At 37.9% G+C, this 71,669-nt stretch overlaps 5 protein-coding genes across 8 annotated transcripts; 3 read left to right on the top strand and 2 right to left on the bottom strand.

The window, feature by feature from the left end:
• Positions 1–1,115: 1,115 nt before the first annotated feature.
• On the bottom strand, positions 1,116–1,598 carry LOC114308206 (uncharacterized protein At4g02000-like). Its single transcript, XM_028253748.1, has one exon. It carries the CDS (start codon positions 1,596–1,598, stop codon positions 1,116–1,118), a length of 483 nt encoding a protein of 160 aa, XP_028109549.1.
• A 20,914-nt stretch (positions 1,599–22,512) lies between these two features.
• LOC145822769 (uncharacterized) lies at positions 22,513–26,844 on the top strand. Its single transcript, XM_082920754.1, has 4 exons — positions 22,513–22,563; positions 22,711–22,831; positions 25,130–25,582; positions 26,831–26,844. Exons 1-4 carry the CDS (start codon positions 22,513–22,515, stop codon positions 26,842–26,844), a joined length of 639 nt encoding a protein of 212 aa, XP_082776880.1.
• Positions 26,845–33,405: 6,561 nt separating this feature from the next.
• Positions 33,406–39,331, top strand: LOC114309509 (BTB/POZ domain-containing protein At5g03250). 2 transcript variants are annotated; one of them, XM_028255239.2, is made up of 5 exons: positions 33,471–33,866; positions 35,890–35,959; positions 36,031–36,091; positions 36,850–38,037; positions 38,434–39,331. In XM_028255239.2, exons 1-5 carry the CDS (start codon positions 33,839–33,841, stop codon positions 38,977–38,979), a joined length of 1,893 nt encoding a protein of 630 aa, XP_028111040.2. In that variant the 5' UTR covers positions 33,471–33,838; the 3' UTR covers positions 38,980–39,331. The 2 variants fall into 2 exon arrangements, with proteins under 2 accessions (XP_028111041.2, XP_028111040.2); XM_028255240.2 differs by lacking the exon at positions 36,031–36,091 and having other exon boundaries at positions 33,406–33,866.
• Positions 39,332–40,056: 725 nt separating this feature from the next.
• On the top strand, positions 40,057–52,906 carry LOC114309511 (cytochrome C oxidase assembly protein). 3 transcript variants are annotated; one of them, XM_082873472.1, is made up of 5 exons: positions 40,057–40,085; positions 40,461–40,720; positions 45,600–45,832; positions 52,341–52,467; positions 52,556–52,906. In XM_082873472.1, exons 3-5 carry the CDS (start codon positions 45,627–45,629, stop codon positions 52,631–52,633), a joined length of 411 nt encoding a protein of 136 aa, XP_082729598.1. In that variant the 5' UTR covers positions 40,057–40,085; positions 40,461–40,720; positions 45,600–45,626; the 3' UTR covers positions 52,634–52,906. The 3 variants fall into 3 exon arrangements, with proteins under 3 accessions (XP_082729598.1, XP_028111046.2, XP_028111044.2); XM_028255245.2 differs by lacking the exon at positions 40,057–40,085 and adding an exon at positions 44,554–44,640 and having other exon boundaries at positions 40,418–40,720; XM_028255243.2 differs by lacking the exon at positions 40,057–40,085 and adding an exon at positions 44,598–44,640 and having other exon boundaries at positions 40,427–40,720.
• Positions 52,907–54,212: 1,306 nt separating this feature from the next.
• LOC114309510 (E3 ubiquitin-protein ligase WAV3) lies at positions 54,213–59,088 on the bottom strand. Its single transcript, XM_028255241.2, has 2 exons — positions 58,471–59,088; positions 54,213–56,540 (listed from the first exon to the last, which is right to left on the bottom strand). Exons 1-2 carry the CDS (start codon positions 58,681–58,683, stop codon positions 54,603–54,605), a joined length of 2,151 nt encoding a protein of 716 aa, XP_028111042.2. The 5' UTR covers positions 58,684–59,088; the 3' UTR covers positions 54,213–54,602.
• Positions 59,089–71,669: the final 12,581 nt, after the last annotated feature.

The raw sequence follows: 71,669 nt of genomic DNA, 5'->3' as shown, positions 1-71,669 counted from the left end.
ATCAAAAAGTCAACAATTCATACCAAAAAGTCAAAAATTCTCTTTTCTCTCTACTTTTTGCACATCTTTTTGTAAAAAGTTAAAAAGTCATTCCAAACATACTAATTTTTTTTATATCATATTTTAGCCAAAAATTAAAAAGTTGCTAAAAAAATATGTTCCCAAACGAGGCCTAAATGTCCCTACCTTTCTACTTCGCGCTCCCCTACTTCTTTGGCCCCTCACCATCAAAATTGTTTCCATCTTTATTTTTTTTTGAACCCCTACCATTATCCCAAATATACCCTTTGAAACCCCACTCACCCATATATCTTCCACCTACAACTTAACTTTCTGTCCTCTGGTAGTTAGAGTCCCATTTTCACCCCAACGACCCTTTCCCTCCATCGACACTCCTTTAACGCCCCATATTCCTCCTTTCAATCTCCACTATCGAACTTTTGGGACCTCTTTTACATTCTGGTTAACATCCTAACTCCTCATTTTGCTTTCGCGACTACTCTCGCCACCATTTGGAAAACAAATTTTGAGCAAAAGCCGGATGTTCAATAGTATGTAGCCAAACAAAAGGCATATGTTCGGTTGTGAAGCACCGAACATATTAAAAAAGTTCGATTCTATATAACTGAATGAAGAGAAATCGATCAAACTATAAGGTAGAGAAAAAGAGTCGGGCACGAAAGAGAGAAAAATAGTAGGTTTCGGAGGATAATGATGAAGATTGCGAAAAAGAGTTGATTTGGTTTTGGATCTAAGTTGCTGGTGATGATGAATATCACGATGGTTGAAGTCATGGATAGTGGGTGTCATAACCATGAGAAGTGGAAGTGGTGGTTTTAGAGGCTATCGGTGGAAGTGGAAGTAGTGATGGGTTAGTTGTCGAATAGTGGGTTGGTCGCCAAAGGATGTCAGCAAGAGTGAAAGTAGTGATGAGATTAGGGTTAGGGTTAGACTTTAAAGAATAGAAATGGAGATAAAATTGCAGATGTCATATCTGTCACTAGAAAGGATGATACATGGCTTAGGGGATCATAAAGAAAGATGAGGTACTTTTTTATTGACTTCAATGTTAGCTAAAACATCAGGGCTTTGTTTAGCTTCTCTTACTTGAATAGCTATTTCCGATGATCCACCATGTCACAGTGAAAACAAAAGAAGTAAATATATTCATATTCAATATTGTAGCAATTCTTACCTAAAATAAAGCAAGGGCATAGCGACTTGGGTAGATCAACTTCTATGCAAATCCTTGCAAATTTTCCTCTTGTGGCCATAGCTATTGTAAGATCAATCTTTAAAGGTTTGCCATTTTGTTTGACAATGGCATATAAGACTTTTTCCTGGAAGTATTCTATTGGAAGTTCTGGAAACTGCACCCAAATTGCAATTGTGGTTTCAAAACCTCCCGATGCCTTGAAATCAGGCTCCCATTTGCGTGCTGTTAGGTAATGATCCATTATAACCCATGGATCTCCAAAGTAGACCTTTGTGCAGTCTTCTTGAGGAGAAAATTTAAATAGGAAATAGTTATTGCCTAGGTTGATAGCATTGAAATCATCTTGAAGGCCCCAGAGATTCCTGACTCTTGTGCATAACATTTTATACCCTATACTTTTGCCCAATAATCTGACGATAAGGGTAGTTGGTCATGGTTGTCGAATTTGTTGCAGTAGTTTCTTCGACAACTAGATCCTTGGGATACCATTCTAATCTGGGATAGGGATCTTTCTCTTAGATGTTGGTATCTCCCTCCTCATCATCTTCCTTAGCTGAAATTTTATCCATTGCATCATCAAAGTAAAAATCTTTGCTCTTAGTTACAACTATGGCTTCTTTGAAGGATTTGGCTTTTGGGCCTTCAATGTGCATAGATGTTTGTGGCGTTTCAACTAGTGTTGAGGAAGACTGTTGGACTTCAAACACAGTAGGAATTTCTAAACTGGTGTCCGTGTGTTTTTCCTCCATACTTTCTTTACTCTTTAATCTTTTTTGTGTTGCGAATTTGTCACGACCCAAACCCGCCCCTATGGCTTTAGCACCGTAACCGGCCAGTAATCTGAGATTACCGAAGGCCTGCTTAACAGTAATACAATAATACAAAGTACAGGGGCATGGCGGAAGCCAAAACAGTAAATAAACGATGTCCAATGAGCTGTGACAGTCTGTATGCAAAAAGACTTTTCATACATATATACAATCAGTGCAAAACAGTATGTACAACATTTACAATTGCTCAGGACAGGGACTTAATCCCTATTAAACAGTACAGTAACAGTCTAAATAGTTATCCAAAACAGGTACAGAGACAGATGGGAGAAATTAAAACACCCCTAAGCCATAGCTTGGCAGGCTCGGAACCTCGCAGTAACGCACAGTGGTTGGCTTGACAAAACTGGAGTTTACCTTGACGCTTCTAGCAACGATTCGGTGCCTGTACACCTACATATATATATATGAGCAGTGAGCTAAAACCCAGTGAATAACATAATGCGTAAAGGGGTTAAGAATGAATGTCCTTGCAGTAATGAAAACAGTTCATTAAATCAGTGTTTCAGTCATTTAGTCACAACAGTCATATGTGGTACATCCATTAACATAGCAGTACGGTAAACAGTAGGTCTTAAAAGACCGAACAGTCAATGATGGCCATCATATCAGTAAACAGAAGTTCCAAGATAGGAACTGACAGAGATCTCTGTAACAGTAACAATAACAGTAACAGTAACAGAAACAGTAGTTACTAAGGATGCCACAATACAGTTCAGAATAGAGGACATACATTCATTCAGTTAACAGTACAGTTTAACAATTCAGAAGATATTCGTATTTGAACATATCTTTATACAGTTGTTACTCACAGAGTTCTGGGCTACAGATAAGTTAGAGCACGTCCTCAGATGCCAACCCTACACAGTTACAGATTGAACACATACTAAGCTACACAGTTGGGAAAATAATAACTTAATCTCTAACTGGACTCAGTGTGGTCCTACATCAATATCCTCACTAAGATGCTTAAACTAGGCCTAAGAATGCCTAGGATGGGATGAGGATGCAAAGATGCACTTTAAAAGCATTTTCAGAATTTTCAGAAAACAGGGTTCACGCTCGAGCGTAGGTTACTCCGCTCAAGCAGACATGTAGACAAAGGTTTCCGCTCGAGCGTAGACTTACCCGCTCGAGTGTACTACAAAACAGTCAATAGTGCTGGATAGGTGAAATTCACGCTCGATTGGGCGCTCGACACCCGCTCGAGCGTAAGACACAATGTCCCGCTTGAGCGTAAATTACCCTGCTCGAGCGGACTGCAAAACACAACAAAATGCTGGGAGCACGATTTTCACGCTCGAGCGCCATTCACCCCGCTCAAGCGTGAGTTCAAAATCTAGAATTTCCATATTTCAAGCTCAAAATCAAGTTTCAATGTGCCAAATTCGATTCCTTTGGGCCCATTTCCTGGAAAACACTTGTAAATACATAGTATGACATGATTCAAAGCTCAATTTGTAAAATCAAGGCCCAAAGGTGAGGGAATTAAACCCAATTTCAACAACACTTCAAGAACATAATGAATGTGTAACATGCATGAATTCAACAACTTCAAAGCTTCGAAAGCTAGTTCAATTGAGCCAATTCTTTCCAAAACATGATGAAATCATGAACTATACCAATAATATGAACATGCATGTACCAAATTCCATGTAGTGAACCTCAAAATGCTAAGATATAAGCATGTATGCATGGAATGAGCTTCAATTCAACATATAAGGACCAATTCTAGGCTTAAATCACTAGAGGCTCAATAACCATGCAAGAATCAACTTAAATACACAATCAAGAAGGTAATTACTCTACCTTAAGTCTTGTATTCAAGGTCTAGGAGCTCAATTTGCAATCTATACTTCAATTCTTCAAGTTCTTCAAGCCAATTCACAAAATCAAGTTGAAATCACTCATATTCTCTCACTCTCTCACTCTAGTTGGTTGTGGCCTCTAAAATGGTTGAGGAAGAAATGTTATGTGATCAGGTGCAAGGCTCAAATGTGTTAGGTAGTGGACCACTAGTATGGCAATAGGGTAAATAGGGCAACTTATGTAATTTAGCTCATTTTAATCTAATTTAATCATACCGAATCACAATTCAGATAAATATGCCATAAAATCACGTAAATTCTAATGATCATAAAACACTAATCAATTTCAGATTCGGCCGCCGATTAGACCTTCAATTCGTAATTTCAACATAAAGCATGAACAGATAGAAATGCACTTAAACAGATACAGTCAATCAATCAGTTTAGGATTTCAGTCAATTCAGTCAATTATCATGATCAGTCTCAGTTTAGCAGTAATCAGTAGTTTATTCGGTAAACAGTGGTAAGGGTTATTACAGAATTAGATGGTATTTTTCTTTTAGGGACTTCCTGCTTGGATTAGTATTACTGGTTGTTGGTCCCATCATTCTAGAGAAAGAAAAAAAAAAATGTCTAGAGAGAGAAAAAGCACAAGTGATTACTAGTCTATTGACAAAACATTCCCCTATTGGTAGTACTAGTAGCAACCCTCTTAATAAAAGGATGTTGCTGCTATTGTGATATAAAGTATGTGTGTTACAATATTTTTGGAAACTTATGGGCCTATTTGTAATTTTAGAAACACAAATTTGATTGTAATTAATCTAATAATAAAAATTTCAAATTTAAGATAACTCACAAAAAAAATCCTATAATTTGACTTTTATAGCAAAATAAATTTCGAGTTTTAAATTTTATTAAATTAAACTTTAATTAAAATATTTTTTAAAAAAAATGCCACATCCCCCCATTTTATCAACCCAAATTGCACCTCTAATAAAGTAATAAACAATACCAACCAAACAACTTCTTCAAACTCTTTTCTATCATTTCAAAATGGGTTCTGCTACAGACCTTGAGAGATAAAGGTGTGAATGGCTCGAATTGAGCTGGTAGTCCATTTTTGCACCAAACCCTGTGTACATTTCACGCACCTTAAAGACTAAAGAGAAAACAAATCAGTGTATCTAGGAGATAGAGAAAGAGACGACCACAACCTAGAGGACTTGACCCTAACGACGATGACAACGACCTAAGTGGTCACCGATGACGAAGAAGACCACCGCTAACCATCAACCACGATCTACCAGTCTCCAATTCCTCCAGTTTCTCTAAAAATTTTGGCCTCCACCTGCCAAGAAGCAACTAATTCGTGGGTCACTATTGAGGTATTGCTTCAAATATATTCTTTGTTTTACATTGGTTGAAATTTTCTTGGTCCATGATTTTGCTCATGTTTGCTTCATATCACCAGGCCTTTTAATTTGTTTCAAACATGATTTTGGTGTTTTTGTATTGATGCATTCTATGTGTTTGTTAAAAGTCCAAACAGAAAGATTTTGTTTGGTTATTGATGCATTCTTTCTAAATTGATGCATTGATGCATTCTGTGGGTTTTAGGCCATTTTCTGAGTGAACATTTTCTTCTTCTTTTGGGACGTATATGATTTGTGGAAGCTCCAATCAATTTTATTCATCTGAAAATATTCTATCACTTGTTCTTTTTCTCTTTGTGAATATTTTGAATGTTTTCTTTGTTGCTGTTATTGTTAATTTGCCATTGGCCCTTTATGCATGATGCTGCTATTAATGTCTAACAAATGCTTATTTAATGCTTTGTTTCCATCATCTTGCAATAATTAGATATATTCTCATTACTCACTGCTGCTAATAGGGATGTGCAAAATACCGTCCAATCCGCTAAAACCGCACCGATCCGCATTTATCTGCACTGCTCTAACCTCTAACCGCGGTTTAAACTTTAAAATTTATAATCCGTCAACCGAACCGCTCCACTCCGCTATAGTTAATACATATATATTTTTTAACCTCCAATGAAATATCAATGTAAAAATGAGTGTGAGAAAGATTTAAGATATGAAATTTATTATAAATTAGTGGCTATATATATGAAACATATTATGTAAAATTACTGTGTTATATATCTAAAAAATATTATACAAATTAGTGTTATATATTATACAAATGTATGATAATTAGTTAGAATATTCTTCAATATGCCAATCCGCCAAAAACCGCCCAAACCGCAATTTGCCAATCCACTAATCCGCCAACCCGCCATTCGGTTTGTAAATTTACTCTCAAACCGCCCGACCCGTACCGCGCACACCCCTAGCTGCTAATGTGAATCGTGTTAGAAATGGGTTTTGAAAGTTTGGAAAAACAAAATTTTTCCTCAACTTTGGTCTAATTTTTAGGTAGGATCCATGCGCCAAAGTTGGCCGGTCTAAGTGGTAACGCATTCTATGTCGCATTGTGATTCACGTAGTATATTTGGTTGCTCAAAACCATTATCGGGTGAATAAGAAATTGAAGCCAAAGTGAGCTCTATGGAAATGGAATTTTTGGTGGAAATTTCTTAAGGATTGGTTTAAGGCTTGTTCCACATTGATTTGACGGGCAAACTTTGAGTGGGTTTATAAAGCTTGAGTTTGGAACTTGGGGTAGGCCCCAAGGAGCACCCAAGTTCTGTAGAGAGAGAGGTTATGGACAAAGTGGGCTAGACCCATTGGACCAAAAATAAGCACATGCGCGCACAGCTGCTACCAGCTGGCCGGCCGGTCGGGCGGGCTGGGCTGGACTGGACCTAAGCTTGGGCGCAAGTGCATGGTGTGAGATTGGGTTGGGCTTGTCCGGCCCAATACTTATCTTTTTGGGCCAAAAATATTTGAATTTATTTTATTTTTTTAGAAATAAAATCTGTCAGTTTTTTATTTCAAATTCTGGTTGGAAATAAAATTCAAATTTTGGTTTGCACCTCTTCAGAAAATTCTATACAGTTTCGTATCTGTCCAAACCGAAACTGTTCGTGTTCAAATTCAAATCCACCCAAAACAGGTTTTTAACTATCTAAAACTCAAACCAAACAGTGCCTTACTTGTTCAAACAGATTTGTATCTGTTCAATTTAAATTGAACAGGTATTGTGCCTGTTTAATTCAAACCAAACAGCCACCACTCCACCTGTACAAATAGGCAGTCCCACATTTGGATTTTCACTCCAATTTTTGTTATTCTCTGCTGCATTCATCTCTGCATTTTGCTGTATTAATTACATTAATTTTCTGTGAGAAAGAGTGTATACACAAAATGTATTTGTTGTGAAAACAATTTGCAGTGCTACTATTGTTTGCTGTTGATCATTTTATCCTGAGAGATAGACGTCCACAATCCAAAAGTATCGTGGAGAGAACGAATTTATCTTAAGGACACAGTGTTAAACACTAAACTTGATCAAAAAATTTGTTCAAGAAATTAATTTGGTAAGTAATTAATTTATTTTATGTTTTATTATTTTTCTGTTTCAAATTTTCATTTTGTTTTTGCAACAAAATAAAAATATGTTTTATTTATTTTATTTTGTATTCTGGTTTGATTTTTGTAATCAAACAATCTCTCTCATTTCCTTTATTTCTTCTATATTCCGTTTGTTGTTAAATACACAAACAGAATTTATTTTTTAAATACATTGAAGATTGTCCAACAATCTTAAGTCGAATTCTTTTTTGGTGTCTTCATTGTATTTAGTTTTCTGTGCTTTCACAAAGTGATATTCTGGTTGAAAAATACAAATAGTAGTAATATACTGTTTGACAAATGGTAATAATATACTGTTTATTTTCTTTGACAACTAGTAGTAATATACTGGTGTCATTAACAATTACAGAATATTAATTTGTGTTACAGAAAATTATTGTGGTATTTTATTTTTCTAGTTTTAGTAACAAGAAAAATAAAATTATTTTGTGTTGTAATTTATTTTCTGGTTTAGTAACTAGAAAATTAATTTATGTTTTGGTTTTTTATGATTTTTGTAATCAGATATTATGGCTGCTGAAAGTAGTACTCCAAATCCAATCGTTACAATGACTCCGGTCCTTATCCAGAACCATGTTCAAGTTCCGATAAATCATAGAGAAAAACTGAAAAAATTTAATGGCACTGAGTTTAAGAGAAGGAAGCAGAAAATGATGTTCTATCTTACAACTCTAAATTTGGCCCGGTTTCTTCGTGAAAAGGCTCCAGTACTTAGAGAGGATGAAAGTGATCGGCAAGTTGTTGCCACTGTAGACGCATGAAAACATTCTGATTTTCTATGCAGAAATTACACCCTCAATGGCCTTGACAACATGTTGTATAATGTTTGCAGCTCTCTAAAAACAGCAAAAGAATTGTGGCATTCTTTAGAGAAAAAATACAAGACATAAGATGCCGGCAAAAAGAAATTTGTTGTCGGTAAATTTCTGGACTTCGTTATGGTAGACTCCCAAACGGTAATTTCTCAAGTTCAAAATTTTCAATTGATTTTGAATGATATTCATTCTGAAAGTATGTCTCTTAGCGAGTCTTTCCAAGTCGCTGCTTTAGTGGAAAAGTTACCATCAGCTTGGAAAGATTTCAAAAATTATTTAAAACATAAACGCAAGGAAATGACCATGGATTAATTGATTGTAAGACTAAGAATTGAGGAAGATAACCGTAAGGCTGAAAAGAGGAATGGTAAAAATCCCATTGAGTCCAAGGCTAGTGTGGCTGAACAAGTGCACAAACCACATAACAAAAGGAGGAAATTTACTAGAGATGGTCCTAAACAGGGCGACAACATTGGCAATAAAAAGTTCAAAGGTAAATATTATAACTGTGGCAAGACCGGACATCGAGCTTCTGATTGCCGCCGCCTTAAAAAGGATCACAGAAGTACAAGCAAGAAGACCACCAATCAAGTCAATGTGACAGAATTAGATTACATCTCTGACGAGGTAAATGACATCAACCTCTCTGCTATGGCGTTTGAGGCTAATTTGGTTGGAATTCCCAAGGAAATGTGGGTTGACACTGGGCAACTTGTCACATTTATGCGGACAAGAAGATGTCCACAACTTACAATGAGGCTGCAAATGGTGAACAACTTTTCATGGGAAATTATTCTACTTCTATTGTGGCTGGACAAGGAAAGGTGATCTTGAAGATGACATCAGGGAAGGAACTGACCCTCAACAACGTACTGCATATACCAAACATCCGAAAGAATTTAGTTTTTGATTATTTGTTAAGTAAAAATGGTTTTAGGCTTGTTTTTGAGTCAGATAAATTTGTATTAACAGAGAGTGATATGTCTGTTGGTAAGGGAAACATGAGTAATGGTCTCTTCAAGTTGAATGTAATGATGGTTGCACCAAAACTTGCTATTAATAAGAATAACACATCTTTTGCTTATATTCTTGAGTCGAATTTATGGCATGATAGATTAAGACATGTGAATTTTGATACTTTGCGTAGATTAATTGGTTCGGATTATATACCAAAGTTTGAAATTGATCATAATCACAAATGTGAGATTTATGTAGAAGCGAAACTAACTAATGCTCCATTTAAATCAGTTGAAAGAAAAACTGAACCTCTAGAATTAATTCATACTATGTATATGATCTTAAATTTGTTCAAACTAGAGGAGGCAAAAAGTATTTCATAATATTTATCAATGATTGCACAAGATATTGTTATGTATTCTTACTTAGAAGTAAAGATGAAGCCTTAGAAATGTTTAAACTCTACAAAATTGAAGTTGAAAATCAAATTGGTAAAACCATTAAAATGGTTAGAGGTGATAGGGGTAGTGAATATAATGCACCTTTAAATGAATTTTGTGTATAACATGGCGTTATTCACCAAATTACAGCACCCTATTCTCCACAGTAAAATGGAATTGCTGAAAGAAAGAATAGAACCCTTAAAAAAATGATGAATGACATGTTATTAAGTTCAGGCTTACCGCATAACTTGTGTGGGGAAGCAATATTGTTTGCTAATTATATTCTTAACAGAATACCCCACAAAAAAACCAATAGCACTCATTATGAATTATGGAAAGGTCAACCACCTTCCTATAAATACTTAAAAGTATGGGGGTGTTTGGCAAAAAATTGAAGTTCCTGTTCCGAAAAAGACAAAGATAGGACCAAAAACAATGGATTGTGTGTTTATTGGTTATGCTCAGAATAGTAATGCATATCCGTTTCTGACTTATAAATCAGAAATACCTGATATAAATGTGAACACTATTATAGAGTCAAGGAATGCTGTGTTTTTTGAACATGTCTTTTCTTACAAGAAATGATAGGAATTAAGTTTATAGAAAAGAACTTATGATTGTACACAAAGTCAAGAGCTAATGACAATCAAACACAAGAGACTAGTAATGGTCTCGACCAGCAGGATTTAACTGATGATGAACCAAGACGAAGTAAGAGAGCAAGAATATCAAAATTCTTTGGTCCATATTTTCTAACATACCTGTTAGAAAATGAACCTCAAAGCTTTAAGGAAGCAATTACAGGTCCTGAAGTACCTTTGTGGAAAAAGGTTGTTAATAATGAAATTGAATCCATTATTCAAAATCATACTTGGGAATTGGTGGATCTTCCACCGGATCTAAACCTCTTGGATATAAATGGATATTCAAGAGAAAAATGAAAGCAGATGGTTCAATAGACAAGTATAAAGTAAGACTTGTGGTAAAAGATTACAGACAAAAGGAAGGTCTGGACTATTTTGACACATATTTCCCTGTGACAAGAATAACATTTATTCACATGCTTATTGCTATTGCAGCATTGTATAAATTAGAAATACATCAAATGGATGTTAAGACAACTTTCTTAAACGGTAATCTAAATGAAAAAATCTATATGGAGCAACCCGAAGGAATTGTAGTGCCAGGACAAGAAAAGAAAGTTTGTCGGCTTGTAAAATCTCTTTATGGATTAAAACCAGCACCTAAGCAATGGCATGAAAAATTTGATCATGCTATGCTTACTACTGGGTTTAAGATAAATGAATGTGACAAGTGCGTCTATGTTAAAAACACTGACAAAGGATATATCATAGTTTGTCTTTATATGGATAACATGCTTATCATTGGAAGCATTCAAAACATGATCAAATCAACTAAGCAAATGCTGAACAAAAGATTTGATATAAAAGATATGGGGGTAGCAGATGTAATATTAGGAATGAAAATTACTAAAACATTTGATGGATATGCATTATCTCAATCACATTATATTGAGAAAATTCTTGGTAAATTTATCAAGGATGATATGAATGTAGCTAGAACATTTGTAGACATCAGTCGTTATTTATTAAAAAATAAAGGTGATGCAGTGTCTCAGTTAAAATATTCCCAAATTATTGGAAGCTTAATGTACCTAATGAATTGTACTCGTTCTGATATAGCTCATGCTGTAAGTAAATTGAGTAGGTACACTAGTAACCCTGGAGAAGACCATTGGAAAGCGATCATTTGGGTTCTTAAATATCTAAGATTTACTTGTGATCATGGTTTGAACTTTACTCAATATTTAGCAGTACACGAAGGTTATTGTGATGCCAATTGGATATCGGATACTAGAGATTCAAAATCCACTAGTGGATGTCTTTACTCTGGAAGGCGCTATTGTTTTTTTGGAAATCCACGAAACAAACATGCATCGCACGATCCACAATGGAATTTGAGTTCATTGCTTTAGACAAAGCAGGAGAAGAAATAGAATGGCTTCGTCACTTCTTAGAAGACATTCTAATGTGGCCAAAACCTGTGCTAGTTATCTCAATTCATTGTGATAGTCAATTTGTAATAGGCAGGGCACAAAATCATATGTATAATGGTAAGTCGTGACATATTCGTTGTTGACATAATACCGTTAGGTAATTGCTCTCAAATGGAATAATCTCAATAAATTATATAAAATCTAAAGAGAATATTGTGAATTCGTTAACAAAAGGTTTGACAAAAGAGCAAGTGTATAGTTTATCGAAGGGGATGGGATTAAAGCCTAGTACATAAGAGTCATCATAATGGTAACCCTACTTATATGACTGGAGATCCCAACAACTAAGTTCAAATGGACAACTAAGTTATGTGTGGCTCACCAGAAATCACCAAGGGATTTAAAATTCCTTACCCATTCCTATGGTGAGAGTGATATCTGTAACATATGTTGTATATAGGGTTTTAAAGATAAGCTTAGCTTTTAATGATTGCTTATATCTTGATTTATGCATAAAATCAAGATGAGTGTAAGAGATACTCACAATAAGAATCACTTATATGAGTGTCGAACTGGGGCCGATTCTATGAGAATGAAGAGGCTAAATTCTTTAGAAGCACTTATGAACAACTAGGAGCATTCAAGGCCAAAATGAATACAACCATAAGAACCACGATATGTTAGAAGATATTTTGTGTGAAATCTATTGTCTTGGCTTATACAAACGGCTGAACAATTCAAGGCATCGCGTCCATTAGTTAGCTAGTAAGTCCGATAAGTTATCACTAAAGAAGATTCAAGGCCGAAAGCTACCTGTCCTGATGCAAGATATTTTTGATTTATACTTTTTCGACAAATTCTGCATATTGTTGCATTTCCGTTGTCATCAAATTCCATTCATGTGGGGAATTGTTAGAAATGGGTTTTGAAAGTTTTGGGAAATATAATTTTTCCTCAACTTTGGTCTAATTTTTAGGTGGGACCCATGTACCAAAGTTGGCAGGTCTAAGTGGTAACTTGTTTTATGCTGCGTTGTGATTCACGTAGTATATTTGGTTGCTCAAAACCATTATCGGGTGAATGGGAAATTGAAGCCAAAATGAGCTCCATAGAAATGGAGTTTTTGGTGGAAATTCCTTAAGGTTTGGTTTAAGGCTTGTCCCACATTGATTTGGTGGGCAAACTTTGAGTGGGTTTATAAGACTTGAGTTTGGAACTTGGGATAGGCCCTAAGGGGCACCGAAGTTTTGTAGAGAGGGAGGTTATAGACAAAGTGGGCTAGACCCATTAGACCCAAAATAAACATGCACGTACGCACGGTCGCCGCCGCCGTCCATCCGGTCAGTTGAGCGAGCTGGGCGGGGCTTGGGCGCGGGTGCGTGGTATGAGGTTGAGTTGGGTTTGTCCGGCCCCAATACTTATCTTTTTTGGGACAAAAACATTTGAATTTATTTTATTTATTTAGAAATAAAATCTGTCCGTTTTTTATTTCAAATTCTGGTTGGAAATAAAATTCAAATTTTGGTTTGCACCTCTTCAGAAAATTCTGTATAGTTTCGTATCTGTCCAAACCGAATCTGTTCAAATTCAAATCTACCCAAACAGGTTTTTAATTGTTTGAAATTCAAACCAAACAGTGTCTTACCTGTTCAAACAGATTTGTATCTGTTTAATTTAAATTGAACAAGTACTGTACTTGTTTAATTCAAACCAAACAGCCACCACTCCACCTATATAAATAAATAGTCCCTCACTTGGATTTTCACTCCAATTTTTGTTCTTCTTTGCTGCCATTCATCTCTGCATTTTGCTGCATTAATTACATTAACTTTCTGTGAGAAAGAGTGTATACACAAAGTGTGTTCGTTGTGCAAACAATTTGAAGTGTTGTTATTGTTTGCTGTTGATCATTTTATCCTGGGAAATAGACGTCCACAATTTGAAAGCACCGTGGAGAGGACGAATTTGTCTTAATGACACAGTGTTAAACACTGGACTTGATCAAAAAATTTGTTCAAGAAATTAATTTGGTAAGTAATTAATTTATTTTCTGTTTTATTATTTTTCTGTTTCAAATTTTCATTTTGTTTTTGTAACAAAATAAAAATCTGTTTTATTTATTTTATTTTATATTCTAGTTTGATTTTTGTAATCAAACAATCTCTCTTCTTTCCTTTATTTCTTCTATATTTCGTTGTTGTTAAGTATACAAACAGAATTTATTTTTTAAATACATTGAAGATTGTCCAACAAATTGTTTGTCATTAACTCTCCATTTTTGTAGTTCTTTATCTCAGAAGTATTCCACATTTTTTGTCAATTTTTACCTAGGAGTTGTTTATTGCTTATTCTTTTCTTTCTTTTTTTAAATTTAATATTTATTTATTTTTGATAATTTGTGTTAGACTGTTTAGTGCATATAGGAGATTCTGTGGGTTTGGTTTCTTTGTTTTATCTCCTCTATCAGCATCAGCATCAGCATCGGTGTTGATTGGTCTTCAAAGACACTATTACTATTATGATGTCTATTGTTATCAATTTGCTTTCTTTACTATTAGGATGTCCATTGGTTTTACTTTTTGAATTGAATTTTGTATTTCAATTTGAACCTACAACCTTCAAAGAGCAACAAAATGATGGAAGGTTCAAACAATTCGAGTGAGGAAGTTCAAGAATCGAGGAGTGGTGAAGTTGAAGAACATAAGCAGGGGATATGTTTTACCTCAAAACATGAAGTGTATGCATTTTATGCAGAATATGCGACGCACCTTGGATTCGCTATACCTTATAGAACACAAAATTTTGGTAATGATAGGGAACTAAAATACTTTGGAATTGAATGTACTCGGGCGAGGATGAGAAGAAAAAGATCAGAAGTGAACCCTCTAGAACCATCTTTGTCATCCAAAAATGATAGTAAAGCAAAAGTACGAGGGAATCTACAAAAGGATGAAACATTTAAGTTGACAACCGTTGTGCTTGAGCATACTCACGACTTGGTTCCTACCGACTCATGACATTTTGCAATGAATAAGAGAATTCTAACTCCTGTGAAGAGAAGATTAGAAATAAACAACGAGGCAAGGATATGGGTGGCTAGGAATTTTCATTCTATGGTTGTTGAAACGGGGGGATATGAGGCATTAACATTTGACGAACAAGATACAAGGAATCACATTAAGAAGGCTAGAAGATTGAGACTTGGAGTAGGAGATGCCAAATCAGTTGCACTTTATTTTCATAGGATGCAACAACAAAATTCGAACTTCTATTTTGCAATGGACTTTGATGGAGAAAGACGCTTGCGAAACTTATTTTAGGCTGATGTAAGAAGTAGGGCGACTTATAAAGCATTTGGGGATTTTGTCATATTTGACACAACCTATCTCACAAACAAATATGACATGTCGTTTGCTCCATTTGTAGGTGTTAATCACTATGGACAGTCAATTTTGTTTGGTTGTGGGTTGTTATGTAATAAGAACACTAAGACATTTGTATTGTTATCCATAGCTTGGTTAAGTGGCATGTCAGACACTCCTCTGAATGCTATAATAACTACCAATGCAAAGCTATGGAAAATGACATAGAAATTGTCTTCTCATAGGTTCGACATCGTTGGTGCTTATGGCATATAATGAAAAAAATTACGAAAAAATTGAGAGGATATTTGCAATATGAATCCATAAAGTTTGCTTTGCAAAATGTGGTTTATGATTCTATCACAACAAATTATTTTGATGAAGAATGACAAGTAATGATTGCGAAGTTCAGTCTACATGATAGCGAGTGGTTATGGGTGCTATACGGTGAATGACATAGGTGGATTCCTGCCTATGTGATAGACATTTTTTGGACTGGCATGTCAACTACACAACGAAGTGAGAGCATAAATGCATTTTTTTGATGAATATGTAAACTCCAAGACTGCTTTAAAGCAATTTGTTGAGCAGTATGACAACACCTTGAGAAATAAAGTGGAGAAAAAGACCAAAACAGATTTTAAATCTCAAAACAAATTGTATGACTTCTTAACGATGTATGCTTTTGAGAAGCAATTTCATGTAGCCTACACAAATGCAAAATTTAAAGAGGTTCAAGCAGAAATTAAACAATGATTGTGCTGTCGTGCAACTCTTGTCAAAGAGGAAGGATCAATTTGTACTTATCATGTCAAAGAGGCTGTTCTAGTTGGTGAACAGATGAATAAAGTGGAATTTATTGTGTACTATAAGTCAATTGAATGTGATATCCAATGTATGTGTCGGAGGTTTGAGTTTAGGGGCATTATGTGTGCCCATTCACTTAGTGTGCTCCTTAAGAGGTGCATTTATGAGGTTCCAGATAAATACATTGTGCCGAGATTGAGAAAATATTTGGAAAGAGGGTACACATGCATTCCAACCACATACACTACATATGGGGCTATTCTCAATGCAAAGGTGCATGATAACTATCACAAGACATTGGATGAAATTATAGAAATTGCTTCTAACGATGATAGTAAACACAAAGTCATTCAACTTACTTTGATAGAAATCAAGGATAAAGTGAGACAGGTTGCTGCGGGTTATGCGAGTAATGTGTCACCTTCTACTAGTACTATCCCACCTTCTAATACTTCTCTTAAAACTCAGATTGGTCACAGTTCTACAAATGCAAGCATGACTCGCAAGATACTTAGTCGTATGGTTACTCGCTGAAAAGCCTCCCATGTACCAAACGAAAGGTTAGCAAAGTGGATGAAATAGTGAATCGATTGAAGGGAAAGAATAAAAAGGCTACAAAAATACAGGTAAATTTTTAATTTTCTTTGATATGTAAATTTCAGAATTTTCTTTACTGAAATCATTCACCAATGTGTGTTTCTGTAGGGTAGTAAGTTGAATTTTGCTTGTATGGATGGCATACAAGTGAGTATGCATGAACCGGTATGTGTTTGAAAGTAGACTTCATATTTTTGTATGGTATTTATTTTAATATTTGAAAGTATTAATGAAATTGTGTTACTATGATCATAAGGCGCCGCAAGCTCACCCTTACTATTTTCCTTCTACTGATGACATGAACCCGAGTATGTATGAACCGGCATGTCTTTAAGAAAAGACTTTATATTTTTTTGTTGTTTTTATGTTTGTAAGGTGCCGCAAGCTCAACCATACTATTTTTCTTGTATGGATGGCAGACAAGAGAGTATGTATGTACCGGTATGTATTAAAGATATGACATGAAATTTTTTTGCTTTTTGTGATTTACAGATATGTTTGTGATTGAAATTTCCAATATTATTTGCTTTCTCATTGAATCGTCAAGAAGTATCCCAATGCAAATGGTGGACAATATTGGAAGTATATCTTTTAGTCGTCCAAGGATGGTGAACAACATAAGCAGTCAAAGTTCGACAATTGCTTCAAAATTTGTTGACTTGAATATAAATGACCCATTTTATTTTTAGTTTCGTAGTAGTAATTTTATAACTTTGGTTTGTAAACTTTGGATACTTTCGTTTGTAAATGAAGAAATGTCATGATTAGACACATTTTATGGTTTATGGACAAGTGACATATTGTATTAATCTGGCCCAACTCAAAATTCTATTGCTTTGTTATGAGGATGGTTCGATATAGGGATGATACAAATGACATCATTATGAATGTCTATGCGTGTCTGATGGTTCAATAGATGGAGACTTGGTTCAATATATGGATGATACAACTAACATTATTATGAATCTTTATTACTTTGTTATTAGGATGATTCACATTTCTGTTGCTTTCTCTATGGTTTATTAAACTAGCCATGGAAGACCCAAAAGACAGCTTTAGACTCGGCCATGGGTTATTTGACGCGACTGTGGGTTATTTGGCCCGGTCGTGGGTTTTGTTCGTCCCTTCAAACTGCACTAGCCATACAGCACCCAGAAGGCAGCTTTTAGACCCAGTCATAGGTTATTTGGCCCGACCGTGGGTTTTGGGTCCCGATCGGGTTTTATTGGCGATTGGTAGTAGATTTGGACTCTTCGACGAGAGCGAAAAATCAACTACAACAGTAGTAGGAAAAGCTATAATGAGTACTTCTATATTTTGTTCAATAAATCATATTACCATGAATCAGTATCCTAAAAACACACACATTCAGCAGCAATACACACAATCCATAAAGACACCCATATTCGTCAACCATTCTACAAAACCATATGTGTATGAGTGCCTCTATTTACACACCATATTTCATCTCAAGACACACTAGTACTTAATTCACACTTTTAATAATTTAATAAATAATAAATTTGTTCAATGCACACCACAATGTTCCATTTTTACCCTTAATCACACACCCCACCATCGCCGCCACCGTCATCTATAACCCAGCTCCGTCACCGGCGGTGGTGTAGGGCCTCTCTTTTTCAAACCACCATTGCGATCTGCTCTTCAGCCTCCTCCACTTCAGATCTAGGGTTTCAAAGGGTAGAGATTTAGGGTTTCAGAGGTGAAGGAAAAAAGAAGAAGAAGGGAAAGAATGGTGGGGGAAAGGTATCAGGAGAAGGGGTTGGAGACGGAAGTTGACGAGAGAGGTGCTACAAGGGTGGCGCAGAGGGATGGAGAGGATGACACAAAGCTGGTGGGGTTGCATCATCATCACCGACGCCGGCTAGGGTTTGCAGTGGCACCATAGATCTTCCATCCCTTCTCCATCGCCACTAAAACCCCTTTTCACAAAAGCATGAGAGAGAGAGAGAGAGAAAAAGAGAGAGAGAACGAGCGAGCATGAGAAAGAAAGAGAAAGATGTACAATTTACTAGAAGGAAAGATCACAAAATCTAAATTGTGGGGGAGTGCCTGTGGCTGTGGGAGGATGTGGGAGAGGGGTTGACGACGGCAGGAGGTGGGGAAGTCATTGATGGCGGCGGCAGAGGGAGGAGGAGCTGCTGGTTAGGGTTTCAGAGGAGAAGGAAAAGAGAGAAAGTAGAAGAAGATATTTTGGTAATTCTTTTTATGGACATAATAGTAATTAAAAAAATGGTGTGGGATGAGTAAATTAGTGGTGTGTAAACAGAGGCTGTGACACCCGAATGTTTTAAATTTAACATTACGATAAAATAAATAAATAATAGTAATAATACTAATAATAATAATAATAATAAAATACATATATATATATATATATACATATAGTGATAATAATAATAATAAATAAATGATAATAAATAAATGCATAATTTAGGAAATTGGAAATTTTATGGTTAAAGAAATACGTTATGAAACACTACACATTAAATATTTTAATAAGTGGTAAGCGGTGATTTATAGTAGGATAGTGAGATTTTTAGACGTGAACCTAACTTATTATTATCTTAGGAGTCATCTTGAAGTACCAAAGAAGGTAATAACTCTTAATTTAAAAAATGGTCAAATGGTCAACAAGTCCACGGTCAAAAAAATATATATATAAAAATAAAATAAAATCAAGATTATAAATGAGGGGATAAGGGTGGACCGCGTCAATGTCAGTAGTTTATTACCCAAGACTGTTTGTCCTATAAATAGAGGAGATTTGCGTGTTAAGACGACGGAAAACAAGTAATTAGAGAGTAGAAAGGAGAACGACGAGTGAAATTTTGAGTGGTGGTGGAAAGAAAGGATAAAGGAATGAATTTAAGGTAAGTTATATTATATCTTGAGTTACCAAAACGTATTTTACGTATGTTTTAACTTACCAAAATCTGTTTTACACAAGTTACGTTTTTAATAAAAGTTATGTTTTACAAAGGTTTCAGTTACGTGAATTATTTTATGAACCCTATTTGCTTAAAAGGAAACCCATGGATATGTTTGTTTTACTTTTAAAGAATATTTGGCTATGACCTTATATGAAAATATGTTTTGTAAGTATCACCACGGGAGTTCCATGCCTTGGGGGACTTAAATAACCATTGGCTTAGTGATTGACCACTTTGTGGTCCAGTGTTTGTCGTGGATCCATTAACCAGTGTAGTGCTTGTCACTTAGTGATGTACTGTGGTTATAGTGATTATTTCAGTTTCTGGCACTTAATTAATTTGTGTATTCAACTCAACTCAATTTATAATGTTTCAGCTTAAATAAATATCCATGGCCATTTTGTGCCCCTCATAGTATAATATTTCTTCACTCTGCTATGTGCTTATAGCTGTTACCCCTTTCAGGTGACGAGGTTTAGCGGGACCAAGATGGAAAATGAATCACTATGTTATTTATTTATTTTTTTTGATTTCTATCTTTTATTATTAAACTCTTGTAATACAGTGAAGCTCAAATGACTATGTTTTATTTCCTTTTAAATAAACAATTGGTACCCAGTTATTTATTTTAATTTATTTAATTCATCTGCTTGCGCTGTGACTACAGAATTATCCGAATTATTTTATTTTTATCTTGTTATGATGCCATGCCTTTGGGTACCGGGTTTAGGTTGTGACAAAAGTGGTATCAGAGCAATGGTTTTAAAAAAAATAATAAATAAAAAAAAATGAATAAATAATATATATATATGTAGTACAAGTTTTTTAAAATTTTTACGCAAAAAAAAAAAAAATGTATTAAACGTGCATTATTATGTTATATGTCTAACGTATATAATATGTCTAGGCTAAGTTTTCTTGTGTTGTAGGACATGGCGAACCTATTGGAGCTATTCTGGTACAAGCCCTCAGAAGCTCATCTCCTCTCGAACCAATTAGAGGGCTGGGGTGACTCAGAGAGTCTTGTCAGGCAAGCCCATCCAACACTTGACCATCTCATGGAAAGATCCGTTTACTTACAGGCTGACCCCGATGAGGACTTATTATTCTGGAGACTTAGCCGAGGTAGCACTCGTGAAAGGTACATAGGACCAACCCACGTTGTTAGTCTTGCTCCGGACATAGAACCACCACATTTTCTGGTCGCACCTCTACCCGTAGGCTTTGCAGAGAGGAGGGGACCTGCATATCCTAGTAGCCACCTCCGCACCACGACACCACCTCCCCAACACATTGTTTATATCCCAGCTGTGGACTTTACCAACGGTGCATCATACCTGGAGACACCGATACGGATTACTGGACGGGAATTCTAGGGTTATGATCACGGTACTCCTGTTTACATGGTTCAGGTAGTATGGAGCTGCTTCGGAGTTGAGCTTAGTGGGTGGGAGTTTGAGTCCATCATGCAAAGTGAGTTTCCAGGGTTGTTTCATGGACCAGTTTCCCAAAGCCAGTTCTCCTGGTGGCCTAATGGACCAGTCTAGATGTCTGACTAGAAGACCCTTTTTGTGAGCTGACCATGAGTAGTCTAATCTTTTTTGTATTAGTAGGATTAGACATTAATCTGTGACTACCAGACTAACATTCTATGTATGGTAACAATGATGTATATGTGGTAATATTAACATGGTAGTAACACTAATATGAAAGTGGTGATATTTATAGCAAAACTAGTACGGTATATGTGAATGTGGTAATAATAGAACGAATATGTTATACATGACGTTGTATCAAAATTGTTTTAATGTGATGTCACGCTTATATTATTTTGCCTTGTAGTAATGGCCAACGAAGGAAATGAAAATGGATCATCAGTCAGTGGTACCAACCCGATGGAACAGATCATGGAAAGGGCAGTCACCAACTTTTTACAGGCCTTGCAAAGCAACATAACCAATGGGACATTAGAAAGACGAGAATAATCGACTACGATTAAACAATTTCAAGATCTGAAACCCACTACGTTTATCGGCAGTCCAAACCCACTAGTAGCAGAGGCTTGGGTCAGGGACATGGAGAAAATCTTCCGTGCACTACCTTGCACAGAAAGACAGAAGGTGACTTTTGCCATCTTCACCTTCAAGGACGATGCACAAGAATGGTGGCTCCTTACCCTGGAAAAGGAAAATATTGTGACTTGGGTGAGATTTTTAGAAGTATTCTATGAAAAGTACTTTCCAGATTCACTATGGGAACAACAGGCGTCAGAATTCATACATCTAAGGCAAGGAACCATAACAGTGGCCGAATATGAAAGTAAGTTTATACAACTGGCCCGGTTCGTAACATATGTCATTCCCACCGAAGCTCGAAAAGCCAGGAAATTTGAAGCAGGGTTGGATCCTGAAATTAAGGATAGGCTGGAGGTTCTGAAACTACCAACCTATGCAGCAATGGTAGATCGAGCATACATTGTGGAAAAAGGAATTAAAGCCTTGCGATCTGGGGAGCCAAGTCAGAGGAAGAGATTTTGGGAAAGAGATAACAGAAGGCCCGGTGTCGCACCTCCCAAAAGAATAAATGCAAGCACAACCAGTTCAACCGGTCTAAGCAATCAAAGCCCTGTAAACCCTAAAGGAGGCACCACTCCAGCTTGCTCTACCTGTGAACGGATTCATTGGGGACCATGCCGTCAAGATACGAGAGCATGCTTTAGATGTGGCCAAGTTGGCTATTTACTGAGAAATTGTCCAAAGCTCGTCCGCCCCTTTGAACCAGTCCGAAGACCCGCAGTACCTGAAGGAGCGAGAAATGATCAAAAACGCTAAGGAAGAGCTTTTGCCCTGGTGCTTGGAAACCCAGAAGTTACTGAAAATGTTGTGACAGGTACACTCTCTGTTTGTGGTCACTTAGCCCATGTTCTCTTTGACTCTAGTTCAACTCATTCTTTTGTTACACCACACTTTGCTACCAAGTTGACATCAACACCCGAACCCTTAGGATACATACTATCTGTGTCTTTTCCCTCTGGAAATTCCGCCTTTAGTACTGATGTATACAAATCTTACACTGTAACCTTAAAAGGTGAAACCTTACACGTAGACTTGATACCCCTTGGCATTAGTACCTTTGATGTAATTTTAGAAATGGATTGGTTAGCTGCTAATCGTGCCTCTATCGATTGTAAAGCCAAAAAGGTATTCCTCAGGTCACCAAACCAACTCGAGCTTATCTTCGAAGGAACTGGAGCCTCTTCCCCTCCCTGTATTATATCCTTCATAACAGCCCAACGACTACTAAGAAAGGGTTGTTGTGGTTGTATCTGCTATGTGATTAATACTCAGCAAGAGACCTCCACACTTGATGTGATCCCCGTAGTTCGAGAATTTCCGGATGTGTTTCCTGAAGACCTGCCTGGCACCCTAATTGATCGGGAAATCGAGTTCACCATTGAAACCCAACCTGGTACATAACCAATCTCAAGGACCCCTTACCGCATGTCCATGGTAGAATTGAAAGAACTAAAAACTCAACTCCAAGAACTACTGAATAAAGGCTTCATCCGACCAAGTACCTCACCATAGAGAGCTCCGGTACTGTTCGTAAAGAAAAAGGATGGTACAATGAGATTATGTATCGACTATCGAGAGCTAAATAAAGTCACCACAAAAAATCGGTACCCCCTGCCACGAATTGACGACTTGTTTGATCAACTGCAAGGCGCCCAAGTGTTCTAAAAAATTGACTTGTGTTCTGGTTACCATCAACTAAAAGTCAAAACGGAAAGCATCGAAAAGACTGCCTTCAGAACCCGTTATGGGCACTACGAGTTCCTCGTCATGCCATTTGGCGTCACCAATGCTCCAGTGGCCTTTATGGACCTCATGAATCGAGTGTTCAAACCCTATCTTGACGAGTTCGTCATTGTTTTCATTGACGACATTCTCATATACTCTAAATCGCCAAAAGATCATGAACACCACTTGCGAAAAGTTCTACAGACATTACGTGATCATAAACTTTATGCCAAGTTGAAGAAATGTGAATTTTGGATCACTAGTGTACACTTCCTCGGTCACGTCATTAACAAAGATGGCATTTCAGTTGATCCCCAAAAGGTTGCAGCAATTGTGGATTGGCCATGACCTACTAACGTATCAGAGATTCAAAGCTTCTTGGGCCTAGCAGGCTATTACCGACGCTTTGTGCAAGATTTCTCGAAGATAGCTTCACCATTGACCCAGCTAACTCAAAAGAACACACCCTTTGAATGGACGAACAAGCAGGAACGTTGCTTCCAAGAATTGAAGGACAGACTCGTGACGGCTCCAATACTAGCACTCCCTGAGGAAGCAGAAGGGTTTATAATTTACAACGATGCCTCATACAATGGTTTGGGATGCGTTCTTATGCAAAACGGGAAGGTCATTGCTTATGCCTTTCGCCAACTTAAGACTCACGAAAGGAACTATCCAACTCATGATCTAGAATTGGCTGCGGTGATCTTTGCCCTCAAAATCTGGCGTCATTATCTCTACGGAGTAGCCTGCGAAATCTACACCGATCACAAAAGTCTCAAATATCTGTTTACACAAAAGGAATTGAATATGAGGCAACGACGATGGCTAGAATTTATGAAGGACTACGATATAGAGATCCATCATCATCGCGGTAAAGCTAATGTAGTGGCAGACGCACTAAGCCGAAAAACGACCAAAAGTCTGGCATGTACCCTAGTTCCCCGCAAGATCCATGGATTGCTCGCCAACATAATCATGGAACCCGAGTTGATGAAAGAAATTAGAGTCCGCCAATGTGAAGATAAACTTTTGAAGAAAAAGTACGAGGAGCAAGGAAACACGCCTGATCCTGACTTTACAATAAGCAATGGGATGCTAAAATTTTGAAATCGAATTTGTGTACCCGACCTCCTAGAACTCAAGAAAAAGATATAGGTAGAGGCTTATAGCTCGAAGGTTGCGATCCATCCTGGAAATGCGAAGATGTATCACGATCTGCGGGAACACTTCTGGTGGACAGGAATGAAGAAAGACATAGCAAACTATGTCTCTAAATGCCTGTGTTGTCAACAAGTTAAAGCAGAGCATCAGAAACATGTAGGTATGTTGCAGCCACTCCCTATTCCCGAACGGAAATGGGAGCATATTACCATGGATTTCGTGGTCGGACTACCGCAATCAGTCTCGAAGAATGATGCAATATGGGTTATCATAGATCGATTGACAAAGTTGGCGCATTTTCTACCAATCAGAATCATGTACTCCCTCTCTAAGTTCGCTACTTTCTACATTAAGGAAATCATTCGCTTGCATGGCACCCCAGTTTCAATCATATCCGATAGGGACCCCCGTTTCGTGTCTCATTTCTGGAACAAATTACAATAAGCTTTGGGAACCACCCTAAGGTTTTGCACGGCTTATCACTCGTAAACTGATGGACAATCTGAAAGGACGATCCAGACTTTGAAAGATATGCTACGTTTGTGCGTACTAAACCTCAAAGGTAACTGGGATGATCACCTACCTTTAGTGGAGTTCGCGTATAATAATAGCTACCACGCAAGTATTGGAATGGCACCGTACGAGGCACTGTATGGAAGAAGATGTCGATCACCTCTGTGTTGAACGGAAGTCGGGGACAGGAAATTATTAGGCCCCGAGATCGTGCAAGTAACGAGTGATAAAATTCAACTTATCCAACAACAAATTCGCATTGCCCAGAGCCGCTAAAAAAGCTATGCAGATACACGAACACGAGACTTAGAATTTCAAATACGTGATCATGTGTTCCTCAAAATCTCACCGACAAGAGGGGTTATCCGATTTGGAAAGCGAGGGAAGTTAAGACCACGATACATCGGCCCATTCGAGATACTCGAAAAGATTGGTCCTGTAGCATACCGTCTTGCGCTTCCACCCGAACTATCTAATGTCTATAATGTGTTTCATGTTTCGATGCTTCGTCGATATCTTCGAGATCCAGAGCATGTTGTCAATTATGAGAACCTAGAAGTTCAAGAAGATCTCTCCTACGAAGAGCAACCTGTACAGATTCTCGATCGTCGTGATCAGATCCTCCGAAATAAAACTATACCCCTTGTAAAGGTCTTATGGAGGAATTATCGTGTTGAAGAAGCAACGTGGGAAACTGAAAGCCAAATGCGAGCTAAATACCCACACCTTTTCGAAAACCAAGGTACGTCAAGTTTGAGGACAAACTTCTTTTAAGGAGAGGAGAAATGTGACACCCGAATGCTTTAAATTTAACATTACGATAAAATAAATAAATAATAGTAATAATACTACTAATAATAATAATAATAAAAAAAAGTATATATATATACATATAGTGATAATAATAATAATAAATAAATGCATAATTTAGGAAATTAGAAATTTTATGGTTAAAGAAATACGTTATGAAACACTACACATTAAATATTTTAATAAGTGGTAAGTGTTGATTTATAGTAGGGTAGTGAGATTTTTAGACGTGAACCTAACTTATTATTATCTTAGGAGTCATCTTGAAGTACCAAAGAAGGTAATAACTCTTAATTTAAAAAATGGTCAAATGGTCAACAAGTCCACGGTCAAAAAAAAAATATATAAAAAAATAAATAAAATCAAGATTATAAATGAGGGGATAAGGGTGGACCACGTCAATGTCAGTAGCTTATTACCCAAGACTGTTTGTCCTATAAATAGAGGAGATTTGCGTGTTAAGGCGACGGAAAACAAGTAATTAGAGAGTAGAAAGGAGAACGACGAGTGAAATTTTGAGTGGTGGTGGAAAGAAAGGATAAAGGAATTAATTTAAGGTGAGTTATATTATACCTTGAGTTACCAAAACGTTTTTTACGTATGTTTTAACTTACCAAAATCTATTTTACACAAGTTACGTTTTTAATAAAAGTTATGTTTTACAAAGGTTTCAGTTACGTGAATTATTTTATGAACCCTATTTGCTTAAAAGGAAACCCATGGATATGTTTGTTTTACTTTTAAAGAATATTTGGCTACGACCTTATACGAAAATATGTTTTGTAAGTACCACCACGGGAGTCCCATGCCTTGGGGGACTTAAATAACCATTGGCTTAGTGATTGACCACTTTGTGGTCCAGTGTTTGTCGTGGATCTATTAACCAGTGTAGTGCTTGTCACTTAGTGATGTACCGTGGTTATAGTGATTATTTCAGTTTCTGGCACTTACTTAATTTGTGTATTCAACTCAACTCAATTTATAATGTTTCAGCTTAAATAAATATCCATGGCCATTTTGTGCCCCTCATAGTATAATATTTCTTCACTCTGCTATGTGCTTATAGCTGTTACCCCTTTCAGGTGACGAGGTTTAGCGGAACCAAGAAGAAAAATGAATCACTATGTTATTTTTATTTTTTTTGATTTCTATATTTTATTATTAAACTCTTGTAATACAGTGAAGCTCAAATGACTATGTTTTATTTCCTTTTAAATAAACAGTTGGTACCCAGTTATTTATTTTAATTTATCTAATTTATCTGCTTGCACTGTGACTACAGAATTATCCGAATTATTTTATTTTTATCTTGTTACGATGCCATGCCTTTGGGTACCGGGTTTGGGTCGTGACAGAGGCACCCTATGTGCATTTCAAAACCAAATGTATAAGTTTACAATATTCACTTTAACATTAAACAAATTAACACCATTAGCATGCTAAAACCAGTACACACTATGCTTGTCATTGAATGCAAATTCATAACTCCTTTGTTTACCTCAAGCCGCTCCAATCTTTGCTCCAATTTGTCCAAAGCTTCATTGTTTCTTTCAGAATCATTCCTCTCCTCGTCTTCATTCTTCCTATGAATAGGATTAGACCTCTATTGGATATTTGATGCATTGCCATGTTGGCTAGCAGGCGCCCACCATGTAAAGTAATCGCACATGCTATTTGCACACTTGAAGTAAAGCCTCCCTGGATTTTTCTGTGAGTCTGATATCTTAACGACTGTTTTTTTGCCACATTTTGCAACTTCAATTTTCGAAAAGGCGACCATCGTTACTTGAACTAGTGGAGGTGTAAGCCATTGACATGTTACTTCTAATAGTAGCATTTTATCAAATAATTAGTACATTATTCAACAAAAAAAATACAATGTCTCCATTAATAATGTCAAATGGCCCATAGAATGAAAAAGAAACCAAGAAAATAGAAACTAGAGGACTCTAATGGTTAGTCATAAGCATTTCACAGAGCCGTAAGTCATAAGTTCCCCAGTTTGAATCTGTTTAAGGGTTAGTAAGACAAGGTCAGGGAAGTAGCGTACTTGCTCTTTGTATCTTCCATTACATGAAGATGGTATATGGTTTTGCTAGTGAAGTTTACTGTTGGAACTATGATAGCGTGAAAATTTGGTATTATTATTCAAAATCACAAAGAATTTCATTGAGGCATTTTATTATACACTTGTAATGTAAAATGTAAGTCTAGAGAGAATTACACATGCTTTCAATTCTCACACATGCTTTCAATTCATCATTTCAACAAGTTGATTTTTCAAAATCATAATACATTTCAGCAAGTCTATTTTCATAATCACACAGCTTAAATGGAGAGGATTTAAAAAAAAATGAAAAAAAAAACAAAATAATCACTAAGCTAACATGGGGCTAAATGGAAAGGATTTATAATAAAAAAAAATTTAAAAAGAAGAAAACAAAAAGTTGGCCTTTTTTTGGTTGTCAATAGAGGAGATTTAGGGATCTAGGGCTTGGGTAAACAAAGCAACGCGTCAATGCCAAAAAGGAACACTAGAATCCCTCCACCGCCACCGATGAGTTGGCTAACATGGCTGGATGTTGCTAGACCGAATCCCAATTTTTGGGTTTGAATAGAGTAGAGAGAGAGAAAGAGAGAGGGAATCCCAGTTTTTGGGTTTGAATAGAGTAGAGAGTGAGAGTAGTTTTTGGGTTTGAATAGAGTAGAGAGAGAAAGAGAGATGAGAGTAGAAAAATGAGACAACACACACGTTTTCAAATTCGAGCCATTCGCGCCTCTATCTCTCGAGGCACCAAGTATTTCTCTTTCAAAATTATTTGCTACTTCATTAGAGATGTAATTAGGAGTTGATGAAATAAGGGTAGTAGCAAAACTCTTTTTTTATTTGTTTCAATCATTTACCTATTTTCATTAAGGTCCCGTTCGCCATAAACTTTTTTAACTTGACTTTTAGCTTTTTGGTTATTTTAGTCTAGTTAAAAACATTATATTGAGGATAAATTTTCGTCTTTTTTTTTTTTTTGGTAGTTGATTTGATGGTTGTGAGAAAAAGTAAAATGATTATGGTTGTAAATGACATTTTGTCTTATTAGTTAAATTAGTCTATTTTGTCTTTTTATTGGCTAATTTAGCCCCAACTTATATACCAAACAGAGCCTAAGTAAAGCAAACAAAAAAAAGATATTTTACTTATTAAACTTAACGGAAAAAGTTATTTTAAGTATAATGACTAAAATACTATTTATCATCAATTTTACTTAATAAAAATAATTAAATAATTTAAATTAAAATAAATCAAAAAATTACGATAATTTTTTGTGTTTAGCTTTGTATGATCGAATATAAATCAGTCCATCCCAATCATAATATGTTATTTTAAATTTTGAACTCGGTTTAGGTTTTTATATTAAGCTATTAATCTTTGGCCTATTTTGACAATTGGATTATAAATCAGTTTTTTGACTTTTTTTTAATCACATGATTTCTTTATTTTTTACACGTTTTTTCGAAGAAAAAGTAAAAAATAAAAAGTTAACTTTTAACCTATTTCCTAAAATAAGTTTGTATGCATATTTAAAAATTCTTTTTATACAAATTACTTCTTTGATATCATTATTTATGTGTGTGTGTTTTTTTTTTAAAATAGATAGATTCTTTTAAAAATATATTTATCATGTATGTTTTCAAAAATAAATACAATAAAATAAAAAATTATAATTATCATATCAATTAAATTTTTGTCATAAACAATGTATATATATGTGTCTTATAAAGTGAGTAGTTTGGATAATTGAGAAAGTCTCTCAAATTTTCTTTAAATTTAAATTTGAAAGAAATAAACAAAATATAAAAGAGTCAAAATAAGATAGTAATCACTACATCAAAGAAAAATTAATGGTTGGTTTTGAAATATTACATGATTATACTCTAAGTTAATTATAAATCTTATATCTTCTCATATTTCTTAATCACTTAATAAAAAATTATAAGTCTTAATTAATTTACCAATCACAATACATATATAACGTGACATAGTGGGCTTGTTTGGTTTGTTTTTGAGAGAGTTATTTTTGAAAAAAAATTAGGAGAGTTGTTTTAGAAATTTTTTTGGTTTGTTTGGTTGTATATTTTGAAAGTAGTTTTGGAGTTTGAGAATTTGGGATGATTTGATATTTTATTATAATTAAGTAGATGCGTGTAAGAGAAAAAGTGATTGAGAAGGAGAGAGGAGAGATAAAAAGTGATTGATTGATGTGTAAGAAAGAGAAAGTGATTTTGAATTTTTTTAAAAAAAAATCTCAAACCAAACAAATTTTTAAATTTTTTTTTCTAAGGGTCCGTTTGGGAATGGCTTTTCCGGGCTTTTTTGGTTATTTTAGCCATAAAAAATAAAATAGACTATTTTAACCACAAAAAATAAAACATCATATCCAACCCATAATCATTACATTCTTCTCTCACAAAAAAAGTCAAAAAAATCAAAAAGCCCTTCTCAAACCAAGCTTTTTAACCCAGACTAAAATAACCAAAAAAATCAAAAAATCAAAAAGTCAACTTACTTTCCAAACGAAGGCTAAAACACATCCCTAAAACTCAAACCAAACATACCCAGTATTTTACCTGAATCAATCAATAATTCATCTCCATCTGAATCAACCAATAATTCATCTCCATCTAGATGCTATCCTCGTGAATGCTGCATTAAATCATGCATGAGAGAAACGACAAGTCATTAGATGACAAATCTCGATAATGTAATCCTTCTATAAAGTCAACATTTGATTGAGTCAATAAATTAAATTTTTATTTATACACAAGTTAGATTATTTACATTTTATAAATAGAAAGAAAATCGTCATTTCATAACTAATAATTATAACAAATTTACATTAATAAATTTTATAAACTTCAAAAGATAAACAATAATTTAAAAAAATTTATAATTCCCTAATAGTTATGAGGACTCCTCCCCATATATCTTTCATACTTTTACATATTTTATTTTACACTTTAAATTCATAACGATGATCCAAATAATTTATCTCTTACACTTTATAATAAGAATTATTTGTTTAAAAAATCAACTTCATTGAATATTAATGAATAGATAAACAAATCATATGCCATTTTATAAATCAACTTATAATTTACACTTTGAATTCATATAAATCAACTTATAATATTCAATGAATATTTTACACTTTGAATTCATAACGATGATCCAAATAATTTATCTCTTACACTTTATAGTAAGAATTATTTGTTCAAAAAATCAACTTCATTGAATATTAATGAATATATAAACAAATCATATACCATTTTATAAAATGGACGATTTAAATATAAACTTATAATTACTGTTTATTTTTAAAAAATAAAATATAATTTGTCAATGTGTCTGGTAATAATCCCATAATAAAAATATATATATATATTTTTTAACAACTCATATTTAGGCTTCGTTTAGAAAGAAAGGTTAGGTTGGGTTGGGTTGAGGGCTATTTTATTCACAAAAAGACAAAATAAATTTTTTAGCATAATAAGACAAAACATCACATCCAACCCATAATCATTACATTCTTTCTCTAAAAAAAAATCAAAAAAGTAAAAAAATAATTTCCAAATTAAATTTTTTAACCCTAGAAAAAAATAACCAAAAAATCAAAAAGCTAACTAACTTTCCAAACAAACCCTATTGGATTTATAAGATAAATTATTCGTAATGTGAGTCTAGAAATGGCTTAGAAACTAATTTGAAATAGAAGAGTCACTCTATTTCTACTACATTTTTGGTGGTGTTTGTTTAGGATATTTGGTTTTGGCTAAATAATCAATGAAGACAAAAAAAAAAAAATGCCCTTGTTTGGTTATGGTTTTCAAAAAATAATTTTTAGAAAATTTTATTTTTTTATTTTTTGTATTTTAATGTTCTCAATGAATTTTCAAAATATTTTTAGTACTTTTTTTAATTTTTAGACACACTTAACATAAATACACTTAAAAAGTATAATATTTCTGAAAAAATCTTTAAAAAATACACCAAATACCAAAAAATACAAAAAAAAAAGAAAAGAAAATTCAATATATTTTTTTTGTCTTTTGTGTATTTATCAATTTTTTAAAATATTTTACTATTTAGATACATCTAAATAAGGTGTATCTAAAAAAGTAAAAAAAAAAATGATCTAAAATTTTAAAAATATTCACTAAAAATAAAAAAAATACAAAAATTAAAATACTCAATTTTTAGAAAACTTAATTTAGAAAACTGAAACTAAACACACTGAACATCTATTCAAATTGAAACCAAATACACTTACAATCATCTATTCAACTACAACAAAAATAAAAAATTATCTAAAACACACAACTTTTTCCTCTCATAAAAAAGCCACTAAAATAGCCAATATTCCAAATGAACACTTATTTTAAATTTAAAAACAGTCAAAATAATTTAATTATTATAAATCGTTGATTCATCTCACTCTTAGAAGTGAAAAAAAAAAAAAAACTCCAATACATTTTAATTTTAAATTTTAAACTCTTTTTGCATTATATATATAAAAAATAAATAAAATAGGTTATAATTAGGAGTGTAAAATTAGCCCGTGGCCCATGGGCAGCCTTAAGCCTGTGCTGCGGCCTGAGGTGGGCCCAGCCTGTTTAAGCCCTGGCTCAAGTCCAACTCGAGGCCTTGGGCTAAGGCCTGGGCCATCGTTTTGAAATCTGGTCCGGCCGTCGACCCGCTCAAGGCTCACTCAAAAGCCCGGCTCGAGGCCCGGCTCGTCTGACCTGCACGCAAGGCCTAGTGTTATTTTTAATAGAAAATAATAAAATTTTGATAAAAAAAATAAAAAAAATTTGTTTAGGCCCACCCAAGCCTGAGCCCAAGCTCATGCCTCGATGCCTGGCCATTGGTTCGCCCAAAACCCGAATATCCTTGGGTCTGGTCTTAATTTTTTGGCTAGTAGGGCGGCTGGGCTAAGTCCGATTTTTTGGCTGGAGCTTGCAAGGCTTGACATGGGCCGGGCCGGGCCCGAGCTCGGATGGACCGGGACGGGCCAAAATTACACCCCTAGTTATAATAGGGAAATAACCCATCAGTGGTGGCAGCAAAATTTATTTAGAAAAAGAATAGTATTATATGTATCAATTAGTGTATTAATTAATATATCAATTGATGATATAGTATAATTTAAGATTTTTTATATTTGTAATTTATATAATCAGTGAGGTTAATAGGCAGTGGCTTTGGTCCAGTCCAAGATCAGACCGGACCGTGTTGTTGGGCCCGTGGGGCCCACCACGGGTCCCGTTTTGATAATTCGAACCGTTCAATGTGTAGAACTCGTCGAGTACTATATGCCTGTAAAAAATCACGTTGATCGGATGTTGATAGCTATGTGAACAAAACAGTTTTTTATCAACCGTTAATTGTTTCACCATCTTTTTTTTATACAAAACTGATTTGATTACATAGCTATTGATATCCGATTAACGTGATTTTTTACAAACATGTAGTACTCGACGAGTTCTACACATTGAACGGTTCGGATTATCAAAACGAGCCCAAAAATGGCCCCATGGGCCGAATTGGACAGGTTCAGCCTTGATCTCAACTTGAGACAAGCTGGACTCTTAATAATAATATAATGACTTGGTAAACTAGTTAGTATATTAATTGATACATGTAATATCACAATTAAAAAAAATTATAATTATAATTGTTAATTGTTAATCTTAATTATAATTGTTAATTGTTAATCTTTGTAATATTTCACTCTTATTTATGAATATTTTTCAGAGTGTAATTTCCCTCACTGAATGGTTCAGATTGAGGAAGTCTTGTGGTTGGGTCACAATCATTACTCTTTCCTGTATATCTGAAGAATTTAATTTAAGGATTTCATATTTCAGAGTTCCATTTCATGTAACAGCAGCAACCGGTTCCTCTCCTGGATTCGGGGCCCATATTCTCCCCCAAATCTCTCTCTCTCTCCACTACCCTCATCTTTATACCGCCATTGTCACACCATTCCTTCCATTCATTTCCTTCACAATCCCAACTATATATATGTATATGCATAGCAACATAGATACATTGTGACCCACTATATCACAATCGCAGCACTACTTCAGTGATAATACTGATAAATGGCTCGTGTCAAGTTGGGATCGAAATCAGATGTTTTTCACCTGGATGGCCAAGTCTGGTTAGTCATTCAATTCTTTGGATTTGTAATTTTCTTTGCCATTTCTTGAATTCTAATTTGGCCCATTATTTTTTAATTATTTTTTTTTAACATTTATTTCATGGGTTTTTTTTTTTTTTTTTTTTTTTGGGGGGGGGGGGGGGGGGGGAGGGTGTTCAATTTTTGTAACCCATTGTTGTGGTGGGTTTGCTTGAAATTCATGTGTTCTTCCACTGTTCTACTTCTTAGAGAGTTTGGTTTGTTTAGCATTCATAGAAATAGGTTTGTTTACATTTTCTAGTATTTACCTATGTGTTGATATGAATTGTCTCACTGTATGTTTCCAAATAATTGTAAATTGTACCTGCATTGTGGTTTGTCCATGTGCTTGCTTAAGCACTTTCAGGGACATTGATTTGGAAGGCTTGATACTCTACTTCCATCATATAGTTAACATGATTTCCTTTTCAATTCATCAAACAAGCTGTCATTCAATTTAGTTTAAACCTTGAAGTGAATGACGTTAAAAAAGGATCTGCACATTTCGGTGGTTTAGACACTCAAAAGAATGTTGAGATGTGTTGGTGTGGACTGTGTAGAGGTGTTTATGTGAGCTGGATGGTTTGAAATGGATTCAGAAGGCATGAACCGAGTCCTGGGTATTTGTGTGCAGTTCAACACTTGTGTTACATGACTTTTACAAGGTGGAAGTGTGTAATAATTGGTCCCACTTCCCAAGCTTGGGACAAGATATTGTTCATTATCTTCATTACTAAAGTGTTTCATGTAATGAAATGCATCCCTTTTAACATATTGCATAAAGGTTTTAGACTATGAAAATTTGGCTTTAAATGTCTATAGTATGTATCTAAGTTGTGTCCACACATTGTTACTGCAATTGGATCTCATTGTATTTGTACGTTAAGCTAATGCTATTAGTTTAGTAGAATTGGACACTTCAAATTTTTGACACCAAATTGGTTTTTGAGTACTTGTTTGCCTGCCTTATTCTATCAAACTGGTTACTAAAGACTTCATTACATGGACTATCCGCGCACATGTTGAGTGTTGTTGTATGTTCACATTTTAAATTTGTCCAATCTCAAATCCATTCCTGACATGAGGAAGGAATGGAATAAGGGATGACCTTTCCCATCTATTAGCAGTTGTGCCAAGTAGTCTTCTCCCGACGACAGAGGCAGTCTTCCCCTGACGACAGGGACTTAGGGGGGTAACGTACCTTTTCTCTATTAGTTAAACACTCTTAGTACATGGGGATGGCTTTACAATTAAACTATCCCAATTATATTCATTGCTTTGGCAAAATGAAATTTTTGCCGAGTGTAGCTTGTTGAACAGAAATGGCCTTTGATAGGGCCGTGTGGAGAAGAAGGATTCATGTAGCCGACCCCATTTGATGGGACTTAAGGCTTGGTTTGGTTTGGTAGCTTGTTGAACAAAGTATCTCTCTCAAATTGAAATATTATTTGAGACATTTTCCACTTGTTTTTAAAGTCACCGGAATCATTAGATCATCTGCAATTGTATGTTTGCAAAGTTGATGCTGGTGACTATGTGTTCTTCATGGATTTCAATTGTCAAATGATATGAACAAGTCCACTGCAGAAGATTGCTCTAGACTTCTCATCTGCACATTGAAAAATTATTTAGCACACAATCACAAAACTAGAGTATTAAACTTGGACATGATGTAGGTTTTTTGGCTATGTTATCTATTTGTATTGAAGAAAGTAATGGTCCAAACAAAGAAATGTCGAAAAGGAAAAATATTTGAAAAGAGCTAACCAAGTCTTCAATGTTGAGACTCTTGAATCTCGACCTCCTTCCCTTCTAATATCTCCCATTCATGGGAAGGAAATGTATAAAAGGAACATGATTTAATTGTATATGAAGAAAATTGTTGGGTCTCTTGACTTTATTGGACCACCTGTGACATGATGAGTATAGTATCTATTACTCATCCAGTAAAATATTTTCTAAAGAGATATTCGAATTGTTGGTTGTTGTTGTTGTTCTTTTGCAGGCTCTGCTCCACTGGCCTTCCAAGTGATGCTATTATTGAAGTCGGAGAAACATCCTTTCATCTCCATAAGGTTTATTTCACTTGGTCAACCCCGTTGTTTATTTACTGGATTTATTTTATTTTATAAATTTATGTATGTAGGAATCATGGTTCTACAAAGTTTGCAAGGCATGAAGAATTCCTTACTGCACAAAAATGCGGGGTATATATTCTGCTCTGAGAATCACTGCATGTCTGCCCGCAAAAAAGGAGGTTCAATGCATGCCTGGAGTCTGTACCTAGTCATCAACCATGGCTAGGACATTCTTATTACAAAATCAGAACTTTTCTTTTGGGGGGCTTTCCTAACCAATACTAATTTAATACTAGAAATTCAAAGTAAATAAAATAGAGGGGAAATAAAGAAAAAGAGAAGAAAATCCTTCTTCCAGTCTTTATATCACATCAAAGAGCGTACATATTTTCAACTGTTGTGAATTCAATTTGTTTCTTTTCTTCTTTCAAACTTGCTATTTTTTTTAATTTTTTTTTTGTAAAAATCCAACTGCGGTTTCAGTTGCTGAGGATTTTTATTCTTCTTCATCATTTGTGGCGTAGCTCTGGAATTCCTTAATCAATTATTGAAAACCTCTAGGTTAGCTTTGTTAACAGTACATCAAATTGATTATTATGCTGTGCAGAGGTTTAGGTTAGCTTCCATGTTTTCACAAACTTCAAAAAGTTGGGATGCATAAGAAAGAAATTGCATTATTTACAATAGTTATCCATTTTTTTACATAAATTATGTATTTTTGTTATTATATTTTCAAAAAATTATCATACATCCTATACGTCAACATTGCTTTTCAATGTTCTCTTACACTGCTTTTTGCTTCATGAAACTGTAAAGCTCCATGGGTGCACGTGCATCCATTTATGTGCTCATGCAACTGCTTTTCCCTCTCCTCTTGTGGCTTGCAGTTTCCTTTGCTGTCCAGAAGCAGTGTGTTAGAAAAACTTATTAGAGAATTTTATGACGGGGATGAAAAAAAATATGAGGATAAGAAGTGTGTTTTACAACTTCATGACATACCTGGAGGAGCCAAAACCTTTTTGCTTGTAGCAAAGTTCTGTTATGGTGTTAAAATTGAACTCACTGCATTAAATGTAGTCGGTTTGAGGTGTGCGGCTGAGTATCTTCAAATGAATGAAGACTACGGAGAGAAAAACCTCATTGCACAAACAGAAAGTTTATTCGATGAAGTCTTTGGCAACTGGGCAGACACAATAAATGCTCTTGAAACCTGTGAAGAGGTTCTTCCACATGCAGAAGAGCTTCATATTGTTTCCAGATGTATCGATTCTTTGGCAATAAAAGCTTGTGCAGATCCAAGTTTGTTCAATTGGCCTGTCTCCGGATGCAATTCCATGCCACATCCTGTGCATGAAGATTGGTGGTATGAGGATGTGTCATTCCTTACATTACATCTATTTAAAAGGTTGATTCTTATTATTGGATCAAGAGGCATGAAACCTGATACGATCGCCAGGTCCGTTTTGTTTTATGCAAAGAAGCATCTCCCCTTGATGGGCAGGCAATCAAGCTTTGATAATGGAAATCACGCTGCCTCTGGATCAAATCTCTCTGTTCCATCCAATACAGATCAAAGGACTCTCCTTGAAGAGATAGTGACCTTATTACCTGATGAAAAGGGTATCACACCAACTAAGCTCCTGCTTAGTCTTCTTCGAACATCCATGATCTTAAATGCCAGCCGATCATGTCAAGAGAGTTTAGAAAAGCGGGTCGGAGCCCAGTTGAATGAAGCGGTTCTGGAAGATCTTCTAATTCCAAATATAGGCTACTCAATGGAGACCCTTTACGATGTTGATTGTGTTCAGCGGATCCTCGATCACTTCATGCTGGTGGGCCACGATACAGCTGATTCTACATCAAATGGTGCAGTGGATGAAGGGCAGTTGATGGAAGGCTCGCACTCGCTGACCCCAATGACAATGGTGGCTACTCTGCTAGACAGCTATCTGGCTGAGGTGGCACCTGATGTTAATTTGAAGTTACCTAAGTTTTTCTCGCTCGCTGCAGTGATCCCTGACTATGCCAGACCATTAGATGATGGAATTTACCGCGCTATTGATATATACCTCAAGGTAAAACTAGTCTTTGTTTGCCAGGTTTTCATTGCTTTCATGCCAATTATATAAGATATTATCGAATAGTAATAATGATGTTTTGAAGACATCTGGTCATCCTAATTGATCATAATGTTCTTATCTTTCATTTGGCAACAATATGTTTTCTTGGGACATGCAATATTTGAGTGGGTATTTGCCAATTTTGGGAAAATGATTATTGGACCTCTTTAACTAACTCCCTGTTCCTGCATACCAAGATAATAGAGCAATAACCATATTTCAAACTTCTCCCAGCTTTCTCATGATAAAAAAAAAGGGCATTAGCACTCCAAAATAGCCAGGATATTAGTGTTTTTTAGGTAACACTGCTATATTCCTCTAAAGCTGCTAATGTCTTGGTAAAAACTTCAGGCACATCCATGGCTGACAGACTCTGAAAGGGAACAAATCTGCAGGCTCATGGACTGCCAAAAGCTCTCATTGGAAGCCAGCACCCACGCAGCCCAAAACGAGCGCCTACCCCTCCGAGTCATCGTCCAAGTTCTCTTTTTTGAACAGCTTCGGCTCCGCACATCCGTTGCTGGTTGGTTCTTTGTTTCTGACAATCTTGAGAACTCACAAAATCAGAGTGGGAACATTTCGCTCCCTAGAAATGACCATTCTGCCCAAGAAGGATGTGGAGAAGATGGCGCTATTGCTGTTGATGACGTGAGAGAGCGGGTTTTTGAGCTTGAAAAGGAGTGCTCGAGTATGAAACAAGAGATCGAAAAGCTTGTGAAGACGAAGGGGAGTTGGAACAGCTTCTGCAGAAGGTTTGGTATTAATAGAAAGTTGAAGTCTGGTGAAGAGAAAGAAAAAGCTTCATCAAAGCCTTGCAATGTGAAAGTGTCACCACCATCAACAAAATCACTTCAGAATGGAAATCAAAATCTTGGCAAGGATGAATTGGGTGATTGAATTTTGGAAACACCAAGCAAAGCAAAGAAATTTTGGTTCATTCTCTCTTAGAAATGACAATTTTCTCTTGTTTCCCTTTGCCTCCGCATCGCCCGCCCTCCTCACATGGGTTTTTCGTGCACTGATAAAGAAGCAGGATGGGTTTTCCTTCTCCCGCCCGTTCTACCCGTCTTGATTATATTTAATAAATCTCTCTGAAAAAACTAGCTAGTGGCAACTTGGATGTTTTTGATTACCTGATGCTGTGAATATATTTATTTACACATTATTAGATTGTAGTTGAGCGCTCTGTGTTTGTGTTCTCCTATGATGCTTCGATATTTTTAGCTGTCAATCTCAGTTCTCTTATCAAGTTACATGTTGTCATTTGCAGAAATTTTATGAGAGAATGATGCGGTTGGATTAATACTTTTCAATTTAGAGCAATGATTCAGACCTTATCTTTATAAGACTCTCATAAATTTGAATTATTCATGATGTGAATCTCACATATATATGAGTGGCTTTTACATATATATGGGGGGCCAATATCACTTTGAGGGTGTGGGGTTATCCTAAAGGGAGTCCTAAAATTCGTTTCACTTTATGACTAATATTCATTAAGATTATTGGAAGTGAACATACACCCATTTGTTGGTCTAAATGCGACCTAAGTCCAATTATATCGATGCAGCTCAATAACTGTATATGCAGCTCAATAACTGTATACAGAGAGAGAGAAATACTAAAGATGATAAAATATTTATAAAAAAATTTCATCCTGAGATTGCACGTATAAGAAAACACAATACACTAATCAAAGAATAAAAAAAATTTATAAAACATTTCAAGATATTTTTTTTTCTTCATAATCTCTAATATTTCATATATATATATATATATATATCAAAATTTAAATACAAAATAATGTTGAAAGTTGAATGATTATAGTTATTTCCTTATAAGATAAAGTTTAGGAGCTCAATTTTTTTAAATAATTCATTTGTTTATAAACTATTTTTTATGTCTGACACTAAAGTTAAATAAAATAAAATATGAACATATATATCTATATCTATACAATATATATAAAGCACTAATGCAAAGCGAACAGTATTTTAAGTCAGGTATAGTGCCTGTTTGGCAGAGCTTAATTACAGCTTATTTCAGCTTTTAGCTTAATTTAAACTATTTTGATGTGTTTAGTTTGGTTTATAGCTTATAGCTTATACCTTTTTGAAAGTTAGAAATCAACTTATTCTTTGAGTGGGGCAGTAGATGCTTTAAGAATAAGCTGGAAATCAGCTTAAGCTGAAAGTTATAAGCTATAAGCTGTTGAGGCATAAGCTATAAGTACTTTTCCACAGCTCTACCAAACAGGACCATAAACAATATGTTCTGAATGGTTGAATAGTCGATTTTGCCCTTATTTTGTATAGCTTTGCTTCGTTAGATGCAAGGGTATTGATGGAAAACTAACTTCAAAATTTGTTTGCTTACAGCGGTTCCTCCCTTCTCTTTCCAACGGTGATCTCCCTCCGCCGACCACGATATTCGACCACCTCCTCTCACCTCTCACCGATCTCCTTCATCCTCTCTCCTCTCACCGATCTCCTTCCTCCTCTCTCCTCTGGTGACCGCCGATGACATCTCCTCTGTGGTGGCGATTTGTTTGATTTTGTGGGTATTCATAGTGTTCACCAGCGAATCAAACAGAAATTGAGCCCAAGGATGGAAGAATACGACAGAAGCTTCTGTTAAGGTAAAGACATAGATGAAGAATGTTATGTATTTCGATTTTGGGTTCCTTTTGATGCAGTTAGGGTTTGTAAAGTGTTTAATTTTCTTCGGTTCTGTTAATTTCTTAGGGTTTTATTCTTTTTATTATTGTTTCCTGTGCATATATTTTGTGCCGCTTTGCTTGATTTTGTGGGTAATGATTTTGGGGAAAAGAGGGTTTCATTGATTTTGGGTAAAAGAGGGTTCAGGGAAGGATTCATTTCATTTCACTATGTTTAGCTTATAATTTGTTTATATACTAACATTGGTATAACTACAACCTCTGGATCAATGAAACACTAAATTCACACTAAATTAGAAACATCATTGACAGAAGGCGAGATTTCAATAGACAAAATTGTTATGAATCTCTCCACGAATTCAGTCAAAAAGCGTGACAGCTATAATGATGCTTTAGTTACTCTAACTTGTTGTGAAAATCAACATTATCAACAAAGACCTGCAGAAAAGAGAGAAAAAAAAAATTCAAATTATGTGGAAATGTAGTCGGACTACATAAGCTGAACAAAGCCCTCAAACCATTCACTGCTCAGAATACTAATCTATAGAATGTCCAAGCACAATTAAAAGTTAAACCTTAGAAGCATTAACTCATATAGAGAATTTTTTTTTTTTTTTTGGATCGACAGCTTATATAGAGAAGATATAACAGTTGGTAAACTTGCTTTGCAAACTCATCCAATAAAGTTTATTTAAAAAAAAGATTGAGAGTAAAAGATAGGAAGATAGGAACATAAGTAGGTTTTTAACCTCAGAAAAGTAAAAGATAGGAAGATTCTTAGCTTAAAATCTTGAAATAAATCATAAGATTTCTTGAATTTAATAATTTACATGGAAAACAAATGACAGTAAAAAATAAATAAATAAAAATATTGAAAATAAAAAGTGAATTCTCTTGACTTGTGAGAATGTGTGTGAGAGCTAAGATCATAATAATACTCACGAAGCTCAGAATTAGTGGTTTAGAACCTTACCGATTTCCAACCATCAGGGTCCAAGCAGGCTGTAATCTTGGTGTTGATGCCTGGCAAAGGCCCAGATTCTGTTAATTTCTTAAGGTTTTGTTCTTTTTATTATTGTTTCCTGTGTGTATATTTTGTGCCGCTTTGTTTGATTTTGTGGGTATTGATTTTGGGTGAAAGAGGGTTTCATTGATTTTTTTTTTCTTACAAAAAATAATAATTTTAATTTTGGGTAAGATTATTCCATTACTTTTTAAGTTTGCATACAAGGAAGATATTTGAATAATAGACGATTTGTTTCTTGTTTTTTTTTTTGGGTTTTGTCAATTACGAGCATTTACTATAGTTAAATTGGATTTTGACAATTTTAGGATAGTTGTTGCATGGGACTTGTATAAATCCCATGAGCAGAGCTGTTCAGAGAAGGATTCATTTCATTTCACTATTTTTAGCTTATAATTTGTTTATATACTAACATTAGTATAACTACAACCTTTGGATCGATGAAACATTAAATCCACACTAAACTAGAAACATCATTGACAGAATGTGAGATTTGAATAGACAAAATTGTTATGAATCTCTCTACAAATTTAGTCAAAAAGTGTGATAGCTATAATTGTTGCATGGGACTTGTATAAATTCCATGAGCAGAGCTGTTCAGGGAAGGATTCATTTCATTTCACTATTTTTAGCTTATAATTTGTTTATATACTAACATTAGTATAACTACAACTTTTGGATCAATGAAACACTAAATTCACACTAAATTAGAAACATCATTGACAGAAGGTGAGATTTTAATAGACAGAATTGTTATGAATTTCTCCACGAATTCAGTCAAAAAGTGTGGCAGCTATAATGATGCTTTAGTTACTCTAATTCCTTGAGAAAATCAACATTATCAACAAAGACTTGCACAAAAGAAAGAAAAAAAAAAAATCAAATTATGTGGAAATGTAGTCTGACTACATAAGCTGAACAAAGCCCTCAAACTATTCCCTGCTCAGAATACTAATCTATAAAATGTCCAAGCACAATTAAAAATTAAACCTTAGAAGCATTAACTCATATAGAGATTTTTTTTTTTTTTTGTGTGTGTGGATCAATAGCTTATATAGAGACATAACAGTTGGTAAACTTGCTTTGCAAACTCATCCAATAAAGTTTATTGAGAAAAAAGATTGAGAGTAAAAGATAGGAAGATAAGTAGGTTTCAAGCCTCGGAAAAGTAAAAGATAGGAAGGTGCTTAGCTTAAAATCTTGAAATAAGTCATAAGATTTCTTGAATTTAATAATTTACATGAAAAACAAATAACAGTAAAAAATAAATAAATAAAAATATTCAAAATAAAAAGTGAATTCTCTTGACTTGTGAGAATGTGTGTGAGAGCTGAGATCATTAAAATACTCACGAAGCTCAGAATTAGTGGTTTTAAGTTTGCATACAAGGGAGATATTTGAATAATAGATGATTTGTTTTTTTTTTTTTTTTTTTGGTTTTGTCGATTATGAGCATTAACTATGGTTAAATTGAATTTTGACAACTCTAGGATAGTTGTTGCATGGGACTTGTATAAATCCCATGAACAGAGCTGTTCAGGGAAGGATTCATTTCATTTCACTATTGTTAGCTTATAATTTGTTTATATACTAACATTAGTATAACTGCAACCTCTAGATCAATGAAACACTAAATTCACACTAAATTAGAAACATCATTGACAAAAGTGAGATTTCAATAGACAAAATTGTTATGAATCTCTCCACAAATTCAGTCAAAAAGTGTGACAGCTATAATGATGCTTTAGTTACTTTAATTCCTTGAGAAAATCAACATTATCAACAAAGACCTGCACAAAAGAAAAAAAAAAAATTCAAATTTTTTGGAAATGTAGTCTGACTACATAAGTTGAACAAAGCCCTCAAACCATTCCCTGCTCAGAATACTAAGTGCAAATAACCTCATCTATAAAATGTCCAAGCACAATTTTAAGTTAAACTTTAGAAGCATTAGCTCATATAGAGATTTTTTTTTGTTTTTTGTTTTTTTTTTGTTTTTGGATCAACAGCTTATTTAGATATATAACAGTTGGTAAACTTGCTTTGCAAACTCATCCAATAAAGTTTATTGAGAAAAAGATTGAGAGTAAAAGATAGGAAGATAGGAAGCTAAGTAGGTTTCTATCCTCGAAAAAGTAAAAGATAGCAAGATGCTTAGCTTAAAATCTTAAAATCTTGTAGACATCATCAATTCATTGAAATGTTGTGGTTGAAAACAATCTATCCAAATAGAACTCAAAGCAAAAAAAGAATGATGATGCAGAACCCTCCATGATAACTCTTGCTTCAAAACCACATCAACAATTTGTATAAATAGAACCCAAAGCAAAACAAGAACTGTTTCCATCAACTGTTGATACAAATGTTGCTTCTAACGTTTCAACTGCTGCTGTTGGTACAACTTCTGCCTCTGATATTTCTGCTGAAACAAGAGTACCCTCTACAAAATCTCTCTAGAAAGAACACTACATTATAATATTTTTGTAACAAATTACTACAATGTGACATATTTTTGGTTAGGTGTGGCTCAAGTAGTTTTGTTTGTAAAATATTTTTGTTGTTGCCTGTTTGGAACTACAATGTGCTAGACACAACTCAATATTACTTTTGTAACATATCTTACTGTTTATGGAAGTAAATTATCCAATAATACTATTGTCAAAATCAAAAAAAAATAGCATATGTGCTCATTTTTTTTATAGATCACAAAGTTGAAGTTCTTCTTGTATCTCAAAAGCTATTGAACTTTCCACATGTTCATTCTGTGCAGACCTCAAAACATGCTAAGTCCTTCTCTTGCTTTCATATCTGCAGATTTGTGCAAATAAACAACATGAATGCAAGATGCCCCTCATTGGTTGTCACATTTAATAGTCCCTAATGTTTTTCATTTGATTCCATTTCATTTTTTCCATCTATGGTTCATCCATTCATTCAAAAAACCAAATTTATTAACAAAATTATATTATTATCTCCTTTCATTAATGGGCATCAGCTCGCGTGCTTTGCACGCAGCCCCTATATATATTGTGCAGATCGAGCCCGTAACATTAACTTGTTAGTTTCACTTTTTAGAAAATTAAAATTTTTTATTTTCTGTATTTTTTTTTTCACTAAATTTTTTTTAATGTTTTAAGTATTTTTTTTTAATTTTTAGATACAGCTAACATAAATATACTTAAAAAGTATAATATTTGTGGAAAAACTTTTAAAAAATCACTAAATACTAAAAATTCAAAAGAAATATAAAAATTCAGTATATTTTCATATTCTTGTGTATTTATTGATTTTTTAAAATATTTTTTTATAAATATTTTACAGTATATCTAAAAAAATATAAAAAATTACATAAAATTATAAAAATATTTACTAAAAATAAAAAATAAAAAAAAATCAATTTTTAAAAAACTAAAGGGTAAATTAGAAACACCCCTCGAGATTTGACTAAAATATGAATTTCTTTGAGGTTTGGGAAATTATAAATTGCCCCTTGAAGTTTATATTTGCATAACAAATTGTCCCATAAAATTTATATTTACATAACAAATTGCTCTCTCATTTGTTATGTAAATATAAATCTTAATGAACAATTTGTAATTTCTCAAACCTCAGGAAAAGAATCCGTATTTTAGTCAAAAGGGGGTGTTGGTAATTTGCCCAAAATTAAATGAAGGAAATTGAAACCTACATTTTTATACACTATGGAGAGTGAAGAAGCTTGGACAGTTCGGGTCATTGCCACCGAATCTTGAGTGTTGGTTTGTCTCTATAAGCACAATTTTGGTTTATATGACAGCGATTCATCGTCATATGCAGGGTTTGCTTCTGTGGTGATAAGTTGATATGACCACGATCGAGACCGCCATGGATAATCCAAAGAAACTCAACAATCTTAAAAACCCTAAGTTTCAGAATTCGGTTTCTGCTTCTCCTTCTCCTTCTGGGTTCAGGCGATGGGGTAGGAAATCACCGTTTGTCAGATATGGGCTTCCCATGATTTCGCTCACGGTGTTTGGAGCGATTGGCCTCGGTCATCTCTTGCAAGGCAGGTTAGTTTTATTTAGGGCTATTCTTTTTACAACTTGAATAGTTAGGTTTAAATGGTTATTGATTATGTACTGGAACTGGGTTTTAGCTGAAATAGTGGCTTATATTTGGGCATTTTTTTTTCATTTGTAATTGTTTGAACAAAAACCCTAATTTTCATTGTGAGATGAGTTTCTTAAGATATGGGTACTAACACATGATAACTGATTAAAATAGCCCATATGATTGTCAATCTTTATGCTATATGGATTCTCTAACAGCCTGTTTGGAAAGAAAAGAAAAGAAATTCATTTCTCTTGGTGCATATCACTTGTTTGGAAATGGAGTGAAATGGGAAGAAATGGATAGATACCCATTTCTCTCCCAACCCCTATTTTGAATCTCTCCAAAAGTGGAGAGATTGGGAGAGAAATGAAACCAACTAAGAAAAGAAATGGAGAGAATGAGATTTCTTATCACTTATTTGGATGATTAATGATGTGAGTAATGGTGAGAAATTGTGAGAAAGCCAATCACACCACCAAATTTAGGTTTTGTTTCTCACCAAAAATGGTGAGTTTTGGTGGGAAACCAAAGTTACACTTTTAATCATAGTCCAACCAAACAAGAAGGCGAGAAACCACAATTATTTTTTTCCTTTTCTTTTATTTAGCTTAACCAAACAAAATAAAAGAAAAGTCAACATCTTTTTCTTTTTTTTTCCCCCTTTTTTTTCTTTCTCTTTTACTTATCCCAACAAGAGGGAAAGAAATCACAATCTTAACTTTTCTTCTTTTCTTTTCTTTTCTCTCATAACTTGTATAATCATTTTTTTTCTTTTCTCTCTTAGTTTACCAAACATAGTACATGTACCTGACACTTGATCTTGATACTTGTGGGTATGAGATGTGTGTGGCACATATAGTTGGACATTCAGGCCCCGTTTGTTTTCAGATGTAGAATGGAGGGGATTCATAGTGAGGGGATTAATAGTGATGGGATTATTAGTGAGGGGATTGATAGTGAGGGAATTAAGTAAAATTGTATTTGTTTTGATGATAGTTGTTAGTGTAGGAATTGTTAAATTATTTTTATATAAAATAATAAAACAAATAAAAAAATATAAAAAATTAAACATTAATATTTATAAAAAAATTCCCAATATATAACAAATAAAAAAATTTCTAACAACTATCCATCTATATCACCTCCACCATTCTAATCCCCTCCCCAACTCTACAAACAAACACAACATTAAATAACACCTCCACCATCCTAATCCCCTCACATCTACTTAACCCAAAACAAACAGGCCCTCATAGATAAGATTGGTTTTATAGTTGCATGTATCTTTTTGGTAGCTATTCCCGAGATAGTTCGGCCGAAGAGGGATGACTTCTGTAGTCTAGTCAAACCCATTGGTCATAAGATATCTGAAAACAGCCGTAGATATACCAATGGATCTCCGGCGCCATCAAAGCGGTCAATATGTGACATCTTGAACCGCTCCGGCAAAGTGACTGTAGATTTGGTGTACCCATCTTCTATATCCAGAATGGAGTTAACCCCTTGTGTTTTTTTAAATAGTTTTTCCACTTTGTTGATTTTGAGCGCGATTGGGTCAACTTTGAATTCAAATGGTGCCTCAGTCTGGTAAATTGGGGCTCTAGATGTCTGTGCCGGAATGGGATTTGCCTGGACATGAAAAATCTGAATACCCTCGGCTTGTGGATCCTGAATTGTGGCAGCATTGGCGGCAATACCGGGTGTGCGGATAGTTACATTAGGTGCATGCGACGCAGAAGCCGCAGCTGGTTGTTGTTGTTGTTGTAACCTGTTGTGACCTCGACTTAGCGGGCCGTGTCGTGTTCGAGTGAGTCAACTGACTGCTGTAGACGGATTGGCAAGTCCTTCAAATCTGATGAAGGGTATTGTGCCATTCTTGGAGTAAATGACTGTTCTTGAGGTGGACTGAGCGCGGGTGAGCTGAGAGGTGATTGCTGCAAGAACTAAATTGGTGAACTTTGTCTGATCCTCCTTCGCCTTGCAATTGGTGACAATAAGGCAAACACAGGTAGTCCCCGAACAAGATCTCTGACCTTGCAAAGTCTTCCGACGCTGGTCCAGAGTTCTTAGGGGATATCAGAACTTTTCGGAAGCTATGGTTTTAAACTATCTAGCAAAAGAAATAAAGAAAAAGAACAGTAATCGGAAATCGGACAACACCTCAGCTAAGATTCCATCAAAACAGACATGATCAAAGCTGTAGGACTGTACTCCTCATTGAATTTTGCCCCAAAAAAGATACCAACTGTGCCACTGATATGAACATTCCTGTATAGTTTCACTGTAAAGCATATACCAGTTAAAGAAAGTCAAATCACCCCTATGAGGGGATAGGGTTACCATGCCCCAGATTTTGACATGATCTAGGGCTTCACTATTTCAAGCAAGTGGTTTCACACAATCCTGCATATGGGTGAGTATCCTGTCTTAGTTTGGAACAGTCACTATGGCTTTACTATATGCAGCTAGGCTGATTGGTCAAAAGGGTACTTCAGTAAGATTACCTAATGTACCTCTCACACCTAACATCGAGAAGTTAAAGGAGGATTAAGCAGTACGACAGTAGTTCAGATCCGAGGGTTGTGTTTCCAACATGGCAGAGCCCACGACTGGCCAGCCTTTTGGCAAGCTTTTTAGATAAGCCTCTGGCAAGCCGTTCAGGAATAACAGATGGAAAATTCAATGACTTTGGAGTAACGATGCAGATGCAATGCAAAGAACATATATTTGTAAATAAAATGTCACATATATTTCCCCAGTAGAGTCGCCAGAAATTGTAGCTTGCTTTTTGTGCTTCTTGGAAGGGTTTACTCTCCTTGGACACGATAGTCTTATAGTTCAGACTCTCGTGGTTTTGAATCTGATTTCACAAATGCAATGTGAAACAGTGAAAACACAAAAGAGTCCAAATTCGGCAAATCTTTGAAAAATCGATTTGCGATCAAAAATGCCAAAAATGGACCGCATTGCCAGATTTCAGAGTCGCCACCTAAATGTTTTTTTTTTTTTGAAAATTTAGAAAATCCGTGACTCGTGCCAAAGGCCAATTGTTCGTCATTACCAAAGTGTCTCGCCTCGGAAACTTAGGTATGAGAGGGGAAGGTCATAAATTGAGCACCCCACTCACCCGATCAAAGATCGGCCTCTACTAATCATGATGTGATTCTTATGTACAATATATGCTCTTGTTCCGATTATTATGCTATCTTTACCATGTGATGTATAAAAGTATAGACTAATTCACCCACTTTGGAACGCTATGATTTCATGTTTGTTTTGAAAAAGTGTTTTGAATGTGTACCACTTAAAAAAGTGATCTCATATGTACATTAATCAAATCATCCCGACTTAAGCAAAAAAAACCTTCATCCACCGGCATTCAAATAGGTATATCAATTAAGCACTTAGTCTCATGGTAAACATGCTTGATATGGTAACAATTGCACGCATGCAATATGCTAAAGTGAAAAAAATGCTTACCCCAAATGTCCGAAGCGAGTCAAAAGAAAGAAAAGAGTTAGAAAAAATACATGATCCTAACCTATGATGCATAGACACGGCAAAATCAGCGCCGTGGCGGTGTCGGACACGGGGACACGTACGGGACACGTCATCTGCCGTGTCCCTTTAATTTAATTGTTTTTCTTGTAAGGGACACGCGTGTCTAGATCTAGACACGGCGTGAGACACGGCAAGGAGGGAGAGAGTGTGAAGGAAGAAAGTGAAGAGAGACAAACCTGTCAAAGATCGAAGATCGAAGCTCCAAGCTCCACCAGTCGATCGAACAATCGAACACCCCAGACGATCGCGATCTGTCTCTCTCTCTCTCGCATTCACAATCTGCCCCCCCTCTCTCTCTCTCTCTCTCTCTCTCTCTCGCGATCGCGATCGCGACCTCGACCTGTCTCCCTCTCTCTCTCCCCTTCTCTCTCTCCCTTGCTTCTGTCGTTTTATCTGAGGGTCTAACTATTATTATTATATATTATATAATAGTTATTATATAGCATATTATTATATATTATATAATAGTTATTATATAACATATAGTATATTTATAAGATAATAAATAATACATATTGTAAGATAATATATACACATACGTATTAATAAAAAAATAAATAAACACATGTATGTAAAAAAAAAAAATTAATTATTTAAAAAATATAATAAATAAATAAAATAATTAATGTGTATTAAAATAAAAATATTTATAAAAAAATTAAAAAATTTGCCGTGTCTCCTGTCGTGTCCATGTCCCTATTTTTTAGAAATTGCTGTGTCCCGTGTCTGTGTCCGTATGCGTGTCCGTGTCCGTGTCCGTGTCCGTATGCGTGTCCGTGTCCGTGTCCGTGTCCGTGCTTCATAGATCCTAACCAATGCAACATGATTAATGCAACGCCGCATACAATATGTAATTAATAGGCTCGGTTACTAACATGACATGTAAGTCAATAAGCCATCTGTCACGAGGCTGTTCCTGGATGTTACTTGTTAGATGGATTGAGCTGGAGTCCAGATCCTAAGTGCTAATACCTGATGAATTGAATTTGGAAAATTGGGAGCTTGACTTAGGTATTTGAAACTTATATAGGTGGTATTCACCTGTAGAACTTTAAGTGTGGATGTTGGTATACACTTGATTAAAGCTGGTTCTTTCAGTGGAAGCTTTGAATTTTTATGGTTCATTAGTCAATGGTATTTCTCTAAACCTTGAAGAATACATTCCTTTTTGGTATGACTTCATATAGTTGGAATTGAAAGGAGTTTCTTGGAATGATGGAATCTTTGTAATGTTGGAATTTAATGATACGTGTTGAACCTTGTAAGAAAGCCCATGACCTTTAGGTAGTCTGCTTATCAGATTGGACAATTTCCTTGGGATGGATGAGATTTGGCTGGTTGCATCAGAATCAGGGAGGTTCAAGGTTAATCATTATAAGGAATGTTACTTATCAAAATTTTAAAAAAACATATATATATATATATATATCAAATATAGAATGTTCAAGGGCCAATGCTTCTGTGGAAAGGGATTTGGAGCCTAAATTCTCTTCCAAGGTGGTATGGTTTGTATAGATTTCAACTCATGGGAAAGTTCTTATGGTTTATAATTTGGTGAAAAGAGGGAAACATTCTCCCAATTGGAGTTGCATCTATGTAGAGGTGGGGATTGATCCAGAGGTGGTAAATCATTTCCTTATTTATATTTAGGTGATTGGGATCCTTTGGTCCTTTTTTCTTTCTTGATATATTGTTTGGAGCTTGTGGGTAGAAACAGTAAAACAAATCTGCTGTATCCTGTAGGTTTTGTAGCATGAAATTGATTGTGTAGTTTATCAATAACAGTGTTTCATTCTTTGTTGGTTATGGAGACAAGAAGTTGAACATGAGACTAAGTCTTTTACTCTATTCACATCGTATGGTCTCTTTAGATGGAATCGTGATGATTGTTATGTAGGATTAGGGAGCTGACCATCTTTATATATGCAATTATCTTAAGAGCCTAACCCATCAAAGACTCAACCCTTGTCATCTTTCTCCATCCTTATCTTACAGTTCACTTAAGTATATCTAACATGCTCCTTAATCCCAGGGAAAGCTGATTAGTAGCTGTCATATGGGATTGTCGATACATTCATTGTGAGACCAAGCAACAACCAATCCTCGTTTTCGCAAATCCAAAACAATTTGGATATTGACCAACAATAGGGAAAATTCTAACACACAGTTGGAGGGGTTGAGGAGTTTGCAGGAAGAGGAAGAAATTGGAGTTCACCAACTCTCCTTTTCTTGATATGGTTGTATTTTGGGGGAGAGGAAAGTATATTACTTTGAGGATGTTGAGATGCTTTGCAGCCTACTCATTAATGAGTTTGATTCACAAGTCCAACCCCCACAAGGGAGGGATTAATGTAGGGGAAGAAACAGAGAGAGAGAGGAAGATTGTTGTGAGAAGAGGCAAGTGATTCATCTATTTATTAAAAAAATATGCCAATAATTCTAATCATGAGTTATATCCTAAAAATTGAGAAAAAATAAAATAAAGTTATTCCTATTACCTTTGCTTCCTTCTACGCCTATAGTATGTGTGTAGCTCCCCTCCTTGATCCCATCCTCATCAGGGATGGTAACATTGTTAATTCTCATCCAACTGAATTTTATAAAAAAAGATGAATAAATAAATCTGTAGTTATTTAACTATCAGAAATTTTTTGTATTCATTTGTTTTTCTTGAGGAATTGCTCACACATCATTATGCATTGCAATAAAGGGGATATCTTTGTGATGCATGTCCTTGTCTATGCTTCCATTACTGCAAATTTTCTAGAACTCTAGGAATGTTAGTTGTTTTTAAGTATATTTGTGGCACCTCTGGCTTCTTGCAATGATTATGATCATAATCATCTACTCCCTCTTCTTCTTCTTCTTTGTCGTCTTAAATGTGGTAAAATTTATGTTGTTCAGCAAGGATATAGCCAAAGTAAAAGATGATCAGGAATGGGAGATCATTGAGACAAGAAAAGCACTTTCGAGAATAGGACCAGTGGATGCATACAACCCGAAGAAGATATCATTGGAGGAGGAGCTAAAGGTATATTGATTTTTCTTATATATAATTTATATGAAGATCATTGGTTATGAGATTGCAGCTCATCAGCACATTGCTGCGTCCATTACAGGCATTGCAAGAGAAGGTTGACATTAATAACTACGAGTACAAGAAAATTCCAAAGCTAAATGAAGGGAATTCAGGCTAAAAGGGAAGTTCTTTCATGGTTTCCCTGCACTGGCTGATAGAGGTTTCAGAATTTTAATTTTCATTAACCTCATCAAATAGAATAGTGGGGAATGGAAGTTTGTAATGGGGGCTTGAGGAGAGTTGCTGAATATTGATGTTTCTCAATTTTTGGTTTGTTGATATTTGCTTGTACTATGGCTTAGTATTTGATGACAACTAGGCTACTTTTTTATCCATAAATATTTACATTTCTTATACTTAAGATTTAAATGTATATATCAAGTTTCAATTAGTCTTCTTTTTAAAAAAATTATATTTTAATAGGCATGTCATTTAGGGCTGAGCAAGGAATCCGTGAAATCCGTAATCCGATCCAGTCCAATCCAATCCAATAGGTTTGGATTGGTTTTTTGAATCCGCGGTTCGGTTCCGGATTGAAGAATTAAAGATCCGTAGTCCACGGATTGGTTCCGGATTGAATCCCACGGTTCCGGATTGGAACCGATCCGGACAGTATGCAAATAGTATATATTTTTATTATACATCCTCCCCTATAGTATCTTCTCTTATTCTATATAAAATCTAAACTCAAACTTAAAACCGTATAATATCTTATTTTATTACTTTTGTTTGTATTTTCTTATAGTTGTTTAAATTCAAGAACAGTATGTCACTATTATAGAAAAACATGTTGCTATTATGGAACTGATATAGCGTTATGTTTATATTTTTATGAAATTAAAGTGTTATATATATTTGTTATTTAATTATGTGAATCCGTGGTCCTAAACCGATCCAATCCGTATTTAAATAGATTGGTTCGGATTGGTTCCATGATTTAAACGGATTGGATTGGTTCCAATTTTTCAGGAACCGTAGATAACGGATTAGTCCTGATTTTACTCCAATCCGGTCCAATCCGGACCATGCTCACCCCTAGTAAAATATTGCAAGTTCAAATTGCGATGCAAATTCGCATGTTGACCTTGTAATATCAAGTCAGGTACACAGTGATGCAATTTTGGCCCATGGAAAACATTTACAAATGTTAGTTTGGAATGATGAAAAATATTTTCATTGTCAAACACAATTTAAAAGTTGGAACATTTTTTTTCACCTAACAAGACATGCCAGAATCTCACTTTAGTTACCACCAGTGCCACCATCACTACCTGCTGCCACCACCCCCTCTACTGCCACTGCCACCACTCCCACGACGACTACCAACCTATCACCACGGCAACTGCATCACTACCACCCTGCCACTACTGTTGCCATTGTACAACCAGCACCACCACCATCACATCATAACTACCACTCCACCACGGTACCGGCACCACTACACCACACCACCCACCCTACCATGACCAGAGACACACCATGACTACCACCTTATAATAAAAATATTTTCAATCAAAACAACAGGAGTGCTAGGCTATACCTAAACTTGTAATGCACTGAAATGATGATTTGGTAAAATTTTAGTCCATGGACTGATTCAATATGATCTCTTGCCTGCTTAAATTGATTTCATACATGTCAGGCCCCCTGAGCTGATAATTTAGCAAAGTAATAACGACACTGCATCAAGAAAAATCTGAAAAGAATAACATTGCAGCCTATCTTATAATAGGTGAAGACTTCACCACAACTATCCCCACAATTACAAACTTATACCCACTTCCCTCAAGACAAAACCATTTCTTCTTTATGTACATCACCCCCAACAGCAAGTTAAACAAAAACAAAGTAGTTGTAAACCCTACCTAGTAGTGTTTCCTCTTTACCAAGTTTATTCCTTCACATATTTAAGGCAACAACAATATTGACAGTCAAAAACCCCTCTCCTTATCTTCCCAATTTATCCCCATCCAAAAAACAAAAAACGAAAAACAAAAACAAGAACAAAAATCTCAAAAAAATAGACAGGCATTGAAAATACACAACTGCATCTTGAAGATCACGCTCTGTAGCAACCCTAAAACCTTTTACCTTGGCTTCGGTTGTGATGCAAATGACCATACTGGTCGGATGAGCTTCTGAGCCGATGGACTGCCCAATAATGTCGCCTGAGACCGATTAAGCATCTCGGCCATTGATGGGGTTTGATACGCCTGAACAAGACTTGAACCATCTGTGGAGTCACCCCTTGCCGTTGCTCTTTGCCATGAGTGTGAGCTCAGTCCCGAAAGAATATACGCTCTTCCTGATGCCTCATATACGTGTCTGCTCGCCATCCTCTCCTGCATCTCCTTGAGCTCAGCATCCAATGAAACACAGAGCCTGTCGTGGGATTTAGCTGACACAGTCTCTGACAACACCTTGCAACAGCACTCGAGGATAGACACGGCACCGGCAAGGTCTCCTTGCTCGGCCGTGGCTCTTGCCCGTGCCATTGCTTCGGCTGCTTGGAGCCTGTTCCGTTGCCTGTCAACTTCTATGGACACAATCTCTTGTCCACCTATTTCAGGTCTGTTGATCTTAACTTCTTCGCTTCCCAAAGTCACCTTTTCTTTTGTCAAGGGATCGTTGTAAACGCATCTCACCTTTATCAATGATGTTTCGCTGCTCGAAAAGTCTGCCGGGACGTTGACCGAAACAAGGAAATCCCTCTCCTCATCAGCATACAGATCTCCAACGTCGATAAAACCCTTATGTCGATCAGGCGACACTAGATTTGGGTAACTACCTGCTCTTAAAGAGCCTATGCAGAGGCTAGAATGGACACATTCAATAGAGACTTGCAGCTCCTTTACTACGACACTCAAAAGCCCTCCAATGCACTGTGCAAACGCATCCTGAATCACAGCCTCCGTCTCAATGAAAGAGAAGGTCCCACCAGAAGTCTCTGAAATCGAATGCATTGATGAAGCATCATGATCAGTGCCAAACCCGAAAGCATGAACTGGAATCTTAAACGCTGCACTGTCATTTCCGTGAATGGACAAAGGAAGGAGCAACTGGTAATTTGGCTTTTTCTGGTTGCCACCCGAACCATTGACAGTATATGTGTCCTGTCCATCAGAGAGCAGTATAATACTAGCAACTGGGTTTTTTTCTCTTCGGTCTTCCATTACTTTTGCACCTTTTCTCAACCCTTCAGCAATATTTGTCCCTCCATTAGCAGCTAAAGAGTTGACGGCTTGCAACGCTTGTTGCCTTCCTGCATCAGACATCCTATGGAGAGGGAAGAGGCGACGGGCTGTTGAAGAGAAGGCAATTACCGACAGCCTGTCATTTGGGCCGAGATTTTGAATCACAAACCCCATAGCTCGCTTTAGCAATGCGAGCTTGGTTCCCGCCATGCTACCACTGATGTCGAGTACTGTAACAAGGTCAATAGGAGCGCGAGGAGTTTGAGAAATTTGTGGCAGGTTAGCCAGGTTTCTGTTGGATTTTTGCCCTGAAATTGAAACAGGAGCTTTGAGATGGATCAAAACGGTGAAGTTATCGTAAGAATCAAACCGTGGAACTGACGGAAATTCGGGGAATGTTTTAATCTTTATTGTCTTGTGGAAATCAGTATCAGCAGTGTTCATATTTGACGAGCTTCTTCCAATGAGCTCAACTTGATGATCTACGGATTCATCATCGTCAAAGACAGCTGGCTCGGGAGCTTGAAATATTGGCAAAACATGGCGATTGGAATTCAGACGAGGGGGAGGTAGGTGGCGAATTACAGTCATCAAAGTGTTATTTTGAGGCCAGTCTACTGGATTGATTCTTGCCCTTCCAGGCGGAGGATCAAAAGTGGGACCTTGCAAGGGAATTTCCTTCCACTTTGCTCTACAGACTGGGCAAATTTGGTTGCCGTGTTTCACATTTGAAGCAATACAGTGAAAATGGAAGGAATGCGAACATTCTGCAGTGAAAATTGCATGGCCTTCTCCTCGTTTCATTGTGGTTAAACATATTGAGCAGGTCTTCTGAAAATTCAGATCAAATGCCAGTCAGAAGCATGAATTAGAGTAAAACATCAAAAGGGGAGAAAAATATTTTTGTTACACTTCCACTAGCAAACAAAGATAACATACAGACTACAATGAGTGGATGTAAAATATCATTTTATTCTACTAAGACCTAGATCATCGTCATGTAGCTTGTTGCACTTCTTTCTAATTAGATCAACAGATGAATAGAAAGCAAATTTAACAGTTTTTTCATACCATAGAGGGATAACTTCCAAAAAAATTGTGGGGACCTTAGGGTTTCATTTGCTGGGTGGAATAGAGATCTTAAGAAAATACACAAGGAGCTATAGCAGAGGCAAGTAATTTGCATATCACGCAATACAGGAGAGAAGATAGTTTAAAGTTTGAGAGGATGACATTTATGTGTAGTTGAGTTATTTAATTCCTTTTCTTGTATTTCAAATCAACTAGTTTTCTTTTCTTCTAGTACGAAAAAGAGAAAAAGATTGGGGTTGTGTGACAGAGAGAGATGGTCCTTTGGGCCCACCCCCACATAATAAATCCCAAAATACCTGCAATCACCACAAACCATAAGTAAACCAGCAAGAGTCAAACCCAAAACACCTGAGTTTAAGGCTTGCCCTTTTAACCGTTGGACTATTCGTTCGGGTTTGTCGGCATATAGTTTGCAACATACAAACCAATATTATGAAATAAAGTGAAACCAATGCTGAGATTTTGAAGGGTAGTCACGCAATTGCATGTTCATCTAAAGTAGAAAAGTCTTAAAAATAACCAATCACATGTTCATCTAAAGTAGAAAAGTCTTAAAAATAAGCAATTAGAAAAATTTAGGGACATACTTATCAATCAAAGATAGGGAATCAAGAATTGCTGCTATATTTTTTTCTTACCCTTCCCTATTTTGCTTTATTGATGAAGCTAATAGCAAGAAAGCTTGCAAAACAATAGTCAACAGATGTGACCACCAAAATAAAGCAACTTTTTTCACTAAGAAAAGAAGGAAAAGGAAAGGTAATTTTGCAGTCTTCTTCAACTATTAAGGTAACATGATAAGGGTCTTGAAAGGGACTCTTGTTCATTAATCATACAAGCCAAAGAGTGGAAAACAAGTAGACATCCAATACCTAACTCATTAATTTGATATAGATACAAATACAATTACATCATAGAATTTACTTATGATGAGGACTTCAACCAAACAAATCACAACATTAGGGGAAAAAACAAAAGCTACGGACCAGAACTCATACACATAAATTTACGTAGAAAAGCAACTCCTATGGTCTAAATTCATTCTAGGTGTGACCCCCGCTATAGGAGAGTTGAATATCTGACGCCACATTAATTTTTTGGATTTTTTTTTGTGCACGAATAAATAAATAATGCATTTTGAGCATAAACAGATAATAAGACTAAAATTAAAATCTTCACTTATTGAAAAATAAGAGAGTATCTTAGAGAGAGACTTCACACTTGATTGAAAATGACAGAAGTGTTACTTGCAAAACCCTGCAGAGCCCGTTTGGTTGCAGAGAAAATGCAAGAAGCAACAAGAAACCACAATTTTGAAGCTCAAATTTCATTACCAAGGACATGTGAGAAACAAAACCTCCACCCTACCAAACCTAATACAAGCTTAAGTACCTCAATGAATCTGAGTCAGTTAGCAAAATTAAGCATAACCTTCGATGTTGTTGTATTATCTTTTGCTTTCCCCAACTTTCTCAGCAACCAAACAGAGCAACAACAAAGATAAAATCCACAAAACAAAAACAAGAAGCAGAACAATAACAGTACAGAGTACAATTTTCTATACATGCATCAAAATTTTCTTTTCCTTTCACCTCGATTCTCAGCAACCAAACAAAACAAACATCACAATCGTCGATTAAAAACATCAAATAGGTTTGTAATAACGAACCTTAGACGATCTGCTCATACTTTTCGACAGCCTCAACCCGTGAGACGACGGTGTCGGCGTCATCGGCATGGAAACCGACGGCGAGAGCAGAGCGGCGTCGGAGCCCCTTTCCGACAGCGGCGGAGAATAGTCGCCGTCGTCAATGGTCCTCGGAACATACACACACAGGTTCATACCAAGCGCGAGCTTCGCTTTCCTCCATTTACTGCCCATTTGAAGCCAAACCCAGATCCCAAATTGCTCTAAATCTTGACCTGAAGGTGGGTTTCAGAGAGAGAAGGTAAAGAGAGAGAAAGAAAAGTAATACTAGAAGTGGAACACGCAAAACGAGACAGAGCTCTGAATGGAGTTTTGTTCGTTCACATATAAAAAGACAAGAGAGAGAGAGAGAGAGATGATGCGTTTTGTGTGTGAAAGGTTAAGACGGAACGGAGTGTTGGTGGGTCGTTGTCGGTTTACTGGTCTTCTGTCTTCTTCTTGGCGGCCATGGATGAGAGAGAGAGAGAGAGAGAGAGAGAGAGTTGAGAGGTTTGTGGGAAAATGGGGGCGTTTTTGACCTTGAGATTGAGGTTGGTTGGTTTGGTCGTTGAGAGATGTGCAACAAAAAGGAGAGGGAACCAATTTAGGGCTTGTTTGGCGGTCGTTTTTTTGGGAATCAACCTCCTCTTTTTTTTTCTTTTTCTTTTTTTTTTCAAGTGACTTTTTAGATTTTTATTTTTAAAAATTAAAAAAAAAAGAGTTAGTAAGGGAAATTCACATCAGTAATATTTGTAAAAACTAATTATCAATTAGTATTAAATTTTATAAATATTAATAATTATAATTGTAACTTTTTTTCATTAATTTGTAATTATTTCTAAACCTAGGATTTTTTATTTTTACTTAAATGTATTTGAGAATTTTTTTTGTGAATATAAAAATTAGTATTACATTTGATTTTTTTAAGTGAATGATAAATAATTTGTTGACTTTTTTAATTAAGACTTTTTTGGAAAGTGTTAAAAAAATTAGTTTATTGGTTTATTTAAATCACACCACCTCTTTATTTTTTGCTAAGGGTAGACAAACGTCGTGCCAAGCTATGTTTGGGTTAGACCAACACTACATAATAAGAGATTTTGTGTCTGTTTAAGTCAGGCCCGACCCTAACATCTGACCTCTATATCTGCCCAAACTAGGTCTAAAAAATAATTATAAATCACAAATCTACCCATCGGGCTATATTTAAAAAAATTAAATCATTCCATGATTAAATTCAACACACATTATATTTCTTAAATAAAAATATTGATATTATCATAAATTAAAAGATTTTGGGTATAAATTGAATTTTTTTTATTATTAAAAAATTAATCTCAAAGCACCACAAATGCAAGCAATAAAATCAACAAAGATAAAGTCTACATCTCAAAAAATATATATTTTAATTTATTATGAATAAATAAATAATTAATTAATTTGATAGTGGGGCAGGTCAGGCTGAGTTGAAAGTATAAATCTCAATCCTAACTGAGAGGGAGATTTATGATTTGGATTGGGCCGTGATAAGGGCCGGATAAATTGTGGGCTGAACACATTTAGGTCGTGGCAGCCTAGGCCCATCCAGAAAGGATTTTCGCTCGGTAATGGCACAGTTACTGTGAAACCGAGCTACTTGCTCGGTAATGGCATAGTTGCATAATTGATGTCGTACTAGCGGTCAAGTGAGGTTTGGCCGAGATGTCCGAAGCCTCACTAGGGTTCCACGGTTCATGCGTTAGCTCGACAGGAAGGCCGACGGCTAACCAGCATGACTTATCCCGAGCTCGGCTAAGTCGGAATGCAACCGAGCTCGGTCATCATTGAGCTTGGCGAGCGGAGCGCTTTGACTAGCTGTGCAGCACGGCCGTTGACAGCCGAGATGCTGCAGCCCGGCTGCCGAGCTCCCAGTGGCATGGACTGGCAGTTAGGTGATGTTCAGCTAGATTTGTGCTGACAGATGAGATAGCAGCACCACGTGTCGAGAGACTAATGAGAGTAGATTTGGGGCACAGAAGGTATATAAGCGAGTCTGCGCCCCCCACGCTGAGTCATATGAACATTTGGTGAGATTTACACTAAACACTTAATCCTCTCTCTCTCTCTATCCCTGTGTGTGTCTAACTTGATCGTCAGAGGGGTATTCCGGCTACATATCGTCAGGTAGCTCACCACCGTTGTATTCGCAGATCGATCGGCAAGAGCTTGGAAGAAAGGAGTACGGGCTTGCCAAAATATTTGCTCCCCGTACAATTGGCGCCGTCTGTGGGAACCTTGACAGATAAAACCTTGTCTTCCAGACTCATCTGATCGCCGTCCATGGCGAACAACGACGAGATTCCGCTGTCTACCATCGATGGAGTTACCCCGGAGTCAGGCAGACGGAGAGAAGGACATCCCGCCATTTCTCCAATGGCGGACCTGGAGACATCTCCAGGAGGACACTCAAGAGACGCGTGAGATAAGCGCGGAAGAAGCTTTGGTAATTTTCGGAGTCTAGACGGTCATCGGCGGCGGAGAGAATCGCATGCCAGACGACTAGAACACAAGCTAAGGGACCAAAACGCCGTCATCCAGTGAATGGCGGTGGAGATGGAGGATCTTAAGCGGCATGTCAAAGGAAAGGGTGTAGCTGGAGTGAGAGACCACAGTGAGCGCACCCAACCCCGCCGTTCAGGCAGTCAGAGCCAGCGGCGTACTCCGTCCATCTCAATCACCAGAAGTCACAAGGTTGGAGATTCCGACGCGCACGTAGAGAAGTCCAGCGCGCAAGACAGCATCTATCAACCCTCACGTCCGGTGACGACGTCGAGGTATTCTTATTCCGCTCGTTCAGAGGATTTGCGGGTAGTCTTGAAGGAGCGAGCTTGCCGGCGGGAGGCTCAGAGGGCGCCGGCGTTCCAGCGGCTATCCTATGGGGTCCACGCCAGTGAAGAGGTCGGAATGCCTCCACCCCGCCTAGCTGCGCCTCTTATTTTAGACACAGACTTGGCGAGGCTGAGCGCCACTCCTTTCTCCCTGGAGATAGAAATAACACCACTTCCGACGGGTTTCCACCAGCCAAAGTTCACGCTCTACGACGGAAAAACCAATCTATATATGCATGTAAGCCACTTCCGACAGGTCATGGCAGGACATAGGCGAAATGACGCTCTTATGTGCCTTATCTTCCCGTCAAGTTTGGGCGAGCTGGGCTTGAAATGGTTCGAGAGGTTGCCGGATGGAAGCATCGAAGGGTGGCAACAGTTGGCGGAAGCCTTCGTGACACGTTTCAAGACCAATACCAAAACGCCGAAGGAAGTTGACCACCTTCTCAGTGTCAAGATGGAGCCGAGCGACACACTTAAGGCATACAACTCTAGATACTGGGAAACTTTCAATGAGATCTTGGATTGCCCGGTCAACCTGGCAATCACTCAATATAAGCGTGGTCTTCCGATCGGACATAGACTACGGGACTCGCTTACGATGCACCAGCCGACATCTATGGGCCAGCTAATGCAGTGCATCAATAAGCATATTCGCGTAGAAGATGATGAGGTAGCATCTACCGCGAAGGCAACACCGGTAGCAACAGACAAGAGGTCGGCTGGCAAGGTACACGCGATCGGACAGGAGGCAAAACTTTCAAATGATCACGCAGAGGAATTAGACCGTGGCTCAAATCACAAAAACCGGGGTAGGGGAAATGACCGAGATGAGTACCCTCGGGATGACGTCGCTGATGCAAACAGAAGGTTGAAGGCCAGGACAGGCATTACCACGGTTTTTAAGATTCCAATTTATCCCATACTTAGTGAAATCCGTGACGAGGATTATGTCCGGTTTCCTGCTAAGTTGGGCGACGGACAGAAGGGTTTCAATCTGCGGTACCGTTGCACATTTCACCGGGCGCGCGGCCACCGGATAGAGGACTGTTTGCCTTTGAGGCAACACTTAGAAGAGCTAGTCGCAGCCGGACACCTGGACCTTTACATTGACGGGGGCGTGAAGGCACATTAAGCCCCGGTTAATCCGCGTGCACCGGGTGACTTGGAGGCGCCCCCTCAAGGAGTGATTAATGTCATCCACGGCATAGTGGAGCTGGCGTGTGTATGCGAGCTCCGAGGTATGATCAAGAAGGCATAACACATAAGGGAAGCCTTGTCGGTCCAGCCCACGATCAAGAGGGGGAAGACTGAAGAGAAGGACGTGATCAGTTTCTCTACAAGGGACTTAGAGTGCATTCAGACACCGCACAATGATGCCTTGGTGGTCACTCTCCGCGTCAAGGAATTCGATATCAAGCACATCTTGATCGACCAGGGAAGATCGGTCGAGATAGCTCAAACTCCAAGATACAAACTTGGCTCCGTTAACTTCGCCGCTGGTTGGTTTCAACTCGCAATCGGAGTGGCCTTTGGGAAAAATTATCCTGCTGGTCAAAGCTGGATCCGTGGTCAAACAAGTGGAGTTCTGGGTGTTGCAGGTGCTATATTCTTATAACCTGATCCTTGGAAGGGGATGGCTTCACGCTATGCAAGTCGTAGCGTCGACCTTCTATGAGGTGTTGAGATTTCCCTCGGCTACGGGGGCAATTGAAGAGATTTGGGGCGATCAAGTCATGTCAAAGCAATGCTTCATGGCAGTGAACGGGAGCTGAGCTGCCAAAGGCTTCGTCCAAATGATAGAGGGACCGAAAGACTGCGGAGTCCTTAACGATGTGGGCACAAGGGCCGAGGACAAAGCCGTCGAAGAATTGGTCGAAGTGCGAATTGATACAAAGAGTCCGGACAGGTTCTTCTTGCTTGGCTCAAGCCTTACAGCACAAGAAATGACCGAGGTGGTTGAGTTTTTGATGGCCAATATCGAAGTCTTCGCATGGTCGCCTTATGACATTCCCGGCCTTGATCCGAGTTTTATTTGCCATCACCTAAATGTCTTCCCTGGAGCCAAGCCGGTCATTCAGCGAACAAGGAGATCGGCGCTGCATCACGCCGAGGTAGTTGCAGAGGAAGTGAAGAACTTGCCTGAGGCACGAGCTATTTAGGAAGTGCACTACCCTCGGTGGATTTCAAACACAGTTGTTGTACCAAAGAAGAATGGGAAGTGGCGAGTTTGTGTCGACTATAAGACCGTCAACCGAGCTTGCCCTAAAGACAGCTTTCCACTGCCCAGAATAGACCAGCTCGTGGACTTAATGGCTGGACATAACAGGCTCAGTTTCTTGGATGCCTACCGCGGTTATCATCAGATTGCCATGCATGGCCTCGACCGTGAGATCACCTCCTTCACTACACCGAGGGGACTCTTCTGCTACCGCATCATGCCTTTTGGTTTAAAGAACGCCGGGGCAACTTTTCAAAGGATTGTGACCAAGATGTTCGCTTCTCTGCTAGGTCGGACAATGGAGGCTTATATTGATGATATGGTGGTTAAGAGCCGGCATCAAGCAGACCACTTGTTCGACTTGGCCGAGATGTTCGCCATTCTCAAACAACACAAGCTACGCTTGAATGCGTCTAAGTGTGCCTTTGGTGTGGGATCCGGAAAATTCTTGGGCTTCCTAGTCATAAACCGAGGCATCGAGGTAGACCCGCACAAATTCGAGCCATACAAGAGTTAAAGCAGCCTAGCTTGGCTAAGGACGTGCAGCATCTGGTCGGCATGGCCGCTGCGCTTAACCGATTCATAAGTCGGTCATCAGATCGCTGCCGCCCTTTCTTTCAAGCTTTGAAATCAAAGTTCTCTTAGGATGAAGAGTGTGACCAGGCTTTGGCCGCGCTGAAGGAGTATCTGTCTTCAGCGCCACTGTTGGTAACACCGAAGCCCAGCGAAGAGCTCTACCTTTATCTGGCCGTTTCACAACATGCGGTCAGTGCGGTGCTTGCGGTCAGTGCGGTGCTTGTCCGGTCAGAAAGAATCAAGCATCTCCCTATCTTCTACGTCAGCAAAACCATGCTACCGGTAGAGTCGAGATACTTGCCGCTGGAAAAACTTGCATTGGCATTGATGATGGCCTCCAGGAAATTGGCGCACTACTCTATGCCCATACCATCATCGTTTTGACCGAGTTCCCCCTCAAAGCATTGTTCGAACGGGCGAACTTCTCCGGTCGAATCCTCAAGTGGGCGGTTGAATTGGGACAATTCGACGTCAAATTCCAGCCACGAACTGCCATAAAAGCTCAGACATTGGCCGACTTCCTTGCTGAATTCTCACCTATAACTCATCCGGTATGCCCGGTGGATATTGCCGCGGCAGATGAGGAGGTGAATGCAGGCCAGACCGCAATAACACAGCTAGGTGATGACGGCGTCGCAGAACTTGCGCGCCCCGCCGAAGAACCTTCGGTTAGTACAATACCACAGCCCGGCGATGCGATGACGAAGTTGGGTATCACCGACCAACCTGCTCCGTCCGGTACCACATCACCAAGGGGGAAAGAAGTGGAACCGCTCAGCACAGAGCCTGCAGCTGGCATAATACTGTAACCCGACAATTCACCTATGAACTTAGGCATTACGGATCAACTTGTTGAGTCCGGCGCCGAATCGCTGAGGGGGTTGAAGTGAAACCGCTCAGCACAGAACTTGAAGCCGAATAGCCGAACAACCGTGATCCCATCAACCTTCAAGCCTCTCAGGACCCCTCAGACTGTTGGAAGCTCTTTGTTGGCGAAATGTGGAAACTTTTTGTTGACAGGGCCTCGAACCGTCACGGTGCCGGGCTAGGTATAGTTTTGATTTCGCCAGACGGGCTGACTATCGAACATTCTATCACCCTTGGATTCCCTGTCTCAAATAACGAGGCTGAGTAAGAAGTGCTTTTGGCCGGCCTCAAGAGTGCGCTTTAGATGCAAGCATCCGAGCTAATGGTTTACAGTGATTCCCAGCTTGTGGTTAACCAAGTTTTTGGGATTTACGAAGCAAAGGATAACAGAATGATGAAGTACCAGGCTCTGGTCAGAGACCACATCAAGCAATTCCAGGCAATAAGGGTCCAACAGATTGGCTGAGAAGAAAAACGGCCGAGCAGATGAATTGGCCAGCCTACTTCCATGGTCGATAGCACATCTCCCAACCCTCTCCTGATTGAATTCCTTCCGCGGCCCAACATTGAGGAAACCGGGCAAACAGAGGTACTCTGCGCCGAGCTAGGTCCTTCATGGATGGACCCTATTTATCCTCTTTCTCAGAGACCGGACCCTTCCAGCCGAGAAGAAGGAAGCACATAAAGTCCGGGTGAAGTCAGAACGGTTTTGGCTCTCTCCGTCAGGCACTTTATACAAGAAGTCTGTTACTGGTCCTTATCTAAAGTGTGTGCACCCGAGCAGAGTGGACGCCTTATTGTACGAAATTCACGAAGGCATCTGTGGCAGTCACATAGGGGGAAGATCTTTGGCCTACCGAGCTATTTCGCAAGGCTACTGGTGGCCATGCATGCAAGCCGACGCGCAGAAGTATGTTCGCAAGTGTGAGAAGTGCCAGAAGTTTGCCCACCAAATTCACCAACCGGCCAGAGAACTTCTTTCCCTCACCAGCCCTTGACCCTTTGTGATGTAGGGGCTCGATATAGTGGGGCCACTCCCAACTGCACCAGGCAACCAAAAGTTCTTCATCGCGACCACAGACTACTTCACCAAATAGGTTGAAGCAGAGCCTTTGGCAACAATCATGGAGAAAGACGTCAAGCGGTTTGTCTAGCAGAATGTGGTAACGCGGTTTGGTATCTCAAAAATTCTGATCTCTGATAACGGCACCCAATTTGACGGTCGCCTATTCAGAGGATTTTGTGAAAGATTTGAAGATTGAATTCTACAACTTTACCCCGGCTTACCCATAGTCTAATGGTCAAGCCGAAGCATCAAACAAGACCATCATTGATGGGTTGAAGAAGAGGCTTGAGAAAGCCAAGGGAAAACGGGTCGAGGAACTCCCCAACGTCCTTTGGGCATACCGAACAACCCCGCAGCAATCTACCGGGAAAACACCTTTTGTTTTGGCATATGGTATGGAGACGGTCATACCTTTGGAAGTTGGAATGCCCACCCTCAGAAGTGAAAGTTTTGAGCCCGAGCTGAACGCCGAAGACATTGCCCTGGAATTGGACCTCGTGGAAGAACGCCGGGAAAAAGGCTCTCATCCATGTGGCCGCCTGCCAACAAGAGCTCTCAAGGAAATACAACAAAACGGTACACCCCAGACCGTTCAAAGTAGGTGACTGGGTCTTGAGGAAGGTCATGAGCAATACCCTGGTGCCAGGTGAAGGCAAACTAGGGGCAAACTGTGAAAGACCCTACAAGATAATCGGTCTGGCGGGCAAGGGGACATACCACTTGGAGGACCTGGAAGGTAGAGGAATACCCCAGCCATGGAATGCGGCCAACCTCAAACTGTACTATTTTTAGCTTTTGTTTTCTTTTTGTGCAAAAGAATTTTTTGCCTTACACTTCAGAATGTAATATTCTTTTTGTCAATATATAGAAGTGTCTCATCTTTGCCTTAGCATTCTGATTGTTGCTTTTCAATTTTGAGATTCACAACCGAGATGTTTTACTCCGGTTGATTTTGAGATTAAAACCGAGATGATTTACTCCGGTTCATTGAGTTGATGATCTGATCAACTGAGTTTCTCAACCGTGATGTCATACTCCGTTTGAATGAGTTGATGTTTTGCTCAACTTTTAGATTCTCAATCGAGATGTTAATTCCTGTTGAATGAGTTGATGTTTTGCTCAACTCTGAGATTCTCAACCGAGATATTAACTCCGGTTGAATGAGTTGATGTTTTGCTCAACTCTGAGACTCTCAACCGAGATGTTAACTCCGGTTGAATGAGTTAATATTTTGCTTAACTTTTAGATTCTCAACCGAGATGTTAACTCTGGTTGAATGAGTTGATGTTTTGCTCAACTCTGAGATTCTCAATAGAGATATTAACTCCGATTGAATGAGTTGATGTTTTGCTCAACTCTGAGACTCTCAACCGAGATGTTAACTCCGGTTGAATGAGTTGATATTTTGCTCAAATTTGTGATTCAAAACCGAGATGTTTTACTCCGGTTAATTTCATTGATAATTTGTTCAAAAATGTGATTTTAACCGAGATGTTTTACTCCGGTTAACGCGGTTGATGATTTACTCCACTTTATGCTGGAAACCGCAATGTCTTTTCCTGTTAGATAAGTTAGATAAAGTGGTTAGTCTTGCCGAGGTATTTTGACAGCTGACGTTATCTAGCATGATGAACGTGCAAACACTTGAAGAAAACAGAGCTTTTTCATTGATGTGAAAAGTAATTACAAGAGGAGGGGCGGATAGCCCGGTTACATGTGTAAACCAAAAAGGAAGAAAGAAGACAAAGAAAACTAAGCTAGGGGGGAAAGGTCAGTGAATTCGTCCTCAGCTGCCTCCAGGTTGACCGTTGGTGTTTGGTCTTGGACACCGGTCTCCATTTGGCCGGGTTGAATTGTGTGATTTTCCCCCTCCGCATTTTCCTCGGTTTCCTAGTCGCCTTCTTCCTCGGCCTCAGCCTGCAACGTGGCGAAGACGTCGTTGGTGTAGGGCACAAGATAGCTCGGTAGGAAGGCAGCTAGAGGAGTGGCGAACACGTCGGTCCTTGGTCCCTGGCCGAGATGTTCACAAGCAGACTTCCACCCAGCCTTGAAGAAAATGTCTTGAGTGGCGCAGACCTGCTTTGTGTAACTCTCCTCAGCCTCAAGGAAACCAGCCTTGTTTGCACCCTTTAGATCCTCTTCCCGTGCTTGTTTCAGCGCATCTAGCTCGGCCCGGAACCCGTCTCTCTCCTTCTCGGTAGAGCCAAGCTGGCCGAGCAACCGAGAGTTGTCGGAGTTCGCCATTTGCAATGAAGACTGGGTTCTCCCGAGCTCCGCTTGGAGGCTTTAAACTTGGCTGGCAGAGTCAGTTTCCTTCTGTCGAAGCCGGTGAATGCGCTCCATGACCAAGTGCTGCTTCTGGATGACCTGCAAGAAGAAAGATTGATCAGAAAGAAAACCGAACAAACACTTGGTGAAATTTTGAGCACAAGTTTGAGATTCTTACCCTAGTCATGGATTTGATCGATGACTTCACTAACCGGGTGTCTGGAACATGGTCGCTGCCGACCACGTCGCTCGGTAGGAGAAGGGCCTTGGTGAGGTCAAAGGCGAGAAGATGCTCTTTGTTGCCCTTAACGGAAGTTGTTGCCGGGATCTCCTTGCCCTGGTGTTTGAGCTAGGGCCTCCATGTTGGTGTTGGGTCGACGGTGACAGTAGACTGCTCAGTGTTAAGCTCGGTTACTAGCTCGGCAGAAGGGTCTGCACGAGACCTTTTGCCAGCCCAGCTGGAGTCTCTGCTGGCTTGTCCGGCGGCGGGAGAAGCCAACGCAACCACGATCCCGCTGGATTGACCGGCAGTCGGAGAGCGAGCTGGAATGCTCGGGATCTCGGACGAAGTGGCAGTGATCAAGTTCTTAATGCGACTCCTCTTGGCCATTTCTTCTGCTTCGGTTAAATGAATGAAGGGGACGTCTGGCAGTGTGGGATCTGGCGGCGGAGATGGAGCGCGGAGAAAGTCAGTGACTTTACTTCGACGCAGAGCTGAATACCGATATGTTGGAGTGTAGCCGAGGAGCTCGTTACAATCCTGGTTGCAGTAACGGAGCACGGTCCTGATGGTTGTTTCGTTGGGGTAGTAGTAGTTGGCTTGCAAGGCTTGGATCGCTGCAAAGAAAATAAGAAAAGTGTCAAGTACAGAATAGTGGAGAAAGATGAATTGACCGAGCGGTTAGCACGGCTTACATGTCTAGCTGAAGTTCTTGCTAATAAACCAGCCCGGTACGTCGGTCGTTTTATAGTTGCCAGACACCCAGAAAAAGTCGTCGTCGTGTAAGTCCTTGTTTGGGGTGTCGGTCATTATTTTTTCTTTGCCCGATCGAATTTTTAAGTAATAGGCGAGGCCGTCGCCAGTGTGCCCAAGGGTGTATTGACGGAGTATCTCGGCTAAACCTAAGTTGGTTCCTAGCCGGTTGTTCAACTCGTGGACCCCGTTGATTATTCGGTAAGTGTTGGTTGAGACTTGAGTGGGTGCTAGCCTGGTGCAACGCAAGAATTCGGTCATCAGTGGGTTGACCGGGAAACGGAGGCCTCCTTCAATGATGGATAGCACGGTGAAGGGGCACTGGTCTAATCTGCCCCAAGGGATTGTCTCAATTTCGCCGAGCTCTAGGTGGACGTCGGCCGGGATACCGTACTCTTCCCGGAACACGGCCAGGGCAGCTGGAGTATCAACAAGGAAGCGGAAATGCCCCATGTGTAACTGGCTGGTTTAGCTCGACTGAGGTGGTTTGGCACAGACTGGTGTTTAATGGCTGCTCGGTCTTTGAGAGCCTCAGTAATTGGTCAGTGGTCCCCTTGGACTCAGCAGGAAAAGGATGGCAAGTGTAAGTGGAAGCGCGGTCGAACAAAACGAGTTTGACTTTAGCTCGGTCATGAAGAGTGCCAGACCATCTCGGTCGCGAAGGCAAACCAAAGAGCTCGGTCGCTTAAGCAGACCGGTTGTTAGCCCGGTCGAGCGGCCAAGTCCTCTGACTACCTCGGTTTCTACTAAGGTTTTGGCAAACTTGTAAATTGCTCGGTCTAATTGTTTTTTGGATCAAAAGGCGACCTGGGGCCCGGTCCGCTCCAGTTCTTCGTGTGTTCATGTGTTCATCACTGGGATTGAAGAACAACGAAGAGAACAGGGGAAAGTGTGGGTTTTGGGAGGGTTATGTCCTAAAACCTAAGGATTTTTTGTCCTAATATGTGAAATACCAAATGAAAATAGCAAAAAGGAGGCTCGAAGGACTTACCAGTTAAGGGCAGGAGCTTTCTCCTCGAACACAAATGCAAGGAAAGACAAAAACGAGGCTTGCAAGAGGCACAGGAGCTCTGGAACGCTTGGAATGGATGAGGAACAGTAAGAATGAAATGAAGAGGAAATGGCGTATATATAGGAGGAAGACCGCCAAAAATTTGAATGTGAAGGGACGGTTGGCTGCTCGAGGCCAATGAGCGAGCGACACGTGTCCCTATTGACGGCGGCGTCAATACTGAAGAGACAGGATGGCAAGTCGAGGTGTCAACCGGGCAAGTTTGAAGACAGGTATGTCAACTAGCCCGGTCAACGTCTAGCAGATTGTGAACCGATGAAGAGTTTTCCCGGACAGAATAGGTAATCCCAGTCACGCTTGCGCGGACGAAATTAAGGGGCAATTGAGAGGGAGATTTATGATTTGGATTGGGCCGTGGTAAGGGCCGGACAAATTGTGGGCCGAACACATTTGGGCTATGGCAGCCTGGGCCCATCCAGAAAGGATTTTCGCTCGGTAATGGCACAGTTGCTGTGAAACCGAGCTACTTGCTTGGTAATGGCATAGTTGTTCGGTAATGGCATAGTTGCATAATTGATGTCGTACTAGAGGTCAATTGAGGTTCGGCCGAGATGTCCGCTGCCTCACTAGGGTTCTACGGTTCATGCGTTAGCTCGGCAGGAAGGCCCACGGCTAACCAGCATGACTTATCCCTAGCTCGGCTAAGCCGGAATACAATCGAGCTCGGTCGTCATTGAGCTTGGCGAGCAGAGCACTTTGGCTAGCTGCGCAGCACGGCCGTTGACAGCCGAGATGCTGCAGCTCGGCTGCCGAGCTCCCAGTGGTGTGGGCTGGCAGTTAGGTGATGTTCAGCTAGATTTGTGCTGACAGATGAGATAGCAGCACCACGTGTCGAGAGACTAATGAGAGTAGATTTGAGGCGCAGAAGGTATATAAACGAGTCTGCGGCCCCCACGCTGAAGCAGATGAACATTTGGTGAGATTTACACTAAACATTTAATCCTCTCTCTCTCTATCCCTGTGTGTGTCTAACTTGATCGTCGGAGGGGTATTCCGGCCACACACCGCTAGGTAGCTCACCGCCATTGTGCTCGCAGATCGATCGGACAGGCAGGAGCTTGGAAGAAAGTAGGGGTGGGCGCGGGTCGGTTGCGGCCATGGAACTTCCAATCCGCTATCCGTCCGCCAGGTTGGCGGATTAAAGAAAATCAATCCACATTCGTCCGCCAATCTGGCGGATGTGGATTGAGCGGTTTGGCGGTTTGGCGGATGGATGCGAATCGGTTTGGCGGTTTAAAATTTTATAAATTTTCAACGTAATTCAGCTTGTG

This window comes from Camellia sinensis, chromosome 1 (genome assembly GCF_055761805.1).
Source record: "Camellia sinensis isolate YWXY chromosome 1, ASM5576180v1, whole genome shotgun sequence".
NCBI classification, from domain to species: Eukaryota; Viridiplantae; Streptophyta; class Magnoliopsida; order Ericales; family Theaceae; genus Camellia; species Camellia sinensis.
The sequence above is the reverse complement of the archived record's forward strand: the minus strand, read 5'-3'. Positions and strand labels throughout refer to the sequence as shown.

Coding starts and splice junctions, on each gene's coding strand:
- LOC114309510 (XM_028255241.2), bottom strand. CDS start 58,683: ATGGGCAGTAAATGGAGGAAAGCGAAGCTCGCGCTTGGTATGAACCTG. Junction 56,541..58,470: donor GTATGAGCAGATCGTCTAAG/GTTCGTTATTAC, acceptor CTGAATTTTCAG/AAGACCTGCTCAATATGTTT.
- LOC114309511 (XM_082873472.1), top strand. CDS start 45,627: ATGACCACGATCGAGACCGCCATGGATAATCCAAAGAAACTCAACAAT. Junction 45,833..52,340: donor GGTCATCTCTTGCAAGGCAG/GTTAGTTTTATT, acceptor TATGTTGTTCAG/CAAGGATATAGCCAAAGTAA. Junction 52,468..52,555: donor CATTGGAGGAGGAGCTAAAG/GTATATTGATTT, acceptor CGTCCATTACAG/GCATTGCAAGAGAAGGTTGA.
- LOC145822769 (XM_082920754.1), top strand. CDS start 22,513: ATGGATTGGTTAGCTGCTAATCGTGCCTCTATCGATTGTAAAGCCAAA. Junction 22,564..22,710: donor TCGATTGTAAAGCCAAAAAG/GTATTCCTCAGG, acceptor ATTAATACTCAG/CAAGAGACCTCCACACTTGA. Junction 22,832..25,129: donor CACCATTGAAACCCAACCTG/GTACATAACCAA, acceptor AAAGCTATGCAG/ATACACGAACACGAGACTTA.
- LOC114309509 (XM_028255239.2), top strand. CDS start 33,839: ATGTTTTTCACCTGGATGGCCAAGTCTG. Junction 36,092..36,849: donor TTACTGCACAAAAATGCGGG/GTATATATTCTG, acceptor TGTGGCTTGCAG/TTTCCTTTGCTGTCCAGAAG. Junction 38,038..38,433: donor CTATTGATATATACCTCAAG/GTAAAACTAGTC, acceptor TAAAAACTTCAG/GCACATCCATGGCTGACAGA.
- LOC114308206 (XM_028253748.1), bottom strand. CDS start 1,598: ATGTTATGCACAAGAGTCAGGAATCTCTGGGGCCTTCAAGATGATTTC.